At 41.9% G+C, this 72,089-nt stretch overlaps 1 protein-coding gene and 1 long non-coding RNA gene across 5 annotated transcripts; one reads left to right on the top strand and one right to left on the bottom strand.

Annotated features, from left to right (window-relative positions):
- The first annotated feature begins 32,927 nt into the window (after window positions 1-32,927).
- LOC132227951 (uncharacterized) lies at window positions 32,928-41,488 on the top strand. 4 transcript variants are annotated; one of them, XR_009451265.1, is made up of 5 exons: window positions 32,928-33,009; window positions 34,667-34,790; window positions 36,230-36,364; window positions 36,553-36,852; window positions 39,059-41,488. It is a non-coding gene; the product is annotated as an uncharacterized LOC132227951 (long non-coding RNA). The 4 variants fall into 4 exon arrangements; XR_009451264.1 differs by having other exon boundaries at window positions 36,230-36,673; window positions 36,769-36,852; XR_009451262.1 differs by having other exon boundaries at window positions 36,230-36,852.
- Window positions 40,889-60,723, bottom strand: GLIPR1 (GLI pathogenesis related 1). Its single transcript, XM_059683664.1, has 6 exons — window positions 60,442-60,723; window positions 57,959-58,204; window positions 46,369-46,478; window positions 43,159-43,244; window positions 41,139-41,165; window positions 40,889-41,037 (listed from the first exon to the last, which is right to left on the bottom strand). Exons 1-6 carry the CDS (start codon window positions 60,613-60,615, stop codon window positions 40,889-40,891), a joined length of 792 nt encoding a protein of 263 aa, XP_059539647.1. The 5' UTR covers window positions 60,616-60,723.
- Between the last annotated feature and the right edge of the window lie 11,366 nt (window positions 60,724-72,089).

Genomic DNA, 72,089 nt, shown 5'->3' with positions numbered 1-72,089 from the left:
GCCTAAAGAACCACCCTCGTGGTTCGAATGCTAAGGTTATGTGAAACTGCTATCATGAAGCATAATACAAACATCTTCCTTTGAGGATGAACTTCACTTCTTACTTGAGCCCAAAGTCAGAGTAAATGTCAGGTAAATAAAGTGGAAACTATTTTGAGTCATGAATAAGCAGTGATATATATATATAGACATCTCCTGCCTCAGGTTTATTTGTACAAATAGTACAAGAGGACACCAGCACCTTGCAGGCAGTAGTCTGGGGTCACACCAGTCCTTCCATTCTCACACCGGCAAGCAAAAAGCCTCTACTCTGTTGCCTTCACAGAGGCCTGGGTACCTTTGGGAGCCTGAGCCTGTTGCTGGAGCCAGAGCTGCAGCAGCAGCCTGGGCCTGAGTTTGAGTCATGGCCTTGGACTTTTCCAGCAGAGCCTGAGACCCTAGGCAATGTGGGCAGGAGCACGTTTCCCAAGCTTGGGGTGAATGGTGTAGGCAAGTCAATTGAGCTGGCAGCTGCCTCCCTTTGGGATCTTGGGCCTGACCTCTCCGGGCTTTATGAGGCCCCAGTAGCTTCAGCATATGTACTCATGGCCTTGGCGTTCAGGCCCTTCTTGTGTTTCTTGGCAAAGCACGTGTTCCTCAGGAGTATTTAGAGTCCATACCCTTGGGGCACTTATATTTCTGTGATCGGGGTTTCTAGTGTCATTTCTGTGCCATTTGGGGAATTCGTTGCACAGAGTGTGGTTCTTCAACTCGGCCGTATCTGCACTGACACCCATGGCTCTGGGAGCACCTGGGACCAGAGCAGTGATTTTTTGAGACTGACTTCTTTTTCAACTTGTATATACGATCTGAAGGTAACTCAATGAGGTGACATTTTAAAAGTACAATGGCTTCCTGTTAGTTTGAAGATGAAATATCCAAAGATGACTTCTTTCAGGTGTTACCAATGTAAAAACAACCACACTACCAATACTAGTCATGAGTTATAAAGTGTGCTTTATGTGTGATTTCTAAAAAATGACCAAGGATGAAGATAAGTGTTATAACTAATTTTTACAAAGCAGTGAGCTGGTCCCCAACAGACCCAATGATCACTGGTATGGACTTTAACCATTTAAAAAGTGCTTTGTGTAGCCTTGGCTGGTGTGGCTCAGTTGGTTGAGCATTGTCCCACACACCAAAGGGTCGCCCGTTCGATTCCTGGTCAGGGCACATGCCCAGGTTGCAGGCTTGATTCCTGGAGATCAGGGTGCGTATGGGAGGCACCAAACAATATTTCTTTCTCATATTGATGTTTCTCTCTCTCTTCCCCTCTCCCTCCCTCTTTCTCTAAAAAAATCAATTAAAATATTTAAAAAAAATAAATAAAAGTGCTCTATATAAATCATCTCATTTGAGCCTAATAACAGCAGTTTATAGATAAGGAAATTGAGGGCTATATGTAAAATGATGCTGGGCCAGTTGTAATCTTCCTGGGCCTTCAATTAGTCGCAGGGAAGAATTTCCAGTCCCATAAATCCCGAATCTGAAGTCGTCCCCTGCTCACACACATACTTAGACTACTAGACATCTTCATTGCATGATGAACTTATTAAAGCGATGTCAAGCTTGTCTCAGTGTCTGGAATTCTCTGAGCAGCCACATTTTCTCACCCTCTCTAGATGCCAGTGATCAGGGTTCATGACATGTCTTAACGCATTGGGCTGTTTCGTATGGTAAATTTCCACCCGGTGACCATGTGGCATGGTGATGAATGGATTCTTTTTGAGGGTGGGTAATGGGTACAAACAGACATTTGACTTGGTAATTGCCGACCTCTTCTTTCAAGCTCTGGCCTTGAAACCAGGCGCCTGGCATTAGTGCTCACACCACACGCTAAAAATGTTGATGAGGCAGGGTGTCCAGTGAACTCCTGGGCCCCGGCTGCAATTCATCCTGCTCTGGCATGCTAGCGTCCCCCCAAACTCTCTTGTCTTCCTTTCCACTCTCATTCACTTCCTCCTTTTGTCACACACTCTAAGTGTCCACAGATGTCAAGTGTAGAAAAAGACATGTGGTGTTAATGCTTTAGTGCTGGCACAAAGGCACTTCCTGGGGGAAGATATGGCCCCTCCCAGACTACCCATCTATATTTATCACTGCCCAGTGCTGATTCTTGATTCAAATAGCCTGACAACTTGTGAGCTGGCACGATGCCACCCAGGATATCAGTCAGCCGGCCATCTAGCCGTATCAAGTGCGGCTGTTGAGGACAGGAATCCTGGCCAGGAATTTCTTAACTGTTGTCTGTGAAGAGGCTCTACGCATTTTGGCTAGGGAAAACTTCCAAAAATAAAAACTAGATACCGTGGCCATTTGTTTGGACTTTGTGAAAGAGTTATTAGTCATCGTGGGAGGGGACAGGATGGCAGAGAACACAGCTTGAAATTAAATCTAATTAATCACTCTGACAGGCAGGCAAGAACTGAGCCCGTTCTTCCCAGAACAATCATTGGAAATCTAGGAAAGGGGGGTGGAGGAACCACTAACATTTAGCTGTACCAAATTGTATTTATTTTTTGGGAAACTGGAAAGCCCAGATGAAAATAAGTGCATGGAAAGTAAAGAATGTACCAAAACACAAGGCATGTGCTCACTCTTTCTTAGAATTTAGATGGAAGAGTCAGAGTGATGTTTGTTTAAGCTTTGTAATTTACTTACTCCACATGATGTGTGCTAATTTAGACCTTCCAGATGGGAGAGCAAATTCACGGCTCTTTCAAGTTGGAGATGTGAGTGGCTTTGAGGGTCATAACCTTTTGAAAGTTGTAAAGTCATTCATGGGGCATTTGAGTAAAACCAAACTCGAGTCAATTCCTGCTTTCCTAGGGGGAAAATTGTGTGTGTGTGTTTTTTTCCTTTTCTATGCCTGTTTCTGAATCTGTTTCAAAGTGCTAATAGTAATACGACTTCATGAGATTGTTGTGAAGAATAAATAAGAAATATTAGACATTAAAAGCTTCCTGGCAGCCCTGGCCTGTGTGGCTCAGTTGGTTGAGAATAGTCCTAAGCACCAGAAAGTCACTGATTTGATTCCCAGTCAGGGCATATGCCTGGGTTTCAGGCTTGATCCCCAGTAGGGGGTGTGCAGGAGATAACGGATCAATTCTCATTCTCCCTCTCTCTTTCTCTCTCTATCTTTCTCTCTCTCTCTTTCTCTCCCTTCCCCTCCCTCTAAAAATCAATAAAAACGTATTTTATAAAAAAGAGCTGCCTGGCAGTAAGTTCTCAGTGAGTATTAATGAATATCTATTGATCGTGACTTTCAACCTTTTTTTTAATCTCATGACACACATTAACTAATTACTAACATTCTTCAGCACACCAAAAAAATATTTTTGCCAATCTGACAAGAAAAAAAAGGTATAATTTTGATGCGTTCACACAAGCTATTGTTACGTTGGCTGTTGTCATTTTATAAAATTTGACAATCTAAGGGAAATGAGGTCAGTGCGCCTGACTAAGTAGTCAGATATTGTATGTTTTAAAAATTCTTGCAGCACACCAGTTGAAAATTGCTGCCCTATACACATGACTCACATAGGCTAGGAGTTTTTGTCTTTGCCTAGCTAAATGTTCTTGTGGATTTTTATGCCTGTTTTCTTTTTCCTGGTCTTGCAGTGGTGCGCTGAAGTCAACTTGTACTGGCTCACAAGAGCCAATTGTTAAATTATTAGGAATTTTGATATCTGCCAATACTAAGTTGTAGATGGAAAGGAACATACAATTAAATAAATCATACTTAAAATAAAGCTGGTAAGTACTCAAAACTCACCACTTGGTAATTATTTTACTGCACTTTACTATTATCTACATTGTTAAGTTTATTTGTGTCTATTTTATCAGTATGATAAAAATACTATGAAAGGGTGAGCTACTGTGCATCTCTTTCGTGCTTGTGTTCAATGACATACCCGAGTGACTTGAAAAGTAGCTTGAAAAAAAGACATCCCTCTAGTGGCTTCTGTAGTCCATTGCCCTACAAAAATAGGCAAATACTTTAGTTCAAAACTTTTCCCCCAGAGAGCTAATTATTAAACACTTACCAGCTCACAACTGTCTATGACCATCTAAATATACAAGCCAGTTTATACAAAAAGAAGTAACCATTGATTTCAATGGGTTCCTTTGAAATTTAGTTATCTTCAAAATAAAGTATGTATGTATACATAACCTAAATCGAACCACTTCCTACTGCCGTATAGCAAGTCTGTTTCAATTACTTATGGCACTTGTCTAAGGCCTATATTAATTTGAGGTTTTGACATTTTTTATTGCTTCCTGTGAATCCAACTCCAAATTCTTAAAATCTTATTTTTCCTCAGAGCCCACTATCATATCTACTTTTACATATAGGCATTTCATAAATATTTGTTGAAAGAACAAGATATATTGCCACTTATAACATTATCTTTATTAATTACTCACATTAAAAAGTTGGGTTAAATTTAAGTGAGGTCATATAAAAACTTATTCTGATAAACGTTTTATGCTCTGTAGGAGTCAACTCTTAAGAATGAATCAAACATACAACATACCTCAATGTAATTTTTTCATGAAGTAAAATAAAATATGCCAAGCAACAAAATTTCCATTTTTAGTGAAATGTATCTTGTATAAAATGTGACACTTTAAAAACTTTAAAATGGGTATTCATTTATCAAACATTTGCTTTCTTTCTGGTTATTTTATTTTATTTTTTTAAGTATCAACATCTTTGCTTATTCTTGATTTTGGAAAATTACTAAAAATTTTTGTTAGTAATATTTCTCTCCAACAATGTGGAGATAAGTTTTTAAATTAAAACATTAATATGTAAGTGTGCATCAATGCTGATTTGTCTTTAAAATAAATATTAAACCTAGTGCCTGACACAGATTGGAAATGGAATGAAAAAAGAAAAGAGAATGAGATTTACATTTAGAAGATTTGGATTCAATCCCTGATCATCATTTACTAAATGCTGTCATCTTGGGCTAGATATCAGTTAATCACCTGTAAATTTAGCATAATATGGGTATGTGAACATACCCTGGGTTGTGAGGACTATATGAGGGAGTCTGGCATACAGTAGATTTTCTAATAAATACTAATTTACTCTGGTATTATTTAGTAGTGAAATGAATCCAAATCAACTGGTTATTAAAGAACCTCCATATATGCAAGCAAAGAAATCTAGAAGACCAAATTTATTTTAATAATTCACTTCCTTAGTTCTGTCTGAATAAAAACATGTGTCTCCCAATTCAATAATCTGATCCTCCCTGACCTGACTTCCAAAGTCCTCCCAAATCCCTCTTCACGCTGCTTTTTCTAAGCTTCACTGGTGATCCAGCCAAAATGCTCCATTCCAGCCACGCCTGGTCCTCTGCATACTTTGATTCAGCCATTGATTTTCTCTTTTCTTTACCCAAAATGTCATCCTCTCTCCTTTTCCATGTAGAAAAATAACGATAATATTTCCCGTCAATATTATTCGCTCTTTTCACAAGACTTCTTGCTGATCTTACAACAAGCATGTCAAACTCAAAGGCTAACACGGGCCAAATAAACAAAATTTAAGTTTATGTGGGCCGCATAAAAGCAAAAGCTTCAATTTTCATAGAAATGTAGGTTTATTTCAATAGAAACATACTGAATATGAAGGGCTAAAATAAATGAGTAATTGTTAACATAAAACAATAGAACATTTTAATAAAAATTAATATTTTTTCTTCAACATTAACTTACCAGACACTGAATAACTGCACAAATTAATAAGCATAACGCAAATAAACCTATTTTTCTTGTTCTCTGAAAGCAAAATATTTCCTGTTGCGCACACCAAACAAGTCAGTCCAAGACTAATGACGCGGCTATCGGCTGCTAAAATATTCGCTGCTAGTATTAGTGGAGAGAAATGGTGTGCCTGCGCGTGAGGCACATAAGGAAAATGAATGCAACATGATTATAGTACTCAGTCATTAGCGAGTGTTGTGGTTTGCTATTAATAATTATGTATAACAGGATACTTTAAAAATTAAGTTACAAAATATTTATTAAAACGTTTTTACATACCGTTATATTGGCTGGGCCGCAAAAATATTCATTGTGGGCTGCAAGTTTGACCTGCTTGTCTTACACCATCAGCACTCAGGTTTCTTTAACCTTTGAATTCCTCAAGTCCCTGTCAACAACATCTCTCATTGGTGCGTTGGTTTTCCAACCAATTGATGTGAGTGTATTTATCTCATCACCTAGAGGGCAAACTCCTTTCATAGTTTTGATTTTCTGTAACTCTCTCATCACCCAGTGCGTAGCATTGTGCAAGGCAAAACATGTACATTAGTAAATGTTGGGATCTGTATGCGTCTGGTGTCCAATTTGTTCTTTCTCCCCAACTATTTCTTTCTTCCTTTACCTTTTTATAGATTTGAGAGAGAAATTGAAGTCTGGGAGTTTAATATTCCAGAAACAGCTGGTTTTCATTCTATATAATAAAAGGCTAATATGCAAATCGAACGAACAGCGGAACGACTGGTCACTTTGATGCCCACTGACCACCAGGGGCAGACGCTCAACACAGGACCTGCCCCCTGGTGGTCAATGTGCTCCCACAGGGGGAGCACTGCTCAGCTAGAAACTCTGAGTCAGGCTCACAGCTGGCGAGTGCAGCAGTGGTGGTGGGAGCCTCTCCTCCGTCTGCGGCAGTGCTAAGGATGTCTGACTGTCAGCTTAACCATCAGTCGGACATCCCCTAAGGGCTCCCAAACTGCGAGAGGGCGCAGGATGGGCTGAAGGACAGCAACCCCCAGCCCCCAGTGCACAAATTTCATGCACCAGGTCTCTAATCCTATCTAATAAAAGAGAAACATAGTAATTAGCCGTACCTCCGCTACCCTTCCCATTGGCTAATCAGGGCAATATGCAAACTAACTGCCAGCCAAGATGGCGGCCGGCAGCCAGGCAGCTTGAAGCGAACATGAGGCTTGCTTGCTTCAGTGACGGAGAAAGCCAACGTTCCCCGCCTGCCGCTGCCAGCTTCTGAGCTTGCAGTTTGAAACATTGTTACAAATATAGAAGCTAAACAAAATCCCAGAAACCTGCTTTCAGCCAGCCAGGATCTCAGAGCTGGAGTTGAAACAGTGTTTCGATTATAGAACCCAAACAAACCAGATACCAGCTTTCAGCAGCCGAGGCCTAAGAGCTGGGGCCAAACCTCAGAGCTAAAGCTGGCCCAGAATAAAAAAGAAAAAGAAAAAAAGGAGCAGTTGGGAGCTTCAGTCATCAGCCAGCCTGAAAACAGCCCTCAGCCCCTCACCCAGACTATCCAGGCACCCCAGTGGGGACCCCCACCCTGAAGGGTGTGTGACCAGCTGCAAACAGCCATCATCCCCTCATCCAGGCTGGCCAGGCACCCCAGTGAGGACCCCCACCCTGATCCAGGACACCCTTCAGGGCAAACTAGCCAGCCCCCACCCGTGCACCAGGCCTCTATCTTATATAGTAAAAGGGTAATATGCCTCCCAGCACCAGGATCAGCGGAGCCGCGAGGCCTCTCAGCACTGGGATTAGCATTACGGGGGCAGCGCCCAAACCCCCTGATCACCCTGCGGCTCTGTGTGTGAAAGGGTGTGGGGCCACAACCTCCCTATCCACCCTGCTCTGTTCATGACAGGGGAAGGCCCCCAACCCCCTGATCAGCCCTGCTCTGTGCCTGATAGGGGGGAGCTCCCCAACCCCCTGATCGCCCTGCAGCTCTGTGTGTGACAGGGTGCGACACCCCAACCCCCCCCCTCCCCACGGGCCCTATTCTGTGTGTGACGGGGTAGAGCCATAACCTCCCCATCAGCCCTGCCCTGAGTGTGACAGGGTGCAGCACCCCAACCCCCTGATCCGCCCTGCTCTGTGTGTGACAGGAGGCGGTGCCCCATCTCCCCTATCGGCCCCACTCTGTGAGGGACAGGGGAGCTCCTCAACCCCCTGATGGGCCCTTCTCTGTGCGTGACAGGGGGGAGCTCCCCAATCCCCTGATCGACCCTGCTGTGTGCGTGACAGGGTACGGAGCCCCAACCCCCCTGATGGGCCCTGCTCTGTGCATGAGAGGGGGCAGCGCCCCACCCCCCTGATCGGCCCTGCTCTGTGCATGACAGGGGGTGGCGCTGCAACCTCCCCATCGACCCTGCCTTGAGTGTGACGGGGGCGGTGCCCCAACCCCCCAATTGGCCCTACCCTGAGTGTGACTGAGGGTGCCATCACAACCTCCTGATCCACCCTGCTCTGTGCATGACAGGAGGTGGCGCCCCAACTCCCCAATCAGCCCTGCTCTGAGCCCAACCAGGGGCTGCACCTAGGAATTGGGCCTGCCCTCTGCTACCTGGGAGCAGGCCTAAGCTAGCAGGTCGTTATCTCCTGAGGGGTCCCAGACTGCGAGAGGGCACAGGCCGGGCTGAGGGAACCCCCCTACCCCCCCCCCCCCGCTCGAGTGCACAAATTTTTGTGCACCGGGCCTCTAGTTTAATATAAAACACTGAGCCTCTGGCTGTTCATAATTAAAATATCATAAGACTACTAAATACTTCATGAAAGTACATGATGCAAGATATTATTTTTTGCTTATACAAATCTAAGTTCAAGATGGATAAATCAATTTGTAATATAATATCTATTTGATTGGCTCCCTTTACAAATATCTGGATATATCTTAAATTTACTCAGAAACTTTTTGAAAATGAGGCAAGTTTCTAGTTGAATAAATAAATGTAACTAGTAAACAGAAAAATTTAAATATCATATTTTTTCTACTCAGTTCCTCATAAAAATTACAGAGTATTAGGGTAAAATTGGGACAGCTAATTAATGTTCATCAATTTATATTTGATTACATTTATTCTCTTTCTTTGGATTTGACTTATTTTTCAGGCTCCATGGGTTCTGTTTAATGTAGTCTGCTTATAATTCTTTCCTTTTTCAGCCCCTACCATTACCCCAAATCCAGAGAAACAGAGGAATGATTTGCAATTCTCTTTTCTCTTTCCAACTGACCTCTTCTATTTTTCTTCTTCTTCGTCTTCTTTTTTGTTTTGTTTTTTTTACCCTCCTCTTTCTCTCTAACAAGCCCTTAAAATAATCATTATAAAAGTGCTATTGTTATCGGTGAAAATCTGATGTCCACTGGTGGAAGTGAGGTATCCCTTCCCCACTGGGTGCTCAGGGTCTGGTTCTTACATCTTGAGAAAAAGAATTTTCTGAGAGTCCCATGGAAGGATGAGTGATTTTTATATCCTTTGCTTTCCAAAGTCCCATTTCCCTTAATCCGGTTCTAGAAGAGGTGTAGGGGATCCAGCAGAGCTAGAAGCAGAGCCAGCATCCAAAGTTTCTGTTCCATGATGGAGCTGAAACAGCACAAAATTAAGCTAATTGCAGTTCTTTAGTCCACAGGGCCCTAGACCAGTGGTCGGCAAACCGGCTTATGAGCCATATGCAGCTCTTTGGCCCCTTGAGTGTGGCCATGAAGTTTCAATCGCACTGTACGTGGCGCCCGCACGTGGTATTTTGTGGAAGAGCCACACTCAAGGGGTCACAGTTTGCGGACCACTGCCTTAGACTATGTGGGCAAATGAAGGGGAGCATGAGAGCTCCCAAGCCAGGAGTCAAGTGCAACACTCCAAGAGGCAAGAGAGGGAACTGCTTTTTTTGAGGAGTTTAAGTATCTCAAATCTTCCCATGCTCGCAGTGGCTATGCTTACTCTGGCCAATGACCTGTTCCCAGGTGTGCTTGACAGACAAGCACGTTTCTTATGTCACCCAGACTTTACTGGGCCTGGATCTATTTGGCCTTCCCTTTGCTCCTTTCCAGTGAATCATAACTAGATTATTATAATGGTGTCACTATGAGTATCCTTTTTATAAAAATATATTTTATTGATTTCAGAGAGGAAGGGAGAGGGAGATAGAGATAGAAAAATCAATGATGAGAGAGAGTCCTTGATTGCCTACCTCCTGCACACCCCTGCCCCCCCCACACACACACACACATTGGGGATGGAGCCCACAACCTGAGAATATGCCCTGACCAGGAATCGATCTGTGATCTCCTGGCTCATAGGTGGCAATGCTCACTCAACCACTGAGCCACTCCGGTCAGGCATGAGTGCCCTTTTTAAAGTACAGTTTGAGTTTTCTAAAAAGAAAAAAAAAGAGAAATACAATATAATTAATGTAGACACAGATTCATGCAGATTCAAGTTGGTTTAAAAGAAAATAAACATGTATGCCCAGCAGGTGTGGCTCAGTGGTTGAGCATCGACCTATGAATCAGGAGGTCACAGTTAGATTCCCTGTCAGGGCACATACCCAGGTTGCATGGGCTTGATCCCCAGTAGGGGGTGTGCAGGAGGCAGCTGATCAATGATTCTCTTTCATCATTGATGTTTCTGTCTATCCCTTTCCCTTCTTCTCTGAAATCAATAAAATATATACATTTTTAAAGAAAATAAACATGGAAAGAGACAGGGAAGAAAAAGATCTTTAATGCAATACAACACTAAGGTGATAACAGGAGATACATAGCCTTATGATTCAACTACATCCTTCTTTGCTTTGTGTACTAAGCTTTGCTTACAACTTCATTAATCAAGACGTGTCACATTCATAAAACATTATCCAAGGTTGAAAAATAGTTTGTGGAAGAGAGTGTAGTAAACATTGAATTTGGTATAATCCAAGTTCAACTGGTTCCCAACGTGTAAATTTTTCATAGCAGATTGAGAGGGCATGTGATGTATACATATTTTTAAGATGAAAGTGGAAAAATAAAATTAAGGGAAATGAGACAGAGGGAGAACTTGTAACCATGGGATGCTTTTGCTACTTCATTTATATGCTTAGAATCGCTGACTTGTTTGAAGCAATTTGACTTTATTTTTTAGTGCAAAGGAAAAAACACAAATATGGGACTTTGTGATGCAAATTTAACAAGCAGAAATGATATCAGAATTCTTTATTTTATTACATTTCACTGGGCACTCCCAATAAGACTACTTACTGCCCAGCTGGCATGGCTCTGTGGTTGAGAGTCGACCTATGAACCAGGAGGTCATGGTTCGATTCCTGGTCAGAGTACAAGCCTAGTTGTGGGCTTGATCCCCTGTGTGGAGCATGCAGGAGGCAGCTGATCAATGATTCTGATCATTGATGTTTCTATCTTTCTCTTTCCCTCTCCTTTCCTCTCTGAAACCAATAAAAATACATTTTTTTTTAAAAAAAAGACTACTTACTGACTACTATGTAATCCTCATGTTTATAAAAAAACATGTTCATGATTTTCTAATCAGATAAGGACAGAATAATTAAAATCTGCAAAGTACCTGTGGTTATTCTTGCTCAAATCCCATAAGCACATGCTCTTCTTCTTTATAAATTGCTCTGGCTTCACTCTTATTTCCTGCCAATTTGCATCTGTTTTAAAATGAAAGTTCTGGGCCATTTAGAAGTAAATTTGGCTTACTATTCCCATGGCGGCCAAGTAAATGTAGTCCAGCGACTCAAATAGAGGCGCTCCACGTTTTAGAAGAAAATGAGAACAGGAAGAACTGCATCTAGAGTCCCTTCATTTGACTTGTAAATAGGAAGTGGGACAAATCCCTTTCCTCTCCCTTTATTTTTTATTTTAATTTTTTAAAATATATTTTATTGATTTTTTACAGAGAGGAAGGGAGAGGGATAGAGAGTTAGAAACATCGATGAGAGAGAAACATTGATCGCTGCCTCCTGCACACTCCCCACTGGGGATGTGCCCGCAACCAAGGTACATGCCCTTGACTGGAATCGAACCTGGGACCCTTGAGTCCATAGGCTGACGCTCTATCCACTGAGCCAAACCGGTCAGGGCTTTTTTTTTTTTTTTTTTTTAAGGTAATCCCTGCTTTTATTTTATTTTTTTAAAAAATATATTTTATTGATTTTTTTACAGAGAGGAAGGGAGAGAGATAGAGAGTTAGAAACATCGATGAGAGAGAAACATCGATCAGCTGCCTCCTGCACACACCCTACTGGGGATGTGCCCACAACCAAGGTACATGCCCTTGCCCAGAATCGAACCTGGGACCCTTCAGTCCGCAGGCTGACGCTCTATCCACTGAGCCAAACAGGTTAGGGCTCCTTTCCTCTCCCTTTAAATAAAAACTGGAAAAGAGATCCTTGGCAACAAACTTAACCACAGTTTTGCAACTGACCACCGCAAAACTTGAGCTGGGTCTTTGCGCAGGTGAAAGAGCAACCACAGGAAGCCTGCGATTCAGACTCAGGATGTTCAGTTTCCAGTCTCTCGCTTCTAACTCTTCTAATCCTAGTCTATGTGATATCCCGTGTCTGTTTCATTTTGTTTAAAAAGGGATTGTCCATACATAAGAAGCATCTCACTTAAATATGAAGGAAAAGAAAGCTACCTTAAAATATCCTTCATTGTTGTTGTTGTTTTACTAAAAGGAACATGTAAATCAGAAAATAATTTTTACCAATATTTGGTGTCTTTTTCGGTATTATCAATAAATGCCTCAAGTAGAAAAGAAATAACCTATAAAACATTTGGGGAATACAACAAGGGATTGAGTTGACCTCTGGTCTCTAGTTGAATTCCATAAATAATAGTTTCTAAAATGTGAAACCTGGGAATATTTTTAGAAAGGAGTATACGAGAGGAATTCTAAACCACTGAAAATCATGAGCATGTCCCATGTATGGGAAATTTTGATCTATTTATGAAAGCAAAGTTTCAACTCAGCTTTTTCTTGCTGTCTCCCTGACAGTAGAACCATGAACTCTGCTAGAATCTGTTCTTGCTTTATACATTTTAAACTTATTTTATATTTTTTTCTTAAAGAAAAAAATTCCCCTTCCCTTATTAAGTCATGCTAACCTGATCTGTTTCACTGCACAGGAGTATGTGCAACAGGACAATGTTGCCCTCACCAGACCAACTCTGAGCAGCAGGCTCTACTACGGGCCTCTTTCAAATGAGTCATCAGTTTCCTCTCAACAGATCATAAATTTGCTAAATTCCTTGTCGTCATGTGTGTCATTGGTTTAAGTAACTTCAGCTCATTTCTTTGACTTCTTGTCTGACTTTTCTGTTTTTCACTAACTAAAACAGAAAACACTGGCAACTTAGTGAACGATGCGAAACAAATAAGCAAAAGAACAAAGAAAAAGCTGTAATTGGGCCCTGACTCAGTGTTGCTTTGCATTCATGAACAAGTTTGCTAATAGCTGATCTTATGAAACACCATAAATATTGCATCAAATTCATCCTTGTAGCGCCTCTCAATCCCCCTTCCTGTGATATTTTTCCTAGTTTTGTTTAATGTGGTCTAAGGTGTTCTTATAGTTGTAAATGAATAGATTAGGACATTTGTAGAAATGTTTGACCCTTACAGAAGATGAAGACACTTAGAAGCCAAAGGAATTTTTTTTTCTGATTTAAAGAAACAACAATTCTTTAGACAATGCACCATCAAAATAAAGTGTGGGTCTCTTAAAAACAATTTATATTTAAAAATTTCTTTACCAGTTACGACATGTCACATGGGTGCTAATAAAACGTACCTTGCCTAATGTACAGCTGTTATTATTGGGTGAGCTGAGTGAAATGAGAGAATTACGGCAGCTGCAAAACACATTCATGAATGGCGAGGAAACTAGCAGCTGGTGTTCCGCTTGCTGTAAATATTTTTAATTAAAATTTGCCTCCTGGTTTTCAATTTGTGTAATAGCAGGGATTTTTACTGAGTTACTTTAAGGCTAAAGGGATGTCTTTCCATTTAAGAACAGCTTTTTAACTTTTCTATTGTTAATAGTAATAACTATTAACAATAATGGTGGCATCCTGCCGGTTAGAAAAATGAACTACATGATGAAACTCTCATTCTTTTCTAGATCTGCACCCAAGAGTTACAAAGTTTTATTTATTTTTAAAACTTGTATTTCTAGATAGAATCCCTGCTATCTACCAGGGCTTCTTATAAAAAGTGAAGATAGTGAATATATGTATCTTAGAAATACCTAAATGGGACCTGCATTAGATAATCAACACACACACACACACACACACACACACACACACACACACACACACACACTTTCTTACTGAAATTCTTTCTTTTTGGCCTATAGGATTCTCAACCCACTCTTCATTCATTTCAAGTTCTCTTTCATCTCACCATCAAGTTGCTCTCAAACATTGCTGCTTTCTAGAACCTAGCTCCCCCAGTCATTCCTACTCTGCATGCTCTCGGATATATAAAGCTTCTTTGTGGTATTAGCCATGATCTATATACTAATGATACCAATGTCTCATTCTCTAGCCCTACCTTCCCTCCTGAGCACTGAGGTATGTCTGGATTCCCCTAAGCACTTACAGATCATTTATGTCCCCATATCTGCTTCTTTCTCTGTCTTCTAAACTCAATCACTGGCACCAGTGCCCACTACAGCACCGAAGCCACAAGCTACGGAGTCACTTGAGATTTCTTGTCCCCTCACATTCTCAACTACAGCAGATCAGTCTCCAAACTCTTATGATTTTACTTCTTAACTATTTCTCAACTTCCTCCACCTTCATTTTCATTGCCACGGCTCTTTATCTTGACCGGGAATGTTCTTGCCTAGAATGTTAAAGTAGCCTCCTAACTGGTCTCCTTATTCTTCAATTTGAACCCTCCAATGTATCATCTACCTAAAATGAAATCTGACCACAGCATTCCTCTGCCTAAAATCTTACAACGGCTTCACACCATTTCCAGGATAAAGGTTGAAGTTTTTAGCATGGAGTTCAGGGTATTCAATGGCATGTTCCAAGCCTATTTCTCCCACCACTCCCCACTACCTACTCCAGGCTGGATGGTACTGAAGAGTTCTAGTCCCTCACTGATCAGTCTCCCAAAAATGTAGCTTAAACAGAACATTCTTCCACCCTCCTTGTCTATGACCCCTTGACTCTTGATCATGGAACTCTAGTGTGACAGCTATCAAAATGCATTACAGTCATTTATTTGCATGTTTGTATCTATGATTGCATTCTTTGATCAAGGACAATGTCATTTATTCTTGTGTTCTGGCAGTGACTGGCACAAATAAACACAAATATTTATGATATAAAAAGAAAGGATTTTAAATAAAATTAGATCAGTATTCTTAGCAATCTTTACGTAAAAAAAAAGTGTGAAAATTAGAATTTAAAAAGCACCCATTACTTTTATTTTAATGATGTGGACACGTTATTAGTGAAAGCAGGGGAAGATTTTGTCTGTCACTTACAAATGTCATTCAACCAAAACCATTTATTATCCTAGAAAATAATGACATCTTGGAAGCACTCCTTATTGATTTACCTATTACCTTCACTGACCTAAGACTAATGTTTAAAATGTCTTCAATAGATGATCAGTTATTTTAATGTATGACCAATCTATTGCTACAATATAAACAATTTATTTATTAAGAAACTTTATTTGGCCTTAGCCAGTTTGGCTCAGTGGATGGAGCATCAGCCTGCAGACTAAAGGGTCCTGGGTTCGATTCAAGTCAAGGGCATGAATCTTGGTTGCAGGTTCCCTGGCCTTGGTCGGGACACATGCAGGAGGCAACCAGTCGACGTGTTTCTCTCACATTGATGTTTCTCTCTGTCTTTCCCTCTCTCTTCCACTCTCTCTAAAGATCAATGGAAATTTTCAGGTGAGGATTAACAACAACAAAAAGGTTTTTTTTTAAAAAAAGAAACTTTATTTGAGCCTTTCTTAGCTGAAAACAGGGTTCAGAGGTGAATCTATGTGTTTGGACAGTCATTAACTAATAAGCACATGATTGAGAATCTGCTTGCTTGTGTAAGTTTTTTTGGCACCATGGGAATAATAGAAAAAGTTTCACAAAAAGAATATGTTATGTAGTTTAAATTTATCTTTGTTCAAGAAGATTCTAACCTCCTACTTCTATCAAAAATGCAGACCAGGGAGAACCAAGATGGCGGCATAGGTTAACGCCGGAGTTTGCTGCTTTGAACAACTACTTCAAAAGTGAAACCAAAAAACGGAAGGGACATCACCCAGAACCACAGGAACGCTGGCTGAGTGGAAGTCCTACAACTAGGAGGAAAGAGAAACGCATACGGACACTCAGAGGAGGTGCAGTGCTGAAGTCAAATTCTGAGGTGCGGAGTGCGCGGAGCGGGCTGGCGGCGGAGGGCGCGGTTGGCGTTTTCAATCAGGAGGGAGTCGCAGACTCTGAGCACCAGATCCGGGCGAGTTTTTAGGGACCCAGACTCAAACGGGAGAAGCGGGACTGTCTGGCTTCGGTCAGAGCGAGTGCAGCTTTCTCTCCAAGCTTTGCAGCGGGTGCTGGGACTCAGAGAGGCAGAGCCCCTTGGGACAGGACTGAGAGCCGCCATAACTGCTCTCTCCGGCCCACCCTGTTGATCCTGTGCAACCCGCCCCGCCCAAGCCCTGCACAGAGGCATTTGCCGGATAGCCTCAGGCAAAGGCTAGATTAGCACCTCCCTAGAGGACAGAAGTTCTCTCACTGCTGACACAGCTGATTCTCATAGCCACTTGGCCTGGAGGTCAAACCCTCCCTGGAATTAGCTACAACAATCAAGATTTAACTATAAGACTGCGAACAAAGACCACTAGGGGGTGCACCAAGGAAGCATAACAAAATGCGGAGACAAAGAAACAGGACAAAATTGTCAATGGAAGAAATAGAGTTCAGAACCACACTTTTAAGGTCTCTCAAGAACTGTTTAGAAGCTGCCGATAAACTTAATGAGATCTACACGAAAACTAATAAGACCCTCGATCTTATATTGGGGAACCAACGAGAAATTAAGCACACACAGACTGAAATAACGAATATTATACAGACGCCCGACAGCAGACCAGAGGAGCGCAAGAATCAAGTCAATGATTTGAAATGCGAGGAAGCAAAAAACATCCAACTGGAAAAGCAAAATGAAAAAAGAATCCAAAAATGCGAGGATAGTGTAAGGAGCCTCTGGGACAGCTTCAAGCGTACCAACATCAGAATTATAGGGGTGCCAGAAGATGAGAGAGACCAAGATATTGAAAACCTATTTGAAGAAATAATGACAGAAAACTTCCCCCACCTGGTGAAAGAAATGGACTTACAGGTCCAAGAAGCGCGGAGAACCCCAAACAAAAGGAATCCAAAGAGGACCACACCAAGACACATCATAATTAAAATGCCAAGAGCAAAAGATAAAGAGAGAATCTTAAAAACAGCAAGAGAAAGAAACTCAGTTACCTACAAGGGAATACCCATACGACTGTCAGCTGATTTCTCAACAGAAACTTTGCAGGCCAGAAGGGAGTGGCAAGAAATATTCAAAGTGATGAATAGCAAGAACCTACAACCAAGATTACTTTATCCAGCAAAGCTATCATTCAGAATTGAAGGTCAGATAAAGAGCTTCACAGATAAGGAAAAGCTAAAGGAGTTCATCACCACCAAACCAGGATTATATGAAATGCTGAAAGGTATCCTTTAAGAAGAGGAAGAGGAAGAAAAAGGTAAAGATACAAATTATGAACAACAAATATGCATCTATCAACAAGTGAATCTAAGAATCAAGTGAATAAATAATCTGATGAACAGAATGAACTGTTGATTATAATAGAATCAGGGACATAGAAAGGGAATGGACTGACTATTCTTGGGGGGGAAAGGGGTGTGGGAGATGTGGGAAGAGACTGGACAAAAATTGTGCACCTATGGATGAGGACAGTGGGTGGGGAGTGAGGGCGGAGGGTGGGGCGGGAACTGGGAGGAGGGGAGTTATGGGGGGGAAAAAAAAGGAACAAATGTAATAATCTGAACAATAAAGATTTAATTAAAAAAAAATGCAGACCAACCTGGTATAGAATCCCTCTTATTAAAAATAGATGGAAATGTTAGACAAAATGTAACACAACCTGCAGACAGTTCTGTGCACACACACACACACACACAAATATCTGATATTTTTTTTAATTGAGAGAGAAATCTTAGGTTATCAGAAAGGAAGAGAAAATTTATAGCCAGTGTGACTGCCTTGTAACCTGATACCACAGAAAAATCTGTTTGCAGTTGGAATAGTTAGTTAATGCCCATGTTAGGACAGCAAATTTGAACTTTGGTTGTTAACGGAGATGCCTTTACAAGTATATGGGACATTGGAAAAGCTGCTAAGTGAGTGACAAGAAAGTTTGTCTTGGCCTAAAGTTGAATGGGAATAAAAGTCTCATTGGAAAAACGAAGGGCCTATGTCATATACAGATATGGAATCTAAATAGATAACACTAGCTTTGCATAGGATTCCTTAGGTTGAAAAATAACAATGATGTGATTCTGGAACAATGAACACCTTGAGGTAACCAGTAGAAACAAATGTAAAATTGCTTTGCACCAATAGTTCAAAACCACATAATGTTCAGGACTCTTGTAGCAGAAAACAATCCTCAATTGAAAAATGTACTCACAATAGGAAAAATAACCAGCTATGCAAGTAACATTTGGTATGAGGGAAAGTTAGTATACACATTCATTAGGAGAATTCGCACTCTATAAGAACTTGAGCTAATAGAAAAATCTGAAGAAGATAGAAAATAAGTGTTTGAGGTATCCTATATAATAAAAGCCTAATATGCTAAGTGTCCAGTTGTTCATTAGACCGTTCAACCAGTCACTATGACACACACTGACAACTAGGGGGCAGATGCTCCGACCGGTAGGTTAGCTTGCTGCTGGGGTCTGGCTGATCGGGACTGGGAGAGATAGGCCAGAATGCCCTGGAGCCCTCCTGCTGTCCCTCCCCTGCCCTGATCATGCACTGGTGGGGTCCCTCGCCTGGCCTGCGCCCTCTCACAATCCAGGACCCCTTGGGGGATGTCAGAGAGCCGGTTTTGGCCCAATCCCTGCAGGCCAGGCCAAGGGACTCCACCAGTGCATGAATCCATGCACCGGGCCTCTAGTTCAAGATAAAAGAAGAACTAGAAACCAAGAACAAAAAAATAGGATACTTAAAAGATACAAGATAAATATGAAAGATAACCAAATAAAACTTACAGAAATTATATAAGTAAAAAAAAAGGATATAGTGAATTAGAAGACAAATCTAAGCAAATGGCTTAGAATGAAGAATGGAGACATACAGAGTGGTCAAGAGAAGTGAAGTACAGAATGAGAACAACAAACCTCTATCCACTGAGCCAAACCAGTCAGAGCAAGAACAACAAACCTCTAAAGGGAATTCCCAAAGGACAGAAAAGAAACAGTGGGAAAGAGATAATATTTAAGTAAAAAAAATATACAAAGATGTTCAATGTTAATGAAAATATGAGTTTACAGACTGAAAACACACAGGTCTTAATGAAACAAAATCCATGTATAGTTACATTTTAGTGAAACTAAAAAATTCCAAGACAAAGAGAAAAATTAAAAAACAAGAGGAAAAGCACAGGTTACCTACAGAGGAAAATTATTAGACTAATAGCTATATTGCTATCAGCAGCAATAAAGGCAGAAAGACAATTGATTAATATCCATAAAATGATGAAAAAATGTGAATCTAGAATTCTATACCCAATAGAATTTCTTCAAGAAAGATAATAAAGCAGACATTATCTAAAGAAGGCTAGGGGAGTTAGCATTCACACACCTATATTGGAAGAATTACTCAGATTCATTATTTCAGAGAGAAAGGAATTGAATCCATAGACAGAGAGGGGAGTAGTGAACAAATGAGTAAACATATAATTAGATCTAAATAGATATTGACTTTAAAGTAAACAGACATATAGGTATGCATTGTGTGTTATATTTGGTTAATTGGAGAATATTTTTAAATAATGTGTGGCATTTCTATTCAACATTATATTGTATGTACAAACTGGCCTGGTAAGAAAAATAAATAAAAAATTAAGGATTAGAAAGAAAGAAACAATACTATCATTATATCAAGACTACATTATTGATTGTGTAAAAATTCTGCAAGAATCTACAAATAAGTATAATTAAGAGTGTCCTGAGCGCTTGTTACATGTAATATTAATATATAAATGTTAATTACATTAATAATTATCTGCAATGCAGAAAATGCAATTTAAAATATATCATTTACTAGTAAAATGAGAACACAATTGTTTCATACCTAGGAATATTTCTTGAAATATATAGAAATGTATGAAATGTTATGAAAAGATATTTAAAAAGACCTAAATAAGCGGAAAATTATATCATGCTTATAAATAAAAAATTTCAATGTCATTAAAATGTCAACTCCTTCCAAGTTGATTTAAACTTTCTTACAATCACAACCAAATTTAAAAGCCATTTCCTAGAAGGTGAAAGATATTTTCTTACTGTTTCTGAATACCTGGGGCTCTGGCTTTTGGAAACCCTGCCATGAGAACCTTCCCAAATGCTGCAAACACTGGCTGAACCCAAATCACTGGCCATTTTCCAGGGGGTCCCCGAAAGGGAACACTGGGTGCCCTAGGTCAGGCCAGCGCAGGTCAAGCTACCTGTGTGAGCCCTTCCTGGGCAGCTCCTGTAGAATCCCCTCTATGTGGCAGCAAGAGGGACATGAGAGAGGGCCCACCTTAGCAAGACGGCTGTGTGGTGCATAACCTGGTAGCCCAGCGTGGATCACATCCCGGAACAGGGCTTGCAGAGTGGAAGTGGGGATTGCTGATGGGCCTCTTATTGGTATGTGTTAGTGCATTGTGAGGCCCCGGACCTGTCACGTCCCTTTCCTCTTGGGCAAACATCTGAACAGAACTGTGTGGGGTTTTTTATGAGTTTGTGTGTGTACCTTTAATTTCAGAGAGCAAGACTTATGTGTGTTGTGGATGACAGGAATCACAACAGTGCCAGAACCATGAGCACGGTGGCAGTAGGTTGACAAAAGAATGGCAGACACAGTGGGCCCTTCGAGGGGATCAGAGGTGCACCCTTGGACCTAGAGAGGATAACCACATATCAGGACAATCAGGGAGGCCAGAGTAAGTGACAGAAGGCAAAGCAGAATGGTGATTCTGGGAAACCCCTGGGCCCAGGTCTGCCCTGGCCTGAGGTGCACTGGGAAGGACAGTCTTTATAAAGAGCCTCATCTTTATCACCTCACGTCTGAACAACTCCGGAGTGTCTAAATTCCATATACATTGTCCACCCTGTGACCCTGCATCCCCAATTGACTCACTGTAGGGTATGAGCCACATCTTCACTCTCAGGTGCTGGGCTAGGGCTTGAAATATTCCAGAACCAAGGTGAGGACTCGGCTCTCAGATGGCTAAGCAGTGATGAACATTTTATACAGAGTGATGACCTGCTGTAGGCAGGATGCCAAGTAATTAAAAATCATAACCTTATCTCTCTTCCACAATTACAGCCATTTCTTACTTTTCTGACGCTGATGCTGTATTAGGATATCAAGGACTTAATTCACATTCCCCAGGGCAAAGCAGACTGAGAGCCTGCTGGATAGTAGACAGTATGCACCCAACCTTGGCTGTGCTGAACAGACCTCCCACTTGGACAGAATTCTGCTGAGATCTCCTGCCCAACACATTCATCGCGTCTCTCTGAGATTAAGTGACATTTCCACAATCTTAGGAATGGACCACTTGCTATTCAAAGATTCATATCAGAAAGGAGGGGCCACATGATGGACCATTACCTGTAGTAGTTTACACCGAGGGCCAATTTTATTTTTCGTAGGTAGAGTTTTACACATGACCAGAGGGATGGAGAAAAAGATGGAGGTGGACACTGACAGGGGTCTGTTTTTTTCACAAGGGACATTTTCCTTTCATTGACTCAACCCATATTTGGTACCAGCAGTGGATTTTCATTTCCTTCCGAATGAAATCAATGAAGTAAATATTCCATCAAGAAATCCTCGGAGGTCAGATTATGTTCAGAGAAGGCCAGCTAATACAGGAACCTTGGAGCCAGAGCAGTGTCACTGTTCCAAGCAGGCACGCAGTGCCCCCTGGTGGCCCCTTGTAAAGTAGCACGAGTGCTGCAGAGCTCTTGGTTCTGCCAGCAGAAGCCAACCTTGCACTGAGACATGCTTTCAGACTCGCCCTTAGATGGCCTCATGTTCTGTAAGATTCCATGTTTATGGGTGCGTCCCGGTGCAGGTCACTGTCTTGACATTTCCCACTGTAAAAACTGAGGCCAGTTCCCAGTGCAGTATTTCAGGGAGTATTGATTGGGCACCCCAGCCACACCCAGGTCCCACCACAGCAAATAAAGGGTTTGAAATAACTAGTCCACCTCCCTGCACTTGGGCTGTTTCCAGATCTTAGCTATTGTAAATTGTGCTGCTGTGAACTTAGGGGTATATATAGTCTTTCTGGCCGGTGTTTCCATAGAGGTGGGATCACTGGGTCAAATGGGAGTTCCATTTTTAATTTTTTGAGGAAAGTCTATACTGTTTTCCACAGAGGCTGCACCAGTCTGCATTCCCACCAGCAGTGCACTAGGGTTCCCTTTTCCACCACTAATTTTAAAAGAATAGGCTCATGGGACATTACAGAGTAACACGCTATGTATGAAAAAAGAGTGTTTTTCCACCTGGAATTTTCTTATAAAAATTACCCTTTACTCAGAAGGAAATCAGAAACTGAAGCTTCCAGAGGTTCTTTATTCATCCCTAACTCAACATTTTTTTTCAAGCACAGAAATGGCCTTGTCTCGGGCTGTGTTAATAAGCAGGGCCCGGGCCAGCACAGCACCTATTCCTCCGTGGCCAGCACATCCCACCTTCACCTCCCAAGCTCATAAGGTAGGAGAAAAGGCCCTTCCTCGTCAGGTCCCTTTTAGTGTCAGCAAAGCCAAGATATGAAGTCCCAGATGGGAGGGCCCCATCCGCGCCCTGAATTGTGAGTGTATACTCATACCGAGAAACTGATCATTAGGTTGCAGATAATTAAACTGTGTTACAAGCTCAGGGGGAACATTTTCTTTCTTTCTGGTTGCCGATTAGTTTACTGCTGATGCAGCAGGAGGGGACCCTTAGAAAGACTGCGCTAATGCTGCCACATTACCCTCTCTCGGCTACAGTTAGTTGGTATGATCCTTTTGTTGTGGTTGTTATATGTCTTCTCCAATGAGGAGGCAAGCACCATGAGACCAGGAACCTTATCTGTCTCATTTAGCGAGATGTACTTACTCCATGCCTAGGACTGTGCCAGATGTACAATAGAGAAGAAATAAATTCAATAAATACTGAGCATGAATAAGTGAGTAAATGAAGGAATACATGCTGTCTTAGCAGGACTTCTATGTAGTTAAAAATTGCATCCTCTAAAAAGGAATTACCCTCTCTACTTTCCCACACTATTTCTCATTTTATTTTTCTGAAGGAATCTTCTATTTCATTTAGCGAAGAGAGGACACCAAGAGCTATTTTAAATGACCCTATTTTAAATATTGATAGGTGTTTTGAATATCTATTGCTGTGTAACAAACATCCTGAGAACATAATGGCTTACCACCACCAAATACGTATTAATTGTCCCGCTTCTGCAATCTGGCTGAGCACCTCCTTTGTGCCATGTGGTGTTAACAGGATCTGACGTGTCTAAGTTGCTTCTTCACTCACTCATGGCCAGAATGTCAGCTGGGATGACCGGAACCTCTGAGAGCTGGCCAGGTGTGTCTCTGTCTCTCTCCACATGGCCAACTGGGGCTTCTCCCAGGGGGGGGCGGTGTCAGGATGCTTGAACCTCTTGCACTGCGGTCTCTTCCAAGAGAGAGTAAGTAGAAGCTGCCAGATGTTCTGAAGGCTTGACCAGGAATTAATAGTCATACTCACAGCATCCTATTGGTCTACGTAAGTCACAGAGCCAGTCCAGGTTCAAGGGGGAGGAGAAGCAGGCTCAATCTCTTGGTGTGAGGAGTGGCATGCATGTACATTGAGGAAAGCATCCATGTTGCCCATTCTTGAAGACTTTGTATCACATAATGTGGTTCTTTTAGGGTTGCCTTCCTGACTGCCTTAGAATTGCTGTGGCTATGTACCAGCTTGTGCCAGGCAGGGATGATGAACACAGCAGTCTACGCAGTAGGCAAAGATTATATCCTCCCTGCTCTTAACTTCATGCTGCTGGCATGTGTACATTTCTTCATTGCTTTGGTGTGGCAACAACTCCAGCCAAGTCACTATTGCCAGACACCTGCCCATTTCTCCTAAATTATGACTAATTACCATTATAATGGTTCTTCAGCTATATTAAACACCTGTCTTCTGCCAAATCCAGTAAGATTCATAAAGACTTCCTTATCAATCATCACAGCATCCCTGGTGAGTGTTTGAATGAGGTAGGTGTATTCTCATTTTAGAAAGGAGAAAGGTGAAACAAAATGAAGCTCTAGGAAGGTTAACCAAAGACATACAGCTGGTCAGCTCAAACGATGGAAGGGAAGAGGCAATGTGTGTATATGTGAAGGTGTGAGGTGTGTGTATCAGACAGACAGAGACAACGGGGGAAGAAGAGAGGGAGAGAGAGGAAGCAAGCCCTCTGGGGAAAAAATGAAGAAGAAACATCAAAATTACTTTTTGTTTCCTTTCCAATGATATATGGCAACCACATTAGTGTCTTAATATATTGAAAGATTTCTAGAAGCAACAAACTTCAAAAGCAATAATCAAAGACTGAACTGTCCTCCCCAATATCGTTGTAATAAGATTTCACCTGTATCAAATTCAATTTGTTTTGATTCTCTCTATATCCTTGGACAAGAGCCTGGCCTTCATGTACTGATGGGAATGTTCAAAGGTCTATCATGTGCATTAAATGAAAAGAGACATAGCACATCATGTATGGGAAGCACCTCAGAACAGGCGCCCAATAAATAGGATCTAAAATAAGTGTATTTAATCTTAGGAATATTAATATGTTAATTGAAATAGGGAGATTTTATAAAAGCCTTCTCTCTTTATTCTCTACCTAGTGATTTTTAAAGACAACAGAATTGATTAGCGGAGCTGCATATTAAACGCAGCTGAGTTCGTGCATTTAGACCCAAGTCTGTGTGACCTCACCCCAGTCAGGTAATGTCTCTGGGCGTTAGAATCCTCATCTGTAACTCCACGGAGCTGGACCACAGGCCCGTGAGGTTTTCTGCATCTCTGGTAGCTGTGGTTCTTTACTCACGCTATCATTGTGACCATTTTGCCCTCTAGTGGCAACAATTAAGGAAAAAAATTCTAAGAAGTTTCATTTCCATAACCTCATTAAAATCTGATAAATGTTTTAAATAAATGCTTAGATTTGTTTCGATATTGTTTTAGTTATATCTAGGGAAAAATGATAAGTCAACATTTATATAGTTTTAGGAATTTGTGAGCACCTTAGCTGATGCTTCTGGCTCAGGGTCTCTCAGAAGGCCAGTTGCAGTCATCCGAGCTTGCCAGCTCTCTCACCAGGCTGATGGCAAGAGGCTGCCATTCCTTCCCACGGGGACCTCTTCCTAGGGCTGCTCAAGACATGGCAGCTGGCTGCCCCCAGGGCGAGCATCTGAGGGAGAGACAGGCAGACAGACAGAGAGGCCAAGACAGAAACTGCAATGTCTTTTACAAACTAATTTCAAAAGTTACATACCATGGATGAATAAACTAGAAATGCAGCAACTCAATATGAATAAATCTCAAACAAACCATTCCACAAAAAAGCAAGTTGCACAAGTACATACAGAATATAACTTTGTGTATATATGTTTTATATGTATAAAGCTAATATAAATATTTATTTAATTACATGCAAGTTTACTAATGCATACTGTGTAAGCATGTCATGAAATAGTTAAAGCCGATTTTATCTTGTTTAAAGAGTGTGTGTGTGTGTGTGTGTGTGTGTGTGTGTGTGTGTTAGCCAAACAAAAATATTTATGGAAGTGATAAACACCCAACTTGCATCTGAGGGAAAAGGGAAGGAATGAAATTAGGGAGGTGTGAACAGAGGCCTTAATTAGCAATATTTTATGTCCTAAGTTTAATTATGACTACGAAAGCATTTGTTATATTAGTCTATCTGCCTTTCTGTAAATCTGAAGGAGTTCATTTAAACATCAAATCATATAGTTATTGCCTCTAGAAGAGAACTTGGACTGTGGAGAGAGTGACTTCATTTTGCATATGCATAAGATTACATTACGCACACCTTTACGGAAAGCTGGAGTAAAAATGACAAAATGTTAGCATTTATAAACTATAGGTGGAGGAGTCTTGGATTATGGTTGCATAGTTCCTTGCATTTTTCTTTTTTATTCTTTTTAAATTTAAGAGAAAAATATCTAGCCACTTCCTGTAAGGAAATATGCTGCACGAGAGAATAATCATTATCAAAGGGAGATACAGCAAGTCACTGCAATTACAGCAGATCACATTCTCATTATCACCACACGTGCCTGGAGGAACATTAACCAACTTATTAGACCAATCATTGCATGTTTTAAAGCCTCACAGCAAATATGAAGAATTATTACCCCACCTCCCCAAACAAAATGTTAGCAAGTAATTCCTCCATCTATCTTGTGACTGGGCCTACGTAACTCTTTACGTGTGTGGCTTAGTTTTAATAAAATGGTGGCATGGGAATGAGGGGTGGTGATGAATAAAACCTGAAAATGTATTAATCCCTTGGATAACTTATTATACTTACTGGGGTACACTCTGGGGTTTTGCTCCTTGGCCAGCATGCAGTCCCCTTCTTTTGGCAACAGCTCCCAATTTTCCCTTAGGAATCATTCCTTCCCATTTCCACCCACATGGTTCATATGGCTGTGACCGCCTCTGAGACTGGCCACTGAGCGTGTTCCTGGGACTTTTGGTGGAACTCTTAGGGAGAAAGAGGCTCCTTATTTTGGGGATTTAAATCTGGAGCTGCCAGTAGACGTCTTGCTTCAGAAGACAACACAGAAAAGCAGAGCCACAACATAGAAGGGGTGTGGCGGGAGGAGAGAAAGAGGGAGAGAAACTGAGGAAGAGCATGAATGTATTTGACATTGTTAAGATCCTAGATCCAATTCCCAGCTATGCAGGACAATAAATTTTGTTACTCTTTTTTGTTACTTTGCATTTCAATAACTTGAAGTCAAAGGAATCTAGAGAAGTATACCTGTATGCAAGTACTCAATCACACCAAAATTCTCATTATAAAAAAGCATGTGCTTATGTATTAAGGTAATGGAGCCCCTCTGCCCCCTCAGTCTCTCTCTCGGGGGCTCTAGGAACCGCAGATTGGAGTGCTCATAGGATCAGGTCCAGGCCGATGGCACACTCCGCCCATGCTGCTTTAAGGCAAGAGTCCTCCAGGGTTTTTATGACAGATGTGTGAACCTCTCACCAAATTTTGGGTAAAATGTTATGTACCCAAATATACGTGCTTTTCTGGGGAAAAGGCCCATAGATTTCATCACAGTAGTAGAGCAACTGGTAAACCAAAAGAGGTTAAAATAACTGTTAGGTGATCACAGACACAGTGTAGTGTTAAAGTCTGAATTTTCATGTCTCTGTGGTGCTAGGGTAATTAATTAGAGAATTTGAAACAAAGGATAAGTAATGTCACATTTTGAAATGGTGACATCATACAATGCCTTGTTAAATAGAAACCCATTGCATGTTTAAAACAGTTCATCTAAACAGTTCATTTCATCGCAAGCGATCTGCAGTTACCACTAGCTGAAGGATGGGAGAGGCATACAGATTTAACAATTGACTAGAAATCTGCTTTCTGGAGAAGTTCATATGTTCTCCCAGTGCCATGTCAACAAATAAAAGACTGTAGTTTTGCTTGTTCTATCTTCATAAAATAATTCTCAGCAGTATCAACACATTTCACATGCCACTGATTAAATCTTGAATATTCATGCATGCATTAAGAAGCCTTCTGTTGCTATGGTGGAACCTAATACCATAAATGTGTCCCAGCCTCTCTGCAGGGAGAAGAATAGTGTGCTAAAATTAAATCAAAGCTGTTGCTTATCAATAAGAACAACCAGGAAGAGAAAGAAGAAAGATTGCCCTGGAAATAGCAATCTTTCCCAATGAAATATTAATGTTTCATGGGCCTGCGGCCTGGAGAGACCAACACTCAAGCAGAATGAGTGTCTTTAAACCTCAAGCATCCACTGCATGTACAAGTGCCCTTGTTTGCTTGGGTAATGAGACAACAGGATTCCAGAATGACAGGAGCAGAGGGAAATGAAGCAAGATTGCCCACCGAGGGGGCCAGCATAAACAGCAAGTGCTGCCCTAAGTAGATAAACACAGTGGAAAAGAACTGTGCTTTCATGGCGGGCCTGGTTAGAAGGGAAGCACTTACTGACCCTTTAGAGTAGAATCACAGAAATTAAGAACAGCTATAGATGGGCGTTTTTCCATCTTGGCACTCTCAACACATTTGAGTTGGATAATTCTTTTTTGTTGGGGCTGCAAATTCTCAGGCCCTACTCCAGACCTACGGAACTATAAAGTGAGAATTGGGCCATCCCCCCACCTGATTCTGAGGTTGGCTAAAGTTTGAGAAATAGTAACCTACTCAGCTCCCCCATTTTACAATTCAAGAACCACAAGATTGGTGAAGCAGTGCCTTTGCAAGACCCAACTGCTGGTTACCAGCCAAAGCAGTTCACCATGTCTCCTCCTCCAGAGAGTTTATTGCGAGTGGCCTGGCAGGACGAGGTGGACATTCTGCAGGGATAGTTCATCCCAGCACCAACCATGGGAATGACACATGAAACATGCTGTTGCACAGCCGGGAACAGTCCAAGGCTGGCTGAATATGCTCCTCAAATGTGGTCTCCTGGATTCCCACATTCCTTAAGCTTTCATGCAGAACACGTCGCTTTTATGACATCATTTTTCTAAATGCATGTTAATAAATGGTTAGTTTAGAATGAGGCTGCGTTAGTGTGTTGTGTCTTCTTGACTGTTATCACTAGATCCCTATTTTATTAGGCAATCACTTGGAGTTAGAAGGGGCCTTATTTTTATAAGCAAGCTGTTACTGATGTGGGTAGATATATGTTGATTTAAGATTTTAAACCTTCCTGTGAGGTTGACTGGAGTAGCAAGCAGTTTGCATATGTTAGAAAATAAAAAAATGTTCAAACCTACGTATTGGAGAGATCTTTTCTTAATTGCTTATTTTTAAAAAAAAATACGTTCCTGTGCAAAACTAATTTTTATGCTAGTAAATGAATACAAAAATATCAAATGAAAAGTAAACCATGCTTATTTGCCCAGTGTTTTTGCTCTTTTTAATAAAAGATAGGTGCAACCCCCCCCAACCCCCCACATTGTTAAGCTGCGTCCTGATTTCTCTGCCCATAACATCTGGGTTAATTCTGTGGGAATGAAGGCCTCCAAGTCCAAAGGAGCCTTGTGAGGCCAAGTTGCGTTGCATGGGAAAGTGAATGATCAGGGCAAGGCTGGTGAGGCACATCTGTAGGAGGACGAGGATGGCTGTATGTGGGTCCAGATTGCCTGAGGGGCCCACGAAGGGGAAAGTCACAGTCAAAACAGGGCTGCCTGCTGTGGCTGTGACCCACAGAGGACGTTCCAGGCCGGATTTATGCCAAGAAACTCTTTAGAGATTATATATTTTATTTCCCCTTTTAGTGTTATTTGTGCAATTTCTGGGAATAACCCTGCAGATATGAGTACATATTTGTACTCAGATACTCAAGCATGTTAAAATAAAATGATACGGTTGTAATTGATTTATTGCTATTGTTATTTAAATGACCATTCTTTGAAATGTCACTGCACTGAGAGGTAATAGTCAACATTTTGTTGACTGTCATTTTACAGCTCTCCCTATGCAGGCACACACATGTAGACAGTTTTACATGAACAAAGTCATACGCCTGATGATTCATAATGAACACCTATCATCTCTAGTCTTTTTTCCTACTTGCATTTTCTTTCTAATCACCCTCATCCGTAAGATAGGCAGCCTTGAAAGTTTAATGTATTTCCTTCCAAATAGTTTTTCATTGTAGGAATATATATATATATATATATATATATATATATATATATATATATAATTAGTAAAGTAATGTATAAAGTAAAATAATAATTATGTATAATTATTATTATATCCAACACATAGAACATGACCAAGTATTTGGAACAGCACCTGAAACATAGATGCTCAATAAATACTTGTTGAATGAATTACTGATTTGCTTTATAAAATGGGATAATTATATATGTATATATAACTATTATATAATTTTTAATGTAATTATAGTTATGTATATAATTATCCCATCTTTCTGTATCTGGCTTTCATCACTCAATGCCTCTAGGTAATCTCTCCATATATATTTAATTCTTATGAATGGTTGCATAATATCTCACAATCATGAAGGTCACATCAATTTACTTAACTGTATCTCTAATTGATAGTCAAGATGCTTTTATTTTTTGCCACTATAAATAATAGCTAATATCTACCGAGTGTGTTCCATATGTAAATCACTTTTTTAAAGCAATTTACATGTATAAGGTCACTGAGTTAAAGTTATTCTCTCCGTTGTAGGAAACTGAATAGGGGTGGGTGAAAATTTGCCCAGGCCTACATAGCCAGGAGGCTCTAAACTATCAGTGTGGCTCCAAAGTACCTTTCACTGAACTACTTCTTTTTGTTGTTGTTGTTAACCTTCAACTGAGGATATTTTTTCATCGAGAGAGAGAGACAGAGAGAGAGAGAGAGAGAGAGAGAAAGAGAAACATTGAGTGAAAGAGACATATGGATTAGTTGCCCCCCACATGAGCCTGGACCAGAGCTGGGGATTGAGCCTGAAACTGAGGTACATGCCCTTGACCAGAATCAAACCTTGCACCCTTCAGTCTGCAGCTGATGCTCTATCCCCTGAACCAAACCAACTAGGGCCTGAACTTCTATACAAGACAGAAATCAACAAAATTGTATATACGTCCTAATGGAATGGTGCTTTATTTCTAGTTGACAGTTTTCCAGCAACAACATGATTGTGGAAGGAATATATATTTTTATATTGATAGATTACTTTGCAAAAAGACAGTAACAGTTTACATTTCTACCAGACTGTTTAAGGCTGCTCTTTCCTCCAGCAGATTATCATTAAAAAAAAATATTTTTATTACTTCTTTTTTGCCAATCTGGTGGGTGAAAAGTGGTGCTGTTATATCTCTATGCTTTTCCGACAGTGTAATATGTTTATCAACCATTTGGATTTGCTCTTTATTGGTCAGGGTTCTCCAGAGAAACAATAGAGAGAGAGTATATTCACACGACTATGGGGGCCTGGAAAGTCCAAAATCTTCAGGGTGGGCCAGAAGGCTGGAGACCCAGAGACCTGGTGCTGTTGCAGCTGAAGTCCCAAAGCTGTGAGGCTAAACACCCAGCCCTCCTTGTACCAGAGCTACTAATGGTCAGACTGCCTGGATTTGAAGTCTATCTCATACTAGGTTTTTCTGGGAACATTGAAGGAATTGCTTCTCACTTTATAACTTTCATCTGCTATTTGTTCTATTATAGGGATTTGTAATTTTTTTTTTAGCAAATTATAAGAATATTGGGATAAAATCACTGCCTATAAGATACAGGATAAAAGCAAAAATCTTAACATAATCATGTCTTGGATCTTCTGTCCCTAAGTATCAATTTGTTTTCTACACATACTGCCTAAGAATCTTTTGTAGATGATAAAATCTACAAGGGTGGATTTCAGATCATTCTTTTCCCATTTCACTGAAGAGAGGAATTCAGCCTATCAAAGACTTCTTCTATTTGTGCTGCAGAAAACCTTTTAACTGGCGAGCAACAAGACCAATCATCAAAAGAATGGTCTTATCTGTAGCGAGTCTAAGAACTTTTAGATTCCTCGAAGCGTAAAGATTTGTAGTAGTGATGAACCTCACCTCTTGAAGTCAGCTAATATGCAGTGTAGGGGTAGCCTGGGGTCAGGGTGGGAAATCTTCCAGTGGTTATCAACCTTCCTAATGCTGCGACCCTTTAATACAGTTCCTCATGCTGTGGTGACCACCAACCATAAAATTATTTTCGTTGCTACCTCATAACTGTAATTTTGCTACTGTTATGAATCGTAATGTAAATATCTGATATGCAGGATGTATTTTCAGGGGCAGCGACCCCAGATTGAGAACCGCTGGGCTGAAGTGAATACTTCAGAAGTGATTCGTAGTTACTGTCCTGTTGACTTAGAGATATATCAAGACCCTAGAAAATCACCATCAGAAACAAGGACTTTGAAAACTTACCTTCCATAAAAAGTATCAATCTTGATTTGTTTTAACTTTAGTTTCTCACTTTATAACTTTGGATTTAAGGGCTAGATATATGCACATAACATACCTTGTACAAAGTAATCTCATAATAAATGGGAGTTATTACTGTCACTTCCTGCCATTGAGATCCATATATTCTCATATTAGTACCTTCTCCTCGCCAACCACCTATGTGACTATCATATATTTATCAGAGGAGTGACACCAGTGATAGTCACTTAGCACTCTGCGGCCAAACCCTGGAGTCCGTCCTCGGGGTGGGACTCTGAGACCATGGGAAAAATACAGACGGAACCCATCTCCAACTTACAATGCTAAACTACAATTCCCAGCATGCAGGCAAACTCCGTGGTTTCGGTGAACCCTGAAAAAGAAGTCCCTGACTCTCCATTGGCAGCATGAGAAGCGCCGTAGTTTACACAAATCCGCGGGTTCTAGCGAGGGCACGCACGGAGACTGCGCAGATCTCCTCGTCTGAGTTCTATGGCACTCATTGTGAGTACCGGGACTTTAGCCGGAAGGATTTAAGAACCGTTCCACTTCCGGTAACACAGGAAGCAGTTCCAAGATGGCGACCTCCATAGCGCCGGGGAAGAGTGGCTTTCGTAACCAGAAGCAGAAGCAGGAGAACCGAGGTAAGGTGGTGTGAGCACCGTAGCCCGGGTGTGGAGTTTCAGTTGCGATCGTGTGACGCCGCCACGGGTCTGTTCTCTGAAGTTGAGTCGCTATTAAGAGCTGCTTTTTAGGGGTATTGGCCGGGCCTGCGGAACCGTCTGGCGCAGGGGTCCTCAAACTACGGCCCGCGGGCCACATGCAAATACAAATATTGTATTTGTTCCCGTGTTGTTTTTTTACTTCAAAATAAGATATGTGCAGTGTGCATAGGAATTTGTTCATAGTTTTTTTTAAACTATAGTCCGGCCCTCCAACAGCCTGAGGGACAGTGAACTGGCCCCCTGTTTAAAAAGTTTGAGGACCCCTGCTATATGGTGTCGGTCACGTGTTCCTAATAATCGCTTCTGCTAAAGGCTCCCAGAAGCGCAGGTGTTGCGGACTTCGTCTTTGGTAAAATGATGACTAAGAAATTGCGGAGGGCACACCTTAGACCGCGGCGATGGCTGGAAGTCGTTGGCCAAATGATGGATGCCGTGGGTGTAGGAGAGCGTTTGTATTTGAGTTAAGGGCTGATGGTGAAGGACACAGACATGGGTGAGGTCATTCAGATTCAGCAGGTCTGGGCTGGAGGCCAACAGCTGCATTTCTAACACCTGCAGTTTATGCTCATGCCTATGAACCATACCTTTGAGTAGTACGGATATAAGTTATAGCTATTGGCTTTAAGAGGTTCCTAACACTCAGGAGTTTTAATAGATGATATGAAAGATAATTTATGGCCCGTCAGAAGCATTTTGTTTTAATGAAAGGAGGACCTTTATGTCCCCTTAGGCAACTCACTAATCTTTTTAGACTGAATGTCTTCTATAAAGTGGGAAAAATAAAAGTGGTTCTTCCTACCTTTCATAGTTGTTATGAAGAGTATACAGAAATAAGGCTCATGAAAACGATATAGGAAACCTGAAACCCTATGCCAGTGATTATTAACTGAAAGTGTACAGCAGGGTATCAGCTTTTTTAAAAAAATATATATTTTTTAAATTGATGTCAGAGAGGAAGGGAGAAAGAGGTAGAAACATCAGTGATGAAAAAGAATCATTGATCAGCTGCCTCCTGCACACCCCACATGGGGACCAAGCCTGCAACCAGGTATGTGCCCTGACCGGAATCGAACTGTGACCTTTTGGTTCATGGGTTGATGCTCAACCACTGAGCCAAGCCAGCCAGGCCAGAGAATTAGCTTTTAAAAATTTTATGCACCTGCATAAACATGCAAACATAGTATATACACACACATACTCAGTCTTCACTGCAGGAAAAGTTGAAAGGTTACTTACATTTAGAATAGCCTTGTAAACAAAATGGTATTTGAGTCTTCAGCTCTGACATGGTGTGGTGCAGTGGGAGTTACTTGAGTACCACTGTCAGGTGTATACTAACTAGTGTGGATCCAAGTTGGGTCCTCGCCCTTCAGGCACTTTGCTTTATGCAGCCACGGAAATGTGTACAAGTAGTTTTAATAGTGTGTTGGTAATGATGGAGGCCTGTTCTTTGACTGCTGAGTAATCTAAAAAGCATAGGAAAAGGAAATGCAAAGGGAGCTTTGGAAGCTTGTAAATGTATGCATATAAATGTCCAAAAGTAGGCTAAAATCTGATGTGTAATTTTTTCCTGTAGATGAGTCAGAGCTCCTCACTGTACCTGATGGTTGGGAGGATCCAGCTTTTTCCAGAGGACAAACGCAGAGGACTCTTGGGAAGCAGTTTTGCATCTCTGTTCCCAAATACAGAGATTGGCAAAAGTAGGCTCATGGTTTTCATATGGAAAAAGACATGCAGGTTATGATTATTACAATAGCTTTATTAACTCAAAAGAATGTCACAATGAACTGTAAATTTATGCCTGTATAGAGAGGCTTACTTGAAAGAGTGCTGGCCGTTGGTACAGAAAGCCTTGAATGAACATGTATGCACATTTTATGTATTTCTTTGGGATTTTGCTCTGCTGATACCTTTACTTTTAAGTAAGTATTGTATGCTGGTAGATTTTTTTAAAATATATTTTTTATTTATTTCAGAGAGGAAGGGGGAGGGAGGGGGAGGGAGGGAGGGAGGGAGGGAGGGAGGGGGAGAGAGAGAGAGAGAGAGAGAGAGAGATGAGAGAATCATTGATCAGTTGCCTCCTGCTTGCCCCATAATGGGGATAGAGCCTGCAACCTGGGCATGTGTCCTGACTGGAATTGAACCATGATTTCTTAGTTCATAGGTTGATGCTCATCTGGCTGGGCGCTCTCTCTCTCTCTCTCTCTCTCTCTCTCTCTCTCTCTCTCTCTCTCTCTCTCTCTCTCTCTCGTAAACTCATAGTGATCCAGCCTTATGTTGAATAGTTTATCACTCAGTATATTGAAATATTCTTCAGAATATGTTCACATGTCAAAAAATAGCATTTTTATTTGCTTTCTTGAAATCTGGTTCTTTGTACTGAGAGTTGATGCATAATTTTCCAATTATTGCTTCTTTTCGAACTTATGATAATTTGTTTTTACTTTGTATTTAGCTAACAGAAACCAGCTTGAAAAAAAGTTGGAAAGGGAAGTCTGTTCTCACCCTAAGGATAAGATGGTGGATTTGAGTTAGGTCCAGGATAGGGAAGCCATATAGCTTTGCATTTTTACCTTAGATGTTAAATATGGCCTCATATGGATATGGATATATATATATATTTTTTATTTTTATATTTTTTTTAACAAGAGATACTATTTATTGCCCTAACTGGTTTGGCTCAGTGGATAGAGCATCGGCCTGCGGACTGAAGGGTCCCGGGTTCGATTCCAGTCAAGGGCATGTACCTTGGTTGCAGGCACATCCCCAGTAGGGGGCGTGCAGGAGGCAGCTGATCGATGTTTCTCTCTCATCGATGTTTCTAACTATCCCTCTCCTTTCCTCTCTGTAAAAAATCAATAAAATATATATTTAAAAAATATATTTATTATGTTAAGTACAAAGTATTCTAAAATCAAGTAAGTATAATGGTTTCAATTGCCTGACTTTCTATATTCTCGTATGAAGATAATCAAGCATTCTTTATATTAACTGCCCGGCTTCTTCAATGAGGGAGTTGATAGAATTTTAGAGAGAGATTAATCCATAGTAATTAATGGTTAGATTGGGATAGGCTATATAAGTATCTAAACTGAGTTCATTTTTAGGCGGCTGCTTGTTTGCTCTTTCCTTTCTGTAGCATGTTAATGCAACCCTGGACCTGATCGAGGGCAGCATGACTGTTTGTACAACAAAGAAGACTTTTGATCCATACATCATCATTAGGGCCAGAGACCTAATAAAACTACTAGCAAGAAGTGTTTCATTTGAACAGGTAAATTTACAGTTACAGAGATTCTGCTTTATTTGTGCCATTAGAGATGATATAGCACTGCTTCTATCCATCCCTTCCCTTCCTCCATAGAGTTTTCATTATTCTGCTTAGATATCAGTGTGGGCTTTGAAAAAAAAAGTATTTGTAAAGACTATCGGTTGAATATTTCTTTGTTTTTTTTTCAAAAGGCAGTATGAATTCTTCAGGATGGGGCTGCATGCGATATCATTAAGTTGTTTAGTAAGAAGTAAAAAAAGATTTGTAAAAAGAGGATCATGGCTTATTGGTCCCAAAGGATCTACATTGAAGGTACTTTTTATCAGTAGAAAACTTGAGTATCTTCTTTGTCATTAGTTTTTCAGTGTATTTCAACTGAATTTCAACTTATTTTTCTATTGATGTAGGCATTGGAATTCTTAACAAACTGTTGAATTATGGTTCAAAGAAACACGGTATCAGCCATTGGACTTTTTAGTGTCTTAAAAGAGGTGAGAACGACTTACTATATATTTAGTTAATTTTCAGCAGAGAACAAATTAAATAACTTGGTGATTTTTTTTAATGATTGTATTGTTTTAGAACGTGCTTTGCTTGATTTTCCATTAGTAAATGCTTTGTACTTCATGGAATTTGAGGGAGCCATTGCTCCTGGACCCTAACATATTATGGCCAACCTTTGACAATTACAGACATCCATTTCTCAGTTAGAGTCTGTACACCATCACTCCCTCCACTACACATGTTAGTTACATGTGCTCAAATATAGTGACTGAACAGATGATGTTATTTGCAGGAATGTATACAGCCAGTTGAGGTCAAATTCAAATTTTCTTTTGTTTGAATTTATTATAATGTTTTCATGAACATTTATTTTAACTTGTTATGAGGAAATGTGCCGAGCAGATACTGTTCTGATTGGCTCCCTTTGATGCTGTTATCTGGATGTGGCTGTGAGGTCTTGCTTCTTCCTTTCCAGGGCCTTTAATAGAACTCTCTTGGACCTCCTTCTTAGAAATGATCTGCCCTTTTCTTGTGGGGCAACAATAACTTAAATACATTGAATACTTTGTAATTCTATAAAGTGTAAATACGTTCCTCAGTTCTTACAACAAATCCTTGAGGTATCTTCATTTCTGCAATGCAAATGAGAAAGCTGGAAGAGGAAAATGAAGTGTCTTTTCCATATAAAGTGGCAGTCCCATTATTTGAGCCCACATATTCTGACTCTGAATCCTGCTCTCTTCCCTCTAAATTGCAGTTGCAGAGTGTTACACTCGTTCTATATGTCACATTTTCGCAGTACAATTGAGTAACATCATTGTACTCAAGGTTGACTATTATGAAAGATCTAGCAGCCACTAAAAGCAGTTGAAGGAACTATTATATTCAATTGGCAGCCACTGCCTGGTTTGTAGGATATTTTGCAATATAGTAATCCCTTTCTACCTTCTGCCTGGCTAATTAAAATCTTTAAAAGTGACTAATTCATTTTTCTTTGCAAATTTCCGGTTTATTTTAGATTATATTGAACCTTTTCTTTTTTTAATTTAACACTCAGATTATTTATGTTAGCCTTTTGAGAGAAATATATCCCTGTGTGCAAAGTTCATGACTGTTCTTGGAAATGTAACCATGGTATACTGAGCTGTTTTATTTATGACAGGTATTTGTTGAACAATCCAGTTAAATTTGATGATGTTATGGTAAGTTTAAAAGTCTCTATTAGATTGATGTGAAAAAACAATTTTGAGTTACTTTGGTATATTAAAGATAAAGAGAGCTAGTCATGCATCTGATGCCTGTTTTGCATCCTCTTGTGTACCAATGTCTATAAAATTCAAATGACATTGATTAGGTGGTTGAGTTCTGTTAAAAGGACCTGTAAATACTATCAGATTATTATTTTTATTACCAAAATCTTGTTTAAAAAATTCTACTGGTCATTCATTGAACTAATACTTGGAAAACTTTTAAGTTTTTATGGGGTATTAAATGAAGTATATTTTGACCTATAATTTCCTGATTAGTTAATTAAATTAATGAAGCTGGAAGGACTATATGTAATATTCTTCATGAAATGTAATTTTGCCCTGGCCAGGTAGCTCAGTTTTTAGAGCATCATTCCGATAACACCAAAGTTATGGGTTCAAATCCCAGTCAGGGTACATACATATAAGAATCAACCAATGAATGCATAAATAAGTGGAACACCAAATAGATGTTTCTCTCTCTATATCTCTGTCTCTATCCCTTTCTCTATCTCTCTCATCAATAATAAACATTTTTAAAAATTTAATTTTTAATTACTTTAGCATGCGAGATGGAAAATTGGCATATTAATGAGTACTTTAAGGTACCAAAATATAGAAAAGAATATAAGTAAAAATAAAATGATTTCAAGTGTGATTTAAGGGGAAAAAATGTAGTTGAATCCAGTTAAATCCAGTAGTTGGTTCAGGTAGCTAAACTATAATGCCATTTTTATGTATATGTTCACTAATGTATTTTTAAAGTATTATTATTTTCTCTTAAAGACATTTCTAACTTTAGGCTGATGGCAAGTGCTTTATATTTTATAACACTAACTTCCAATTATAACAGTATTCTGAAATTAATTGTACTAAATATATATTCTTTATGTTTCACTTGGTTAAATCTAAAGAAATACACATACTGTGTTTTTTATTTGTCTAGCTTCTATTGAAACTAAAATTGACGTGGCTGCCATCAAGGAAAAGGTTAAGAAAGCAAAGATTAAGAAACTGTGAGCTCTCACAGCTGAAGAAGTTAAGCTTAAGATGGAAGCAGATGAGAAGAAAGAAAAGTAATACACACACACACATACACACACAACCTGAACTAGAACCTACTAACCTATCTCTTTTTATAAAGGACTTTGAGATACTAGGGCATTAGTTGTCTTATGTGTAAGAAGTAATATTCTAATTATTTTTTTTTCTGAATGTGTTTTTCTTTATGAGAGTATTTATATGTATGGCTATTCTTTATAAATATAAATTATTGTATTCTCCGTGTGCTTTTTGAACAATGTACTAGAGAGCAGTATCTATGTCTTTATGTACATTGCACCTAATCTGTTCTAGGCAGGCTTTGTCTAGCATGATTTTAGGAGTAATTAAAAAAACATTCTTTTTTTCTTTCATTTTTTAAATCCTTACCCAAGGATACTTTTCCACTGATTTTTAGGAAGAATGTAAGAGAGAGGGAAAGACAGAGAGAAACATCGATGTGAGAGAAACACATCGATTGGTTGCCTCCTGCAGGAGCCCTGACCAGGGCTCTGGCCGGGGAGGAGCCTGCAAGGGAGGCATGTTTCCTTGACTGGAATCGAACCTGGGACCCTTTGGTCTATAGGCCAAACCGGCCAGGGCTAAGAGTAATTCTTTCGTTTGATGTAAAGATTTTTGAAATGTGACTGTTGTAATTATCCAACAAATCGAATATCTGATTTGGTTAAATACCTACAACTATGTCCCAGCATTTGGTTTTGAGGAAAACAAATGCAGAGTTTTCAGTGCTCTCTCTACTGATAACAAACATTTAGGCTTATTCCTTTCTGTAATCTCATTTTCTGTTGTGTTCCAAGATTAAACAACTCATAAGCAAAAAAAAAAGCAAGGCCTCTTTAAGTGAAATTCCTTAATTGCTATTCTATTCTGAATCCAGAAAAGTGATAAACCAAAAATACCTCAAATTGCAACTGGGTAAACAGATTATTTAGAGTTGAATCAGCATGCAAGAGTTATGAAGAAATGTTTATACTCATGAAGGCCTGTTGACTTATTTAGAATCACTGAAATCTAGCTCCCTCATTTTATTTTATTTTTAATATTGATTTTTTTACAGAGAGGAAGGGAGAGGGAGAGTTAGAAACTGATGAGAAACATCGATCAGCTGCCTCCTGCACACCCCCTACTGGGGATGTGCCTGCAACCAAGGTACATGCCCTTGACCAGAATCAAACCTGGGACCCTTCAGTCTGCGGGCCGACACTCTATCCACTGAACCAAACTGGTTAGGGCTAGCTCCCTCATTTTAGGTTACTTACTGAAAGTCACTGTGGCAGCCTGAAAACAGTGCTTTTTCATAGAAACATGGAAAGTAAAGGTGAGTTTATCCTGTAGAGTGAGGACTTTGAACATTTTGGTTATGGCTTTACTGAAGCAATGTAATTTTTTTCTGGAATGTTTTAAACTTAGAATTATACCCAATTGTTATTTTTAAAACATCTTATACAGATGAGTTTGTAAACTTTTTTAAAAAAAATATTTTTTTTATTGATTTCAAAGAGGGAGAGGGAAGGAGGGATAGAAACATCAATGATGAAGGAGAATCACCGATTGGCTGCCTTCTGCACACCCCCTACTGGGGATCGAGCCTGCAACCCCGGGCATGGACCCTGACCAGGAATCAGAACAGTGACCTCCTGGTTCATAGGTCAATGCTCACCCGCCGAGCAACACTGGCTAGGCAAGTCTGTAAACTGTATTTTTCTGGGTAGTATTAGTCCAAAAGAACTAAATGTTTGTACTTGACCAAGATGGTAATAATAGCAGCCAGGATTAGTACTAGTGGACTAACAATGAGAAAGAGAGATAGGGATCTATTACGTAAATATATCGGCCAGTCTGGATACACAATAGAGTAGTAACCTGTGAAACAAACATAAAATATCCTCTTAAATGTTGTTTTCATAATGCAGTAACATAATTCACAAAGACTTTAATGAAACAATTAAGATTTATATACATACGTGTGAGTTTGTCTCGCTGTGTGCTAACTGTAAAATCAGAGAGAAAAAAAAATTAAAAGAGTAGGTACTGGGGAGGCTTTTGTTTTATTTTTAAAAACCAAGTTTCTAATTATAACTACTAACTGTTGCTTTGACTTTATTGCAGTGATTTTCAAAGGTTACTTTTTAAAGATTTTATTGTACTAACTATTCACTTGATATTTTTAAAGCAACTTTTATATAAACTAAACTTTTTATGTACCACTACTGTAAATGGAAAATCATTTTACATATCACATCTAACAGATAATGAATCCAATTAAAATAAATATTAAAACATTAAATTTTTAAAATAAAAAATATTAGTAATATTGAGTGTGAGCAATTTATTAAAATATTTTCCTGAAAATAAGTTCCTCCTTTAGAAAAATGATGCTGTTTATGATCAGTCAGTAAAAGAGAGACAGTTGCCTCTCATCCATTTCATTATGTTGGTAAATTACATATAGGAGCATTTGGCAATCATAGTCATATCTACTCCTCTCTCTTCACTGAGCTTTATTCAGAATTTGACACTGTAGCACTACGAAGAAAACTTTGCATTTGCCTTAGCCTTCTTAATACTTTTTTTATAGTCAAGACACCTTTTGACACCAATCCTACTCCAGCTGCTATTGGATTCCTGTGGTAGAACCAAAAAAGATCTGGCCCTCTGGGTGCCTGTGAGCATCCCTGATCATCACACCTGGGCTTTTTCCGTGTTCAGTTACTGTGAAGCTGCTAGACTTCACACAGTTTTCAATATTGGTAGTTCTGTAGTTTAGTTGTAATTTTGATGTGGGAGGAAGTGAATATAGCATTTACCTATGCCTTCATCTTGGCTGGAAGCCTGGGCATATTGTTCTAAAATCTATGGTTTTAACTCCTATGCTATAAAACCTAACTTGTAAAACATAATAATTTGCTTTGTAGTGTTGTAGCAACATGAAAGGGAAAATTCAGTAAATATATTGATACTCTGAGAAGAGGTTTGTTGCACTTGGACTACACCTTACCAAGTTCTCCTAACAAAACTGATAAGAGTAAAATAAAGAATGCTTGAACTAGGGAGAACGGACTGGCTCAGAAACCTGGTCAATAAAGTGTTACTGTTCTTGGAGGGAAGATGAGAGTTAACTGTTTACATCAGGAGAAAAGGAACGGGCAGTTTAAAATAATTTTGTAATTTTAGACCGGGAAGGGGCCTTAGAAAACATGTAAGCAGCAGAATGCTTTTGCCAAACAAAATTTATGCAGTTAAACTCGGTCCACTCTGCCCTGCCTCTACTAAGAACCTCACCCCAGCCCTGGAACTCTGGGAGTTCAGTGGTTACAGATGTGGACACTAAAGTACTACACAAAAGGATTTGCACAACTTCAACAGCTTAATTGAGTTTTCCTTTCTTCACGTCATAGGAAAAAGAACTGTGTCTGGAAGAGGAACTTATAAATAAACTCTTGGCCAGTTATGAATTATTATTTCAAAATTACAAAGCAGAATTTTGCTAGGATGTTTAGTAAAACATCCTTGCAGTTATCTTCATTGGCTTTCTATACCATCCTCATTAAAATATTGTTGTTTTGCTCATTTAAGAAGTGCCCCATTACAGCTTCTTTCATTTATTCTACAGATGAAAATGCAGCCTTGAGTGCCTCGAACAAGTAGTATCACAAAATTCAGAATACTGTTCATTTGGATAGTTTCATTATACAAATTTTTGATCTTGCTGAAATTAGCAAATTTTGGGTCTATAGTTTTCAACACCATAGTCATTTTTGTGTTGTACTGATTAGAGCTAAATAAACAGGATACTAATTGCTTCTTTAAATTTATATTAAACATATAGTGCTAAGAAAATAATAAGCCATTGGTTTGATTGCAACCTAATAGCTATTCCTGAAAATAGCTATTAGGATAAAACAAAGGTTTGCATTCTTAACTGTAGAAAGTTACAATCGTTTAAACACATTGTATTATGGGTAGATTGTTTCTTTTACTCACCGCACAGATTGTCCAAACAATTGTCATTTTGGGGGCAAGCACTGCAAGTGGATCCTTTTTTATATGGCCAAGTGGGGTAATTTCCTCTACAAAGAAGAAGAAAACTGTCCATTAGGAGAGGTTTGTTGTTGTTGTTGTATTACAATTACAATTTACTATGAATCCTTGACTAAACCCATAAGATAGAAGTCCAGATTCAGAGGGTTGATAAGAGAAGTGGAGAGAAGAAAGCAGAACTGGAAGCCTGTTCACATATAGAATTTACTCTGTGTGCCTGTGTCGTTAACCTGTGTCTTGGTCTACATTATTTAATTCTTAAGACTACTCAGGGAGGAAAGTATTTTTATTTCTATTTTATAGATAAGGAAACTAAAGCTCTAAGGATTAAGTAGTTTGCAAAAAAAACACACTATATATATGTATGTGTGTGTATACACACCCACACACAAACACACACATCACAATATATGTCAGAGTCAGAACAAAACCCAGATCGCTCTGGCTCCACGGCAGTGTTCCCTCTGACTGCCTGGCCCATGTGATCACTGTCATCCAAGCAACTGTCCATCTTAGAAAGTGGTGTGACCCACATTGACTCCTCCATCCACAAGCCGCCCTGGTGTTTACTGGATGGGAGCCATTTGGCTGGATAAGCACCTAACAAAAGAAAACAAGACATGGGGGAATTTCTAAGGTGCAGTTTGTTTTTACATAAAAGATGTGATAGGAATAATAGATAATAATTACCGAGTCTTCCTTGTGAGCTAGACACTGTTCTAAGTCCTAATGAATTAACCTCAGCCCGATGAGGAAGATACAGTTATTTATCCCCATTATATAGCTAGAGGCTGAGGCACAGAGTGCAAGTAATTGACCAAGGTCACAGAAAGTGAGAGACTATCCAAACATTTTCTATCCCCGTGAAGATCTGCAGAGTAGCAGTGAGGGGCTGTGCGTTTATTTCAGTGAACTTGCAAGTACACTAGACCTTTTTGGAACTCTGCTTTTAGAAAGAAGTTCTTAACTTTTTATGCCTGGGACCCTTTGGTTGCCTGGGGGGTCTGTGGACTCTCTGAAAATAGTTGTTTTTTAAATGCATAAAATAAATGTTATAGGACTAGTATAAAGGAAACCAATTAAATTGAAAGTTGTCAAAATGGTAAACATTTGTGATATAGTAAAATATACTTCTCTATTAAATATTAGATAAGATCAAGCAGGGAGTTTAATAGTTATATTAATTTCAAAGCAGTGATGAATAAAAGCTATTTTGAGATGATCTACAGCAACCAGAATGGGATACGAAATATCTGTGATATTTACAAAGATATTGCCAATAGAACGCACAGGTGTGGCTGGTGAAACTGGAGTGTTCCCTTCATTCGTAATGAAATGTTACTTTCAGTAGAGGTTAGTGAAAATAAGATGTTACTTTTTCTAATCCAAGTTCAGGGACTCCCTTCCCCTAATACTATACTTTAACTCTGAAGTTAACACCCCCTCCTTAGAAACATATTAACATCTTATTTCCCACCCAAAAATATATGTTCTAATTTCGTTGGGCTCCACATTAATTTAGGTTGTTTTGGAAATTAAATTTACCCTCATGCTTACTCCACGCCATGGAAATTAATCAAAGGAATGTAGTAGAGATTCTGATAACAATTATAAAAGATGTCCAAAATGGACATTAATCATCGGAATATCTTTCATCGTTAACACAATACTCATTGAGTGGTTACATTCTTAATTAAAATCATTTAGTAAAATCATTTATGCTACATTTTTGGTCTAATTGTGCATTACACATGATAAAGAATAGGGGGAAATAGCTGCTTCAAAAATAAGCTAAAAATGAGGCAGTTGCTATTCTAGGGAAGTGGCAGAATTCATCTTGGGAGAAACATGCTGGCAAGGCCTGGATTTGACTAGTTGGGGAGAGAGTAAGACAAAGCAACCTGAAGTACTCTGCCCAATAAAGAAGCAGGGCGTTTTCCTGTTTCCCTCGGAAGCCTGAGAGAGAAAGGAGCAGGGCCCTGGGGCTTTGCAAAAGAACAAGATTAACATGGGCAAGGGTCCCCAAAGAAGTGGTGGCTCACGTGTACTGGGTACTACACTGTTTGATAGTCAGCACTGTCATGTCCTCTACTGTATTAGAATCCTCTCTTCCACAGTCCGCTGAGGGAAGTTCTGGTCCCCAGCAGAGCCTTGCTCAGTGCGGCCCAGGGCGATGAAGGAGAGCGTTGTGTCTGTGTTTGGGATAATACAGATGAGAGAGACCCGAAGCTGCCAGGAGGAGAGGGGTCAAAACTGTCCTGAGCAATGGGAAGGAGGTGAGGGTGTGCCTCAGAGCGGGAGGATAGGTGTGGCTGCGAGGAGCAGGGACTCCGGAACAGCACGCACTCCGGAGCCAGACGGCCAGGGCAGAGCCTGGCTCTGACACTCCCTAACTGAGGGACCTCGGCTGGCGGTTCACCCTTCGGTGCCTCCGTTTTCTTAACTGCAAAGGGGTTAGTAACAAGCTGCCTCACAGTCTGTGAAGATTACATGGTTACTTAGAGCAGTGCTCATAGCATGAGGAGCAGAGTGCAAGCACAATGGCCTGGGGCACGCTCATGGTATCACTTTAAGTAAAAAAAATAGAAAACATGTATTTCCACAATCTCAGTTTTCTAAATAGGTGTATGACGCATACGCAGGCATACTTAAACTTTAAAGGAAGTCGGGGGAGAGGTCATGTGTCTTCCCGTTTTCTAAAAGAAGACATTGTAATCATTTTAAAGAAGAATTGTCAAAAGTAAATGAAATGAGTTATGTACATTGAGACATTCAAATCAGAGTTATTTTTATTTTGACAATTGTGCAAAATTTCCAAGTTTTAAATAAACCAATAAATATAAAGTAACACCAATCCTCTTATTTTGTGGTGCTATTACCATATCCAATTAATCTGTGTCCCTGAAAACATTTTAGTCTTGCAACTGTTAAAAATGTACATATGTATTTATGTAGTATTTATAAAGGGTGTATACGCACCCCACAAAATGTACTAGAATGTGAATGCAGTAGATTTCTAGGCAGAGGAATTAAGGTTAATATTACTATTCTTCTATACACTTATTTCAATTTTCTTAAAGTGAAAATAAACACTTTTGTAAAATAGAATTAATTTTTTTTTTTTTTTAGAAAGAGGTTGATTTGAGCACTTACGCTGGTCCATAGTTGCATATAAAATGTGCAGCATTAAGAAACTGTAAGCCGATAATTTTAGGACAGAATTGTACTGCACAGCCAACTTTGTAGCTATCTGCCCACACAACCTGAAAGAGAGTGAGAGAGACAGAAAGCGAACATTCGATTGTGATTAGGCCTTCATAAACGTGGTGAGGTATAGTCACTCTAGTAAGATAGAACATTTATACCACCAGGGAAGTTGTAGGTGCTCAGAACTCAGGTGGAAACAAGAATTGTAAATTATTATTATTCGGGGGGGGGTTGTCTGTGTGTGAAATATATAAAGAATAACATCATTGTTGACAGTTGGCGCAATGAAGAAATAAAGGGTCACAGGATAGGGAGTGACTGAGGGAGGAGGAGGCTGCTTTGACTTGGGTGTTCGGGGCAATGTCTGGGAGGTGGCATTCCAGCTGAGACCCGAGGAGGAGGAGGCAGCCCTGAGGAGGACCGTGCAGGCCAGCTGTGCGAGGAGGAAGAGGCCCTGTGCAGGAGGAGCTCGCAGGGCGAGGCCCTGAGTGGAGAGTGGCTGGGAGAGAACAGCTGGGATCTGATGGTGAGGGGGAGTGGGGAGGAGCTGCAGAGGCGGCGAAGGCAGAGGCAGAAGAGCAGGTCACGGGGAGTCTTGTATGTATGTGAGTCATGGGCCTTGTTCATGTCCTGGAAAGATCCCTTTGGTTGTTCTGAAGTAAATGGACTGAGAAGAGCGAGGGAAGTAGGCGGGCGGGAATGTGGGAGGCTATCTCGGTGGTACAGAAAAGAGAAGTTCACACTTGGATTGTGGAGTGGAGTTCCTGAGAACCGATCAGGCTCATGGTTCCTGTTAGATGGAAAGCTGATAGGATTTCCTTTTGCTTTGAGTGTGGGGTTAAGAGGAAAAGACACAAATCAAGTTAATGTTTTAGGCCCGAGCAGCATTTACTGAGATGGGGAGAATCACCAAGGGGGAGGATGGGTGGTTGCACGGGTGGGGTTCTGTCCACGTCATGGGAGTGTTCAGAAGCCTAACAAATGTCTGAGTGCACACTGAGTCAGCTGCTGGATAGAACCATCTGCAGCGCAGAGACGCAAATCTGGAAGACATGTGACTGGATCAGACCACACAGACCAAGGTAACAGAAAAAGAAGTGAGAGCTGGGATCAAGCACAGCCGCCAGCCAGGAGGTTGAAAGGAGAGGTCAGTAACACAGGGAACCAAGAACAGAGCCAGCTTCAGGGAGAGGGGGCCCTGTGACCAGAGGGCTGCATTCTTGGTTTAATTCAATGCTGTCACACGTTTTAGTACCTTTACTGATACTTCCCCCCTTATTATTGAACAAGGACTTCACAGATTCATTTTGTACTGGGTCCCACAAATTCCATAGCTCATCTTACCATAGTGTTTGGTGTCCCAGAACCTAAAGAAAAAAGGTATCTGGAGCCAAGCCAGCCATTAAAAGTACTTTTTTTTTTTTTTACGTTGATACCATATTGCATTTTAAATTACTTTTACTCAAAAATTTTCACAACTCTGTGACAAGAACTGTGCTGAATATGGGGGATGCAAAAGTGAATGGGCTGGAGCCAGTGGGAGCCTTCACAAAATGCCAAGGAAAGCCGTCATCACATAGGGTTTCATGCTGTGCAGGGGAAGCAGAGGGTGCTCAGCGGGTATATAGCAGGGGGCCCTGCCCCCCCCCCCCCCCCACCTCATTAGTGAGGTGGAGCTGGAGCTGAAGCTGGAGGAGAGGGTCTGAGAGAGCCGGGAGAAGTCTTCCAGCAGAGGGCAGCATCCCTGTGAACCCAAGGTGAGAAAGACAAGGCCATTGAGGCTGCAGAAAAAGATCAAGTTTAGGTGAAAAAAATCAATAATAAAAACCACTCCCTGGGGAGCGAGTATAGGGTGAGGGAAGAGGGGAGCTGAGAATGGAGTCTGAGCTTCTCCAAGGTTCAGTGCGGGGGGGGGCAGGGGGGTAGGAGGCTCATAGGGCCTCCCTTTACCTCTATAACTTGTTTCTTAAGCCCATTTCTTCTACAAAATAACTTCTTCTCCCTCTATGATTTTCCAAATAAATGTTCTCTTATAGTTTGTAAAGAAAAAGGGGTGCTGGATTTTATCAAATGCTTTTTCTGCATCTATTGACATGATCCTGTGGGTTCTATTCTTTAATTTCTTTATGTGATATCACGTTTATTGATTTGTGAATAGTGTACCAACCTTGCATCCCCAGAATAAATCCCACTTGACTGTGGTTTATGATCTTTTTAATATGTTGCTGGATCTGGTTTGCTAACATTTTCTTTTTTAAAAAAAAATTATTTTATTGTTTAAAGTATTACAGATGGTAGTACATATGTACTCACCGGCACATCCCCCCCCCCCCACCCAGTGTCTTGTGTCCATTGGTTATGCTTATATGCATGCATACAAGTCCTTCAGTTGATCTCTTACCTTCGCCCTATCCCCCCGCCCCCCCACCCCCCGCACCGCACTCAACACTCCCCAGCCTTCCCACTGTAATTTGACAGTCTTGCTAACATTTTCTTGAGGATTTTAGCATCTATGTTCATCAGATATATTGGCCTATAATTTTCTTTCTTTGTTGTGTCTTCATCTGGTTTTGAAATTAGGATAGTGCTGGCCTTGTAAAATGAGCATGGGAGGTCCTCCTTTTCTTGAATTTTTTGGAATAGTCTGAAAAGGATGGTTGTTAACTCTTCTTTGAATGTTTGGTGAAATTAACCTGTGAAGCCATCTGGTCCAGGACTTTCATTTGTAGGGAGTTTTTGATCACTACTTCAATTTCACTGGTTGTAAGCTGTCTGTCTATTCAGACTTTTGTATTCTTCCTGATTAAGTTTGGAAGGATGTATGTTTCTAGGAATTTATCCATTCTGCCTAGGTTGTCCAGTTTGTTGGCATATAGTTAGTTGTCATAATATTTTCTTACAGTCCCTTGTATGTCTTTGGTATCAGTTGTTACTTCTCGTTCATTTCTGATTTTATTTATTTGGGTTCTCTCTTTTTGTTTTTTCTTGATGAATCTGGTTAAAGGTTTATCAATCTTGTTTATTTTTTTCAAAGAACCACCTCTTGGTTTCATTGATTCTTGTATTTTTTACCCTTTGGCCTTTGAGAAATTTCTTCCAGGGTTTTTGTATGTCAAGTATTCCTAATCTTTGGGTCTTCCCCTCTTTCCCTCCTTCCCTCCCAGTATCTTTAATGCTTTAAGCCAGCAGTTCTCAACCTGTGGGTTGCATCCCCTTTGGGGGTCGAACGACCCTTTCACAGGGGTCGCCTAAGACCATCGGAAAACACATATATAATTGCATATTGTTTTTGTGATTAACCACTATGCTTTAATTATGTTCAATTTGTAACAATGAAATTGGGGTCACCACAACATGAGGAACTGTATTAAAAGGTCACGGCATTAGGAAGGTTGAGAACCACTGCTTTAAGCTATTCTTCTTTATTCTACTTTCTTTTATATTTCGGTTATATTTTTTCTAGGAGTATGCAAATGTCAATTAGTATTTATTTTGTGTTTTAGATGGTCTCTTTTTTTAAAAGTCAGGTTGTAATGAGCATGTAGTAAAAGCCATCCTTTTTATGTGTACAGTTCCAAGAATTTTGTCAAAAGTATATATTCATATAGAAGATCTAGAACATTTCCATCACCCCAAAAAGTTTCCCTGTGCCCTTTATAATGAGGCACTATCCCACCCTCCATCCCTAGCAATCACTAATTTGTTTTTTTGCCTATGTGTTTTTGCTTTTTCCAGAATTTTACACAAATTGGATCATTTTGAATGTAGCTATTGAATCAGGCTTCTTTCATTTAGCGTAAGCTAAATTTCCAGATTCATTCATGTTGTTGAGTCCATTAGTAGCCACTCCCTTTCATTGCTGAGTAATATTTGTTGCATGGACGCACCACAGTTAGTGTGTCCATTCAAGTTGGTCTTTTAATAAAAGCTTCCTGGGCATTCAGATTCTGGGTTTAATTTCTGGAGCGACAAAGTCCGAGTTCATCTTCCAGCTCATACACTCACTGTGTGCTTAGCTTCCTCATCAATTAAGTGAGAATAGCACCAACTCCACAGGCTTATTTTGACATTTTAAATGGGCTAATAAGAAAATGCTTAGAACAGCTTCTGGTACATAGCAAGCACTCAGCGAATGTTCATTTTTAATTCTCTTATAACTAATTTTTTCTGCTTTGAAATTTTTGAAACTTTTTTATTGTCAGATTCCTATTGCATGCTTTTTTTTGTCTTTTAATATGGTGGACAAAAAACATAACTATAAAAAAAATAAAGCTACTCATTGAGAATTTACCCAGTGCCAGGGTAATGTTAAGCACTTTACAGGCAACATCATGTTTAACCTTGTGACAAGTCAATAAATAGGAACTGCCCTGATTGCTATAGATGAGCATTGGAACCTAATTTGCTTGACCTGGCAGTACAGTCCATGCCCCAAGCAAAAGGTCTTCAGTGTGCTTCCCTTTTAGCAGAACCAGGAAGGACTCTCTTACCTTTCTCACAAAAACACGGCATTTGGGGAACTAAGTGGGGGCAGGCATGTCTCTCCCTTCTGGCTAGCAGCCCCTTCCCACCACCCTCCCCTTTCAATTCTCAGTATGAGTCCATCTGGCTCATTACCAGGGGTATGGTAACCCTGTAACATATGAAAAGCCAGCTAGAAAAACTGGGAAACATGTCACAGTTCCTTTGTTTCTGTGAGAGTAAAAAATGACAAAAATTTCTAGAGGGTTGGGGTGGGGTGGGGAAGGACATAAAAACAAAAATGAGACCAATAGAGGGCATCCTCCGCACTGTCAGACCTGAGCTGCTGCCCCTCCTAGATACAGAAGTAAAACTGTTTCAGACTTTACAAAGCTGAACTGTCGGCAACAAAATATATAATGTAAATACTCTGCCATATTATTATACCAAAATTCTTCCACAAGACAAATCATCTTTCATGAAGACAGCTAATGTGGTTAGCATTTTAAGAAGTATCATACCTTTGTGAGGTAATAATGGGTCTGAATCTATTGTCTTTATACAATCACCCTCCACAAGCCCAAATCTGAAAATAGCTTGCTTTTTATTAATAGAAGATGACAATAAGTGGGAGGTTATTACCCACTTGAGGTCGTTCCAAGCATGAATTTAAAATGGCAACTGAGTAGTCTTGACTCTCCCAGCAGAGCCTTCTTCCAATATAATTGGTGGAAAACCGTCTCATGGAAGAAATGCACGCTTTGTTCAGTGCATACTAAATACTAGTACCTTACTAGATAATTTACAGGCATTGTATTATTTAGTCTTTACAACATACCTGGTATCTGAATCCCAGCTCTTCTGACTAAATGACATTGGGAAAACAATTTCTTAACCTTTCTGAGGCTGTGTATTCATATATGGAGATTAGTGTTTCTCTCATAGGTTTGTAGTGAGAATTGAATGAATGAGATCTTAGACACAGAGAACTAAGCACCACGCTCACTTAAAAAGTAATTGCTGCCCGGCTGACATGGCTCAGTGGTTGAGTGTTGACCTATGAACCAGGAGGTCACGGTTCGATTCCTGACCAGGGCACATGCCCAGGTTGGGGGTTTGATCCCCAGTGTGGGGTGTGCAAGAGGCAGCCGATCAATGATTCTCTCTCATCATTGATGTTTCTATCTCTCTCTCTCCCTCTCCCTTCCTCTCTGAAATAAATAAAAAATGTTGGGAGCCATTAAAGATATTGGCTTAGACAAAGCCATCTTAAGAACTATAAGTTTCTGGTTCCTCCAGAAACTCCTAATTACCAGAAACCACCTGTGTGGCAATTTGGCCAGCAGTTAAAAGATAAACTACCCTCACACAGCCGCTAAATCACACATCTCCACTGATAAGCACACAGCCATCCGGAGCCTGCTAAATCACACATCTCCGCTGATAAGCACAGCCATCAGAAGCCTAATAAATCTCTAGTAATAGATTACTGCCCATAGACCCCTTTACCCACCCCCCACCCCCGTCCCTAAAACAGTATATATCCTGCCGCTGTAGGAATAAAATTTGAGGCTTGATCAGAGCTTGTCTTGCCTCCATTCTTTCGTGTCCCTTGTTTGTCTCATTCTCCTAAGGTGTCTCTTCGTTCCCCCATTGTTGTCCCGCGGGTCGGGGCAAAAAAATATATTTTTAAAAAGAGTAATTGCTGGTGGTGCATCTTCCCAGACCCAGGGGGTTCCTGGACATGCTTCCCAGAATGAGGGTCCCTCTTCTGAAGAGGGGGTAGGATGTCTCTTACAGAGAACAGGTTAGGATCACTCAGCTTGGGCTCTGACACCTGTATGCAATGTAGTGGGTTTTAGTGTGTCCAAAATGTTAGCCATTCTTTCTCCCCCTGGATGTAAAGGGAAAATTTACGAGTAAGCTCAGTTAATTTGGGGAGGGCCATCTCTAAAATCTCAGGTCTATATGATATGAAATCAAGTTTTGGCTTTCTGGGATGATAGACATGGAGTGTCTTACCTTGCATTGTTTAAGAGTCTTTTGCCAATGTATCAGCCTTTTGATCTCTAAATATTTGGTGTGCTAAGCTACTGGCCCTTCTTTTGAAGTACCAGGCTCATTAGTACAGATTGTCCACCTTCCATACCTTCTTAATATTGCTTGGTGTTCTCTTCCCTTTCCTTTCACTTAGTTTTCAAGAATGAACTTATATGTTTCCTGCTGTGTGAACAACTCCTGTGTCTCCACACCTCCCTTTGGCCAGATAAGCTGCTCTGTCCTCTTTGCTCAAGGGCACTCTGTCAGTTTCTCCAAATTGCACTAGCTGCGCACTGTTTGTTATATGTCCATTTACACATATGCCTCTCTTCAAAGAAGGTCAACTCCTAAGGGTCAGGGCCATTCCCTGCTGAGTCCTTCACTCCCTAGCTCACTCCCCAGTTCTCCTCATTCCTACTTCTGCCTAGTAAAGTGTTAGCACATAAGTTGTTGTCTCAGGTTCTGTTTTTTAGGAACTTGGACTAAAACATATGACCAGTGCCTTACAAAGTGCCTGGTGTAGGGTAGAAGCTTAAACGCTGCTTGAAAGAGAGTTGGCATCCTCAAACTGACAATTATTTCTGGAGATTTAAACACTATCATGCACCCTGGCTGGTGTTGTTCAGTGGTTAGATTCCCTATCTAAGGCTTTACCTGGGTTGTAGGCTTGATCCCTGTCCCTGGTCAGGGAGCGTGTGGAAGGCAACCAACTGATGTATCTCTCACATCAAAGTCTCTCCCTCCCTCCCTTCTACTTTCTCTAAAACCCAATGGCAAAAATATCCTCAGGTGAGGATTAATTAGATAAATAAATAAATAAACAAACAAACAAACAAATACAAACACCATAATGCATAATGTTACCAAGTACCACTTGTAGGCAATCTGGATTTAGCTTTCTTGTCCTGTAGGACTTGTAGGAACCCAACAAAATTTATTCCCTGGTTAATTTTATTTGTAAACATAAACCAAAATTGACTTCAGAAAAACAACTAAAAGACAAAACAGACATCATCCAGAACCACAGGAAGGCTGGCCAAGTGGAAATTCTACAACTAGAAGGAAAGAGAAAAGCTCACTGAGACTCAGAGGAGGTGTGGAAGTAAAGTGCAGAGGTATGGAGGTGCATGCGAAAAGGGCTGGCAGCTGAGGACGCAGCTGTCTTTTTCAATCGGGAGGGAGACACAAGCTCCCGACTGCTCTGAACTCCAGTTCTGGGTGAGTCTCTGGGGACCCAGACTCATACGAGGAGAAACTGTACTGTCTGACAGCGGGCAGAACTTGAGGACGGCTTTCTCTCAGAGGTGCTTGCAGCGATTACCTCGGAACAGTGAGACCCGGGTCCTCTTAGGGCAGGGCTGAGGATCAGCCATAGCTGTTTGCTCTGCCCTGTTGATTCCCTGAGACCCCACCCCACCCAAGCTGTGCGCAGAGGCTTTTGCATATGAATGGCCTGGCCTTTTGCAATCTAAAATTACCTAACAAACTGCAGCTGGGTCAGAGAGACCCAGAACATCCAAAAAGAAGGCCCAAGGCCCCACAGCAGCTTGCATTGCTTCACAGCTGGGCCTCATCTAGGCACCTCCAAACTCTAAACAAAGAAAAGGAATTAGCACCTCCTTAGAGAGCCAAGAGTCAGTGTACCCAGTGGTCAGAGTGGACCATCCAGATTACAACTCCTCAGATCCATAAGGGACACACTCAGGGGGCAGACTCAGTGAGCACCAAAGCCCCACTGAAGTAAGTCTTGCCCCAGAAGGGTGTCTCCAGCACAGAAGTTCTCCCACTGTAGACACAGCTGATTCTCACAGCCAATTGGCCTGGAGGTCAATTCCTCCCAGTGATACCTACAACAATCAAAGCTTAACTACAACAAGACTGTGCACAAAGCCCACAAAGGGGTGCGCCAAGAGTGTCCACCTCAGGTAATTGGGGAGGCTGAGCCACTGGGCCCTATAGGACACCTAGCACACAAAGCCACTCTATCAACACAGGGAAGCAGCCAAAATGTGGAGACAAAGAAACAGGTCACAGATGACAGAAATGGAGGAAAGCAAGGTACTGGATATAGAGTTCAAAATCACGGTTATAAGGTTTTTCAAGAATTTTCTAGAAACCGCCAAGAAATTTAGTGAGATCCTCGAGGATATGAAAAAGGACCAACTAGAAATTAAGCATACACTGACTGAAATAAAGAATATTATACAGAGATCCAACAGCAGACTAGAGGATCTCAAAAATCAAGTCAAAGATTTGAAATACGAAGAAGCAAACAACACCCAACCGGAAAAACAAAAAGAAAAAAGAATCCAAAAATATGAAGATAGTGTAAGGAGCCTCTGGGACAACTTCAAGCGTACCAACATCTGAATTATGGGGGTGCCAGAAGAAGAGAGCAAGATATTGAAAACCTATTTGAAGAAATAATGACAGAAAACTTCCCCTGTCTGGTGAAAGAAATAGACTTACAAGTCCAGGATGTGCAGAGAACCCCAAACAAAAAGAATCCAAAGAGGACCACACCAAGACAAATCATAATTAAAATGCCAAGAGCAAAAGACAAAAGGAGAATCTTTTTTTTTAAAATATATTTTATTGATTTTCCACAGAGAGGAAGGGAGAGAGACAGAGAGTCAGAAACATCGACGAGAGAGAAACATCGATCAGCTGCCTCCTGCACATCTCCCACTGGGGACGTGCCTGCAACCCGGGTACATGCCCTTGACCGGAATCAAACCTGGGACCCCTCAGTCCGCAGGCCAATGCTCTATCCACTGAGCCAAACCGGCTTCAGCCAAAAGGAGAATCTTAAAAGCAGCAAGAGAAAAACAGTTAGTTACCTACAAGGGAGTACCCATACAGCTGTCAGCTGATTTCTCAACAGAAGCTATGCAGGCCAGAAAGGAGTGGCAAGAAATATTCAAAATGATGAATACCAAGAACCTACAACCAAGATTATTTTACCCAGCAAAGCTGTCATTCAGAATCAAAGGTCAGATAATGAGCTTCACAGATAAGAAAAAGCTAAAGGAGTTCATCACCACCAAACCAGTATTATATGAAATGCTGAAAGGTATCCTTTAAGAAGATAAATAATTGATGAACAGAATAAACTGGTGAATATAATAGAATCAGAGGCATAGAAAGGGAGTGGACTGACAATTCTCAGCGGGGAAGGGGTGTGGGGGTGCAGGAAGAGACTGGACAAAATTTACACCTATGGATGAGGACAATGGCAGGGGTAAGGGCAGAAGGTGGTGTGGGAACTGGGTGGAGGGGAGCTATGGGGGAAAAAAGAGGAACAACTAATAATCTGAACAATAAAGATTTAATTAAAAATAAATAAATAAATAAATAAATAAATAAATAAATAAATAAATAAATAAATAAAATAAACATAAACCAAAATTGATGGTTTATGGAATAAATTTAGGGGAACCTTACTTATTTTCCAAGAAATGGACTTAATGCTACTGATGACTTCATAGCCCCTCTTTGCTTACAGTATGAAAATCTCACTGAAATCTGTCCTGTCCTTCTCATCACACAATCATAACCTCTTTGTAACTGTGCTTAACTTGTTTTACCTATAACAATACCAGTGAAGTCAAAGGCTTTATGGAGCTGAACTGTATTAAGAGTTTTTCTAATAACATTTGCTCTTTAAAAACTCTTGTTAGGGCCCTAACCGGTTTGGCTCAATGGACAGAGCATCGGTCTGTGGACTGAAAGGTCCCAGGTTTGATTCTGGTCAAGGCCATGTACCTTAGTTGAGGGTATATCTCCAGTAGGGGGTGTGCAGGAGGCAGCTGATTGATGTTTCTAACTCTCTATCCTTCTCCCTCCCTCTCTGTAAAAAATCAATAAAATACATTAAAAAAAGAAAAACTCTTGTTAGGAATGTTTTTGCCATCACACCTCATTTCAACACATTCTTGCTCATTCAAACCTATCCAACATAGATTAAGTCTCTTTAGTTCTTGGCTTAACAAGGACTACCAGGAAATAAATATAAGTAAACAAAACATGTCCAGCAGGCAGACAGCTTGAGTGGAGTGGGGTGGGGTGGGGTAGGGTAGGGTGGGGTGCGGTGAGGTGGGGTGTGGTGGGGGTGGAGGGTTTGAGCATAAAAGAAAAAAAGAGAGAGAACTCATGAACATGGACAACAGTGTGGTTATTGTGGCAGGGGGAGGGGTGTAGAAGAGAGCATAGAGGGAATAAATGGTGATGGAAAAATAAAATAAAAAAGAAACACACACACACACACACACACACACACACACACACACACACGTGTCCAGTCCAGAAAGTAGCCTATGGAGAAGACTTCGGAAGATGCTACCTAGGAACTTCTTCCCATAAAGTTGCCAACTGGAGTTAGGGTCAGGGAGCTAAAACCAGCTTGAGTGAAAAATAGAACAAAACAAAAAAATCTCAATGGGAGACTCTGAATGTCGCTTTGGGACTAATACTATCGATTTGGGGGCAGAAAAGCCGCAGCATGGTTTATACTGTGGCTTTTGGTTTACATGTTGGTGTCTCTCTAGGGGGTGTAACTTATTTTTTTCTCCTTTTGTGACACTTGATAAGCTCTCGATCCACGTTTGAAAGAATTGGAGGATACAAAAGCATCAATTCTTATTGATGCTTCTGTCTGAGAGGCTCATTTCTCCCAATTTTGTAGTTCCAAAACATCTGTCTCACCTTTCACAGAGCACTCATACTTGACCATCCACTCTTAAGGCCCTGTGATTGCTTACAAATGGAATAAAGCCGCACGGGAAGAGAGCTGTTATCAAAATTATTCCAAGCCATGGTGGGCCTGCACATGTCACCATGTCCACTAAACTGCTCAACCACCAACTCTGCTATTGGACTCTGTTCCATTTATTTATTTTTAAGAGGAAACCTGTAACCCCGACTCTGTCATATTGACAGCTGTACTAGCTTCCTGTATATTTTCTTAACACTTGGTTCCAGTTTTGTCCTCACCCGTGAAAAGATGGTCTCAAGAGAACACAGCGCAGATCCTTACCTGAGTGTAATGGCCACAGACCTTGCTGCACCTCCGAGTCTTGAAGTCATAGTATTCAACTTCATTGTACCAGCTTGTGATGGCTGAAGACACAGAAAAGATGGACTGAGACCCACTCCAGATGTTTTCTCCCAGTGAAGTGAAATTCGGGTGCAGCAGGCGGGGTGTCTTCAGCTGTACGTTATGTGAAAACTGACATTTTCTTGCCCACGCTTTCGCCGTTTGGGCTAGTACTGGGTCCCAGGTCTGTGAAAACAAATATGAAACAACAAGAGGGTCAAGAATGGAACCTATTTATGTAAGAACTAGGGGCCCGGTGCACGAAATTCGTGCACTGGGTGTGTGTGGGGAGGGGAGAGTCCCTCAGCCCAGCCTGCCCCCTCTCACATACTGGGAGCCCTCAGGCGTAGACCCCCATCACCCTCTGATCGCCTGATCGGCCCCTTGCCCAGGCCTGACGCCTCCGCCAGAGGTGTCAGGCTTGGACAGGGGACCCCCATCTCCCCCTGATCACTGGCTCTGGCCCCAGCCCAGGCCTGAGGCCTCTGGCCCAGGAATCATGCCTGGGCAGGGGACCCCCATCTCCCTCTGATCGCTTGCTCCACCCCCCGCCCAAGCCTGACGCCTCTGACCCAGGCTTCAGGCTTGGGCAAGGGGACCATCATATCCCCCCAATCCCCGGCTCCGCCCCCCACCCAGGCCTGATGCCTCGGCCAGAGGAGTTGACCCTCATCACCCTCCGATCACCAATCACCGGATCGGCCCCTTGACCAGGCCTGAGGCCTCCAGCAGAGGTGTCAGGCCTGGGCAGGGGACCCCCAGCTCCCCGCAGTTGCAGGCTCCGCCCCTGCCCAGGCCTAACGCCTCTGGCTGAGGCATCCGGCCCGGGCAGCGGGGACCCACAGCTGCAGCGGCCCCGCGATCGTGGGCTCCGCTTTAGGCCCAGGCAAGGGAGCAATAGCTCCCGGGACTGCCAGCTTCGACCGTGCCCAGCTTCCATCGCTGGCTCCACCCCTACTTCCTGCTATCACTGGCCAGGGCGGCACAGGCGCCTGATTCTCCGATCATGGCTGGGGGGCAGGGCAAAGGCGGCCCCAGGGCCGCCTTTGCCCTGCCCCCCAGCTCTTAGCCCCCCCCTGGGTTTCCGATCACTGTCAGTGGCAGGGGGCTTCTTCCTGCTTTCACTTTCGCCTCCCTGCATTGTGCCTACATATGCAAATTAACCTCCATCTTGTTGGCAGTTAACTGCCAATCTTAGTTGGCAGTTAATTTGCATATAGCCCTGATTAGCCAATGAAAAGGGTATCGTCGTACGCCAATTACCATTTTTCTCTTTTATTAGATAGGATGTAACTGGAGTGAGCAAAGGGGGACTTTAAATGGGGAATGAGGTGTGAGGACAAGAATAGAGAAGGAACCACTGCACATGGTCCTCTATAGAAGCATGGTCTCCAAGTAATAACTAGGGCTACTAGGAAACACGAGCATCTGATTTTGTGGAATTTAGCATCTGGGTGATTGACACAGACCAACATCTCACTGAAGCTCTATTACAGGTTGCCCTGGCTATCCGAAAGTAGGGCAGACCTATGGACACTTCAGTTAGCCAAAATCGGTGTAAAGCGAAAAAGCAATGACCTTAGGACACATCTTGCTAATGATGCACCAAGTAAGTGGAAATAAAGCACAAATGCCCACAGACACAGGTCAAACCTTGACGCTGTGACGCTGATGTAGCTCCTGGGAGGGGCTTGCTCAGGGTGCAGCGGCCTCGGTACAGCTGGGAAACCAACACTGAACACTCCTGCTTTTCACTTGTTTTTCATAGAAGGGAAGACCCTCTTCAGGTGTCTTTCAGTTGGAGAAAACAGGTAGGGATGTAGGCCTTTTTGTAAAGCAAAGTGGCATAAAGAGAACTTTCTAAAAGCAGGAGGTATCCGTAGGTGCAAAATATTGTGTGCTGTTTGACGTCTTTTAGAAAATGTAATAACCACAATACTTGACATCTTAAGAGCTCAGAGAGGTTAAAAACCAGCTCAAAGCCACAGAACTGGGATTCAAACCCAAACCAGTGAATCAAAATCCAATGTGTCCCCAAACTCCATTTGCTGTCTTCCTGAGAAAGTCAGTACTCTGCTGGCCACAGACAGTTACACTTAGAGCCCCAAACAAACACAAAACCCTCACAAAAATGAAAAGGGAACAAAAGACAAAAAGAGAAGTGCAATCTATCCATGCCCTGAGGAAAGGAAGTGACCGCAAAGAGAACTGAAATGGATTTGCCCAGTTGTTGACAGACAGCTACACCGAGTTTGTTTTGATCACAGACTGTAAATTTACTGAGCACATTAATGACAACGAAAAAAACACACAACACAAACAAACAACAACAGCCAGGGTGACCAAGGATTCCCCCTCCAAAAATCAGCGCACATCAGTTGTTTTTGACTGACTTATGCCACAAACACTGATATTTGCCTTACCATGTACAGCATGTCACTGGCTGCCGGCTTAACCTCTGATCGGAGCTTGTTATGAATGCGAACACAGTCTTTGATAAACGCTTCATTGTCGATATCTGGTAAACTGTTTGCTGAATACGAGTAACTGGAGACCACAGAAACCATCCAGGCTGTCAGAGCAAGGGTGACTCGCATGCTCGGGCATCTGGTGCGGAGCCACCGCAGGTCCTGCCTGTGCGCGTCTGGGTTTTGCAAAGCACAGCCCACTCCCGCTTGGGGAAGTGGCAAAGCAGAACACGAGTGACAAGTTTGAAGATATGGGTTTCTCCATATATGGCTTGCTGCTTTTAACCCTGTTTTCAGTGGTTCTCAGTGCACCTATTACAACACAGATTTTTATGAGGCTGAGTCAGACTTTTGTCTGAGTTGGGGGATATTTCCAAAGGAAACTCTGGAATCTCCAGAAATAACAGTTTCAGTTTTTACAGAGGTTCTGCCGGTTAAATAAAAACATATCTCTTACTTGTAGAAATGCTTTTTAAAAACTTTTCTGGGGGGCCCTGGCCAGTGTGGCTTAGTAGGTTGAACATCATCCTTTGCACCAAGAAAGAGGTCCCCAGTTCAATTCCTGGTGGGGGCACATGCCAAGGTTTCAGGTTCAATCCCCAGTAGGGGGCGCGCAAGAGGCAGCTGATGGATGTTTCTCCCTCTCCTTTCCCCTCCCTCTCTATAAAAACATATTTTTTTTTTAATAAAAACAACTTTTTTGGGGAGTATCTAGGTAACATCATAACTTGACCTAGATTTGTCCTTTTAAATACATGATGAGCTCTCTTATTTCTTGGGGAGAAATGATGTGTAATTCTTTATACCCCTGTTTATCCCTCTCTGATTGTATTCTCCTAGTATAAACACTTAGGCTCCAAAAGGTTCTAGTCACCCATTACATTGAGAATGAGGATGCCTGGGTGGGAATGGACAAAGACAAAAAATCCAGAAAGGGAGAAAGACTATGCTATTTACCAACCAAATGCAAAACACATGACTGCCATGGTGTCTGTGTGGTAATGCTTCATACCAGAATAACAGGAGATAAGCCATTTTTATACATGCCAGGGTACACAAGTTACCTCTATCTAATTCACATCCTCTGAACAATCAGAAACCCACACTCCAAAGGCGGGAAGGCTATAGAAATAGACGCCAGAGTTTGTTCGGTAGATTAGGGAATGTTCAAGAGTGATTTCCTTTGGCGAAATGAGTAGTGCTCAACAATGGTTTGTAGGAAGATGGAACATGCCTTCCCACCGTTGGGTAAATGAGGTAAAGAAAAAGCCAAGCACAGCACTCCAGAGACCCATCTCAGAGGCCCCTGTCCCCGGCCTTGACTCAGACCCGACTTCAGACCTGGCCAGTCCTGGCTTCGGAATGGATCTCAAGTGAGCCTCTCATAGAATTGTATGATTGGAGTGTCCCAGGACAGAGAGGACTGTGTTCTGTTTGCTAATGAATGTTTATATATTTAGCAGCACTTGTCCAAGACTTGCTCTCATACTAGCATACCATCAAATATTGAGTTTGTGGGGGAGGGGAAAATAGCCTTTGATAGACCAGCTCCACTGCATAAGGCTCCTCCTTCTATGAAAGGAGCCCAACTCTGGAGGCCATGTCAGTTCAGGTCAGTGGCAGCAGCAATGACAAGCAACGAGCTGGGGCGTTTTTATTTTCATATTCATGATCTCACTATCTCTCACAGTAACTGTGTGAGATACACATTATTATTTCCACAGATGGCAATACTGAGACAAAGGGAGGTTAAATAATTGGACCAAGAGCATGACACTAGTAAGAGGCTAACCTAGGGTCTGTCTGATTGCAAATCTTGTCTCCCGTTGGTAAGAGCACAAGTTCTTTAAGTTGTCTGGGTTCGAATCAAGTCCTGTGTATTGGCAGTATGACTTTGGGCTTTTTACTTCTCTGGGCCTAGGCTTCCCTATCTATAAAATTGGGATAATAAAAGTACCTCCTTATTGGGTAGATAAGAAATTATTTGTAAGGAACCTTAGAAAGTACCCTGACACACAGTAAGTATTGTACAGATTAACTATTATTATCATTGCTTTCCTTTAATTACCCCAGTTATAAGTAGGCACAGTTCATAGGTACACTGAGAGTACATTTAACATGGAACATAAGCTCATTGTTAGAAAAATAGGTCTTGACACCATAAAACTTATTGCTCTAGATTCACAATGGACTTTGATGCAAATTATATCACACATGCTGATATTTATTTGCTAAATGAGACCACAATTTTATATAATCCTGATTTTTTCTACTTACCATCATTTCATAAGTATGTTTTTGGTTACTATGACACTTAATAAACATTTTGAGGGTTGCACCATGCTTCCTCAAAGGCATACATTATAATTTACATAACAAATTAGTGTTGCATATTCAGATTTCTTTCCATTTTTCTTTATTATAAATAATGCTACTATGGATATCTTTATACATAAGGTATATTTCATATTTAGTAGGATTGATTCCTAAAAAGAGAATTACTAGATAATAAAGCAGTGTTTTAAATATTTCAAATATAGAGTACCTAATTATCCTCTTAGAACTTGAACTAATTTCTATTGCTATCACCATCATAAGGGCATTAAGACTATATATTATTTTAAACATCAGAACTCTGTGTATATATATGTATCAGGTTGTGCATATTATCAAAGAACCAGAGCCAGATACTAGTTAAAGCAACAAAGATAGATTTTATTCAGAAACTACTGCAATAGGAAAAAGAGACCTCAGCATAAACTGTGCTCAATTCCTAATACAATGAAAACAGCTGGAGATTTACAGCCAAGAGGTAGAGTTGGAGTTGGGGGGAAAATGAGTGGATGGAAAATTACTAAGAGTAGTCCAGAGTGATCAGATATCAAGGGTGGGGACTGAGGAATTTGGTAACATATTGAGAGTGATCAGATATTAAGGGTGGAAGATATTTTCTCTAAACTGACATGGCAGGATTCTTGCTGACACTGGTCTATTTAGATCTGGCAAGGATCGGGAAGGGAGCAAGACTGAGGCCTGGTCCAGAACAGGGCTTAGAGAAATCTGACTAAAGTTTGCTCAAAGAGAGTGTTTTGTCCATATACGTAATTAAGTACTTCCTCCTTTTTCTCCCTTTGCATTCTAGAATTAGTTTATAGCATCTTAACTTTAGCTGACCTCAAGGTGTAGTTTCTCCAAAGAAGCAGTCACTGATGGTGGGAATGCAGACTGGTGCAGCTATTATGGAAAACAGTATGGAGTTTCCTCAAAGCATAAGCGATAGACACAGACAACAGGGGGTGAGGGTGAGGGCAAGACTGGGCGGATAAGGGGACAATGGGGGGATAAAGACACATTTGTAATACCTTAATCAATAAAAAGTTAAAAAAATTAAATATGGAACTGCTATTGGACCCAGTGATCCCACTTCTAGGAATATAGTCTAAGATACCCGAAACACCAATCAGAAAGAATGCATGCAACCCCTATGTTCATAGCAGCACAATTTACAATAGCTAAAATCTGGAAACAGCCCAGGTGCCCATCAGTAGATGAATGGATAAAAAAGCTCTGATATATTTACACCATGGAATGCTATCTATACTAATAAAATGGTAATATGCTAATTAGACCAGGAGACCGACCAGAGAGGGCAGTTGGGGGCCATGAGGCTGGCAGGGGAGGGTGTTGGGGGCTATGAGGCCAGCAGAGGAGGGTAGTTGGGGGCCATGAGGCTAGCAGGGGAAGGCAGTGGGGGCGAGAAGGCTGGCGGGGGGGTGGTGGGGGCGGGGGAGCAAGTTGTTGGTGAGCAGGCCCACTGGCAGAGTTGTTAGGGGAGATCGGGCAGGCAGGCAGGTGAGTGGTTAGGAGCCAGCGGTCCCAGATTGCTAGAGGGATGTCCGACTGCCTGTTTAGGCTCGATCCCTGTCAGGCCTAAACTGGCAGTCTAACATCCCCTGAGAGGTCCCAGATTGGAGAGGGAGCAGGCTGGGCTAAGGGACACCTCCCCACCCCTGTACGAATTTCATGCACCGGGCCACTAGTGCAGCTATAAAAAAGAAGGATCTCTTACCTTTTGAGACAGCATGGAGGGACTTGGAGAGCATTATGTACATGAATTAAGCCAATCAGAGAAAGATAAGTATCACATGATCTCACTCATCTGGGGACTCTAGAGAACAAAATAAATTCTTGGAACAAAGAAGCCGTCACAGTGGAATTCCTAAATGTTGCCCTTTATTTGCTGTATGGTTTAACAGGAGAACGAGCATCCAAACCAAATTTACAAAAACGGGTATCAATTCTGCTTTATTCTTAAACAGAGTAGTCACTTATTAAAATATGAATTCAAAGGTAATGTTAAATGAGAACTGAGTACCAGACATTTCTAAACTCTTAAACATTGCTGTATCTCTCCTATAAATAATTCTCAAAACTTTCTTTAGCATAGACATGTTTCAGAGAGAGATATCTACTGAAGGTTCACATGCTCTTTGCTGCGTTTCTTAATTTGTAATGGTCCAAATACGAGTTAGCTCAATTTCAGCATAAAATCTGCCTGGTGTTCCCTTTTCTGTTTCTCCATGGAGTCACGCTGTTCTGATTTGAGTAAGTTCTTGCTATGCACCCTCTCAAGTTCCTGCAGGGCCTCTCTGCTGGGGTGACTCAGAGGGTGACTCACAGTCTTCAGCAGTCACACCAGCAGCCACTCGGAAGCTGTACAAAGATCTTTGTACAAATTGTACAGGAAAATCAGCTCTTTGTAGACAGACCCAGAGAGCTGGTGTGCCGTTACCAATAGCAACATGCCTTCCCCTTCTGCCGGTTAGCTTCTACTCTGTCCAAGACTGAGGAAGTCTAATGGTTGTATGTCACACTATGCCACCTACTCAGAGGGCAGCTATCTTCTGCCAATCCCTATGACAGCGATCCATGGCCTTACACTTTTCATCTCATGGTATAGCATGGCCCAGCATGTTTTCAGTTACTGTTTACTTCATTGTAATCCTAGAGAGTATGTATTGTAATGCTGCATTTTTGATGAGGAAATTGAGGGCCAGCATTAAGTAATTTGTTCAAGTTCACACAGTTAGTAAAGAAGTGAATTAAACTCAGGGTTATCTTTCTTCTTTATACCAATGACTCACACATCTTGTGCATTAGAATTTCCACCCTGTACCAACCCATCAGTGCTTTTAAGCAGCCCTCCACAGTGTTTCTCAGATATGGCCAAAGTTTGAGGACCGATTTTACATTATGATGATTCTCTTTGCCCTGATGACATCTGCTCTGTGGCTACCTGCTTAGGCCGAAGGCACTCAATCACTCTCATTCACTGTATCTTAGGATGTTGGGACCCAAATCCGCCCAGCTTTGTACTGCTACTCCCAGACCATTGCTACACAGCCTTTCCTCTGTTTCTTTGAGGGCTATGATATTCATTTATACTGAATTCTACTTTTGCCATCATCATCCTCAGACCTCCCGTGCAACCGTCATTGTCTCTGTTTGAATTATCTAACACTCTGCCCACAACTCGACTTCATTGATTTGAATAAATAATTCACATGGACATATCCTGGGCTTTACCAGCTGGAGTTGTAGGCAGTTAGACAGACATGAGCAGAGCCAGGTACAGAAGGTCTTCAGGATGGAAAGCCCCAGGGGCCTAGCATAGGACAATTGTAGGGTGGGACCTCTCTCCCCCTTCCCACCCCCAGGGTGACTTTTCCTCCCCTAGCATATCCCTGGTAAGGAGGTTTGGAACCCCTGACTTTCCTCCCTAGAGATAACATCTAAGCCTCAATTGTATTTCAGCACCAGGCCCAAATAAGCAACAAAACCAGCCTCAGGACCAACTGCATTGAATAAAGACACCCCTGCCACACACACACACACACACACACACACACACACACACACACACACACAGACACTCTTAGTGCGAACCAATCAGTGGAGACCACAACCCTGAAAGGACACACCTGGAAAACGGCTGAATGTTCTACTGAGATCTTCTACTGAGACCTCCCATAAAATCTCTGCCCTTAAAACCCTTAGGACCTAGGACCCAGCCTGCTCTCCCTCCTTGGAACACACCCTGCCTGTCCCCCTTTCCCTTCCCCACTCCCCTCCAGTCACATTACCATCAGCTTCCTCACTCCCAAGCTGCAAGGGCCCTTCCTTTAGCTCTATAACTTGTGTCCTAAGCCCATTTCTTCCAGCAATTACTTTTTCTACCTGCACAATTTACCCAGTAAATGTTCTCTTACAGTTTGGGTCTTGCTCTGGATTCTTTCCTAGAGAGATACCCAGTATTGAGGTTGCTGAACCCAGGTTTGGTCTGACCCCCCGGTCAGACACCTGGTACTGTTCCCAAAGCCCACAACAGAGTCTGGCTACTTCCAAACTCCATCGGGAAGTGCTCTACCTCCAAATTCTTACTCTTTGGCCAAAGTGTTCTCCCTTCCATCTCTCAAGCACTGGCCCTGCCGCTCCTTCCACATCCGCTCTCCTTATTCCTGGTGCTCACAAGCCTCTCACCTGGTACTTTGTCTGCAGCCTACAACAGGGCTACTGAACACTGGAAATGTAGCTGGTCTAAATTGGAATGTGCTCTAAGTGTAAAACATACAGTGGAATTTAGATTTGATATGAAACAAAGAATACAAAATACCTCCTCAATACTTTTAATATTGATTACATGTTGAAATGATAATATTTGTGGTATGTTGGATTAAATAAGATCTATTATAAAAATTCATTTCACCTGCTTCTTTTTACTTTTATAATGTAGCTGCAACAAAATTTAAAATAACCTGTGTGGTTTTCATATATTTCTATTAGACAGTGACATTTTAAATAAATAACTATTAGTATGAATATAGCGACTAACAAAAGTATGGACTGATAGAATTTAGGAATATTTTCAACTAGGAACTTTGTGTATAGACATATACTTAAAATAATAGTTTGTTTTTTTTAATTCTCCAAACTATATAGTAAATTTAAGTTTCTCATTTATGTGAGATTAGAAAGAAGTTATTGACAACCTATCCTCATTATTAGAAGATTCTATAGATTCTGTACTAACATTTTATTTAATATAATGTTATTGATTTCAGAGAGGAAGGGAAAGGGAGAGAGAGATAGTAGCATTAATGATGAGAGAGAATCACTGATGGGCTGCCTCCTGCATGCCCCTCACTATGGATCCAGTCAACAACCCCGGCATGTGCCCTGACCAGAAATTGAACCATGATCTCCTAGTTCATAGGTCGACGCTCAACTACTGACTCACACTGGCCGGGCCTAACATATTCTTGTGTAACTGTAAGGCCCTAAGACCCCTGGAGAGTCCGGCGGAGGAGGCGACGACCCCAAGTCAAACGCAGAGACCGAAACTTGATGCAAAAGCAAGAGGTTCTTTATTACAAGCGCAGCGCAGGGGCTCTCAGGCAGGCAGACAACAACACAAGGGAAGTGCTGGCTGACTGGAGCCCTGAGCAATTGCAGAGCAGGAGTTTATAAAGGCAAAAACCACACGCAGGTGGCCAGGGAAACAGGGAATGGGGTTAACAGTTAACTCATAACTCATCTCTTACAGGGACAGGCCTTTGTTATTAGTTGACTCATTTCCTAGGGGGTCAGGGTGGTCTGGTATGCGCAGACCGATCCCAGGGAGCGATAAGATAGCTATGCTATGACCAAACCAGGGCACCAGAGCTTTACGGGAAGGGTCAGTTGAGACACAGGAGGGGGGAGGTCTTCTCTTTAATCTTACATTAACCAGAGCTTACTGGAAAAGTTGGTTAAGGGAAAAGGGAGGTTTCAGCGGCCTTACATTCCCCCCTTTTCTTTTGGAGAGTTCCAATCATGGAACTAGAGGTCCTTCGTCTAGGGGTACAGTTTGATACCGTTGCTGAAGGACCATCACCTGGACCGCACTGATCCGATCCCGGATGAAGGCGATTAGGCGATTTAATATGCACGGCCCGAATGTTAACAGGAGGAGTAGAATAACTAGGGGCCCTAACAGTGAGGATATTAGGGTTGTGAACCAAGGTGAGCTGTTAAACCAACTTTCAAACCAGCCCTGTTTGGCTTCTCGCTCTCTTTTGCGAGTCTCTAACCTTTCCCTAAGTTTTGACATGGAATCCTTTATCACCCCTGAATGATCAGCATAGAAACAGCATTGTTCCTTGAGGGCTGCACACAGCCCTCCCTCCTTTAAGAACAGGAGATCAAGACCCCTCCTATTTTGCAGGACTACCTCAGACAGGGAGGTCAGAGACTCCTCAAGTTTGGTAATGGAGTGCTCTATATGTTTGAGGTCTTCATCTATAGCAGCTCTGAGTTCTTCAGTGTAAGTGGGGCCTTTAATGAGGGCTGTCGCCCCTGTCCCAACTCCTGCCGCGACCCCCAAACCCAAGAGAGCGGCTAAGGTCAGTGACACAAGTTCCCGCTTATCTCGATGGGAGGGAGGATAGAAGTCAAATTCCTTTTCAAACGCATTCGCTTGATAATACATGATTCTGGGGACTAACTGGACAAGGATGCAATAATCTTGAGAGCGGTTGAAGGCCTGGGCTGCTAAACACGGTGTAAGCCCTGTACTACAGGCCCACCATCCCCCTGTCGGGGGCACTAAGTAATAGCTTGCGGGAGAAGGGTATGCTAAGTTCTCGCTGCAGAGATGCTGGCGGTCTTTTGGCACTTGTCCTATACATGTGCCTTGCCCCGAGACCTCAGTAAGGGTCAGCTTCCCCTGCTGTCCCCATGAACAATGGTCGTGGCTTGTGGTGTTGGTATAGTTTCCCCGGAAGGCTATTCCTTCATAGTAGGGGGGCCTTATAGTTAAGCAGAGCCAGCAAGACTCAGTTAGGTTAGACCTGGACATATTTAAAGAACTAAAGGCCCCCTCCACTAAGCCTAACAGTCTCTGACCAGAGTTTACCTCCGGGTCTATGGGGCCGGCCAGTTCCTCCCAGGAGGCTGGGCTGGTCTCTGCCACTGGAGTAGTGGTAAAAGGCTTTCCTTTCGTGGGGAGCTGCCGGCTGGACAAGACGGGGTTGGGACCTACTGCAACTGGTGGTCTGTAATCGTCTACATCTAATTTTATCTTAAAAAGGAAGCCATCATATTTCCGGGTCTTATCATACAACCGTAGCCCCCATGTTAGTCCCCAGCGCCATTTGTTTAGCTCATATGACCGGCCAGCTGGGGTAAAAGAGATATTTAGAGTATTAATCCATCCCCTATGACCGGAGGATTTGCTCTTATTTCTCTGAACTTGGATGAGATCCCATGCAGGGGGCTCTTTGATCCAATATGCAGTACCAGTTGTCTCACACCCCCATTCTGCACAAAAGTATTCATGTTCAGATCCACAATTTTTCCCATGTCCCTGCCTATCTTTGGGGCACACATAGAATTGGGACTCCGAAAGAGCCTCGCGGGCTTCGGAATAACTGCAGAGTCTAGGATAGCCATCTTTTCCCTTTCCTATGTAAGTTCGGGACTCTACACCTGACTTGGTTTCCTCTACCGATTCATATGGGAGGTCCCATAGTCTATGTCCGGCTGCCATGGCACAGAGGTCCGGCGTTAGGTCCGGCCACCATGTCCCTTTAGGTGCAATATTGGTGATTGACCAAGCCGTCTGCCCAGTATGGGGGGACAGCACCCTCCAGGTTAGTCTCTTTGGGGCATGGGGGTTGCTACTTATCAGTGGCAGGCTCAGCAAGAGGAGGAGGGCGGTGGTGAATCCGCAGCTTGAGAGGGTTGTCAGTTTTCTCCACAGTCCATCCATGGCCGTCATCATCTGGTGGAGGTGCTCGCTTAACGTGGGAGGCGTGGATCCAAGCGGCTACGCCGTCTACCTTGACCGCTGTCGGGGTTGTCAGCAATACCAGATGGGGTCCTTTCCACCTCGGCTCGAGATTAGCAGCTTGATGGCGTCTGATGTAGACGAAGTCTCCGACCTGGAACTGGTGGGGGACCTGCAACTCCCCCGGTTGGTAGAGGGCAGCCAGGGGAGTCCACACCTCCTTCTGGACAGTCTCGAGGGCCTTCAGCCTTCTGCCGTGTTGAAGTCCCAGTCCGGCCTGGCCAAAGGAAAGGCCGCATCCACCAAATGAGGGAGTAGAGTTGGCCGGCCATCGGGGCCGGGGGCGTTCTTCCGGGCCTCCAAAAGAATCCGCTCCCTTTCCTCTGTAGTAAAGAGAGTCTGGAGAAGCTGCTGACAGTCGTCCCAAGTGGGCTGGTGAGAGAACATAAGGGATTCAACCAGCCCCGTCAGACGCTGGGGATCCTCTGAAAAGGGAGGGTGGTTAGTTTTCCAGTTATAGAGGTCTGCCGAGGAGAAGGGCCAGTATTGGAGTGGCTGAAGCGGAGCCGTTTCATCATCGTCCCCGCGAGAGGGCGGAGGCCCGTATGGTCGGAGGGGGCAGGCTACAGTCGAATCCGGAGACGCGGGATGTCTCCTCTGACTCCGGGTTCCCTGAGCCGGTCCCTCTGCCGGAGGAGCGGGGGGAGGCGCTGAGGGCTCTGGTCTCTCCGGCGGCTCTGGTTGGAGAGGAGTGGGGTAAGGGGGAGGGGAGTCCAAGAGGAGAAGATCGGTTTGAGAGTCAGCCAGGGGACGTTTCGTCTGTTCTGCAGGAGGGGCCTGGGCCACGAGAACCCGGGAGGTTCTGGACGTCAGCCAGGGTTTCAGCCAAGAGGGAGGGTTTTGGACCAGGTCCTGCCAGACGACAATATACGGCTGCTGGTCTGGATGGCCCGCCGGGCCTGATTGGAACACCTTGTTCTTTACTGCAAAAATAATAGACAGATCAAAAGTCCCATCCGCTGGCCATCCCACGCCTAGGGCTGGCCAGTCGGATGAACAGAAAGTTTGCCAAGGACCCTTCTTGACACTGACGGAAAGGTTGAGTCCCCGACTCCGGATATCCGTCCAGTGTGCCACTGTAAGAGAAAGAGGGGTGCTGCTTCCTTGGCCCATGTTACCTGGATGGGAGAGGAGGAGTAAAAGACAAAAACAAAGAACAAACAATGACGCAACAAGACACCGGATCCACAAGAATTTACCCAGATACAGAACGGCCGCTGAGGGATGATATCCCTCCCTGATGCTAGTCCGGCCGGACACGCGAGTGCCCGTTGCCGGACAGCCAGAACCAGAAGTGACCAAGACCTCCTCTTGGTCACCACCCGTTCCTGGGGCGTCCCCCAGGGTGACAGTTTTTCTGGCCGAAGCCCCTTCGACCAGAGGAGCCGACTCCTTACGGAGCCGACAACCTGTCTTCCTGAAAAACCGAAACTAAGAACGAACAAAGGACAAGACAAACACTGAACGACTCCGGAGTCTGCTTACCTCCAAGACCGATCCCAGCGCTTGAAGGGGGTCGCCTAATCCCGGATGAGCCCCCAAATGTAAGGCCCTAAGACCCCCGGAGAGTCCGGCGGAGGAGACGACGACCCCAAGTCAAACGCAGAGACCGAAACTTGATGCAAAAGCAAGAGGTTCTTTATTACAAGCGCAGCGCAGGGGCTCTCAGGCAGGCAGACAACAACACAAGGGAAGTGCTGGCTGACTGGAGCCCTGA

The sequence above is a fragment of the Myotis daubentonii genome, chromosome 2 (genome assembly GCF_963259705.1).
Source record: "Myotis daubentonii chromosome 2, mMyoDau2.1, whole genome shotgun sequence".
NCBI classification, from domain to species: Eukaryota; Metazoa; Chordata; class Mammalia; order Chiroptera; family Vespertilionidae; genus Myotis; species Myotis daubentonii.
Note: the sequence above shows the minus strand (reverse complement) of the source record. Positions and strands in the feature narration are given on the sequence as shown.

Bases quoted from the DNA above. Each gene is read 5' to 3' on its own strand.
- GLIPR1 (XM_059683664.1), bottom strand. From the start codon at position 60,615: ATGCGAGTCACCCTTGCTCTGACAGCCTGGATGGTTTCTGTGGTCTCC. The intron at 58,205-60,441 runs GTAAGGCAAATA...TTGTTTTCACAG, and splicing joins CCAGTGACATGCTGTACATG to ACCTGGGACCCAGTACTAGC. The intron at 41,038-41,138 runs GTATGTATATAA...TTTGTTTCACAG, and splicing joins ACAGCGAGACAAACTCACAC to GTTACTACTCTATTGTGTAT.